The 72,089-nt window shown below is 35.2% G+C and overlaps 2 protein-coding genes and 1 non-coding gene across 10 annotated transcripts; 2 read left to right on the top strand and 1 right to left on the bottom strand.

Moving 5' to 3' along the window:
• The first annotated feature begins 19,922 nt into the window (after positions 1-19,922).
• LOC127126305 (guanylate kinase 2) lies at positions 19,923-22,981 on the top strand. Of its 8 annotated transcripts, none has more exons than XM_051055207.1 (11): positions 19,923-19,996; positions 20,447-20,486; positions 20,599-20,706; positions 20,845-20,918; positions 20,995-21,121; positions 21,341-21,703; positions 21,894-22,015; positions 22,097-22,232; positions 22,314-22,359; positions 22,472-22,580; positions 22,675-22,981. In XM_051055207.1, exons 2-11 carry the CDS (start codon positions 20,484-20,486, stop codon positions 22,769-22,771), a joined length of 1,185 nt encoding a protein of 394 aa, XP_050911164.1. In that variant the 5' UTR covers positions 19,923-19,996; positions 20,447-20,483; the 3' UTR covers positions 22,772-22,981. The 8 variants fall into 8 exon arrangements, with proteins under 8 accessions (XP_050911164.1, XP_050911168.1, XP_050911166.1 ...); XM_051055209.1 differs by having other exon boundaries at positions 19,935-19,996; positions 20,452-20,486; XM_051055206.1 differs by having other exon boundaries at positions 19,983-20,188.
• Positions 22,982-35,625: 12,644 nt separating this feature from the next.
• Positions 35,626-50,537, top strand: LOC127130428 (dihydropyrimidine dehydrogenase (NADP(+)), chloroplastic). The gene is made up of 6 exons (XM_051059438.1): positions 35,626-35,631; positions 36,642-36,732; positions 39,047-39,069; positions 46,619-46,804; positions 49,212-49,307; positions 50,487-50,537. Exons 1-6 carry the CDS (start codon positions 35,626-35,628, stop codon positions 50,535-50,537), a joined length of 453 nt encoding a protein of 150 aa, XP_050915395.1.
• Positions 50,538-70,744: 20,207 nt separating this feature from the next.
• Positions 70,745-70,851, bottom strand: LOC127133958 (small nucleolar RNA R71). Its single transcript, XR_007807750.1, has one exon. It is a non-coding gene; the product is annotated as a small nucleolar RNA R71 (small nucleolar RNA).
• Positions 70,852-72,089: the final 1,238 nt, after the last annotated feature.

Raw genomic sequence — 72,089 nt, 5'->3', positions numbered from 1 at the left:
ACACAAATACAACAGCTGCAAGTTCTAGATCATGCGTAGGATAATTCCTCTCATGAACTTTCAACTGTCTAGAAGCATAAGCTACAACTTTACCATTCTGCATCAAAACACCACCAAGACCCATCAGAGAAGCATCACAATAAACAACGAAGGACTCACCAGGATTAGGCAAGATCAACACTGGAGCACTGGTCAACCGCCTTTTCAACTCAACAAAACTCGCTTCACAAGCTGCATCCCATACATACACTTGACCCTTCTTAGTCAACTGCGTCAACGGCAATGCCAACTTAGAGAAGCCCTCAATAAATCTGCGATAATAACCAGCTAACCCCAAAAAACTGCGTATCTCAGTAGCAGACTTCGGAGTCCCCCACTGTAATACAGCACCAACTTTAGCAGGATCAACAGAAATCCCACCACTCGAAATCACATGGCCAAGGAAACTCACTTCCTTCAACCAGAACTCACATTTAGATAACTTTGCGTATAATTTCTTTTCTCTTAACACCTGCAAAACAATTCTCAGATGTCCTGCATGCTCTTCTTCCGTCTTAGAATATATCAATATATCATCTATGAACACCACAACAAAATTATCAAGGTACGGATGAAATATACGATTCATATATTCCATAAACACACCTGGAGCATTAGACACACCGAACGGCATCACAGTGTATTCATAATGACCATACCTCGTACGGAAAGCAGTCTTCGCAATATCATCTGACTTCACTCGGATCTGATGATAACCCGACCGCAAATCAATCTTACTGAAAACATGAGCTCCAACCAACTGGTCCATCAAATCATCAATCCTCGGCAATGGATACCGATTCTTGATAGTCACCTTATTCAACTGCCGATAATCGACACACAACCTCATCGTACCTTCTTTCTTCTTCACTAACAATACTGGTGCACCCCAAGGAGAAACACTTGGACGCACAAACTTCTTCTCAAGCAATTCTTCAAGTTGCTTCTTCAATTCAACTAATTCAGTTGCCGACATTCTATAAGGAGACATCGACACTGGACTCGTACCTGGTACTAAGTCAATGGCAAATTCGACTTCACGTTCGGGAGGTAATTCACTTACATCCTCCGGAAACACATCCTGAAATTCACAGACAACAGGCAAATCTACACTCACCACTTTCTTATCCGCTTGCGGAGACGCAAATAAAGCGAATATCTGGGCTCCATCTTTCACAAATTCCCCCACCTGCCTAGCAGATAGAAATCTTGCCTCAACATTCTCACCAACTTCAGAAAACCGCACCGTCTTTCTATAGCAGTTGATAGACACGCCATAGAATTCTAGCCAATTCATTCCCAGAATAATATCAATTTGGTGCAAGGGTAAGCACACCAAATCAACCACGAACTCTCTCTCAAAGATCGTCAAATGACAACCTCGACAGACAACAGAAGTCTTCACAGAACCATTAGCAGGAGTATCTATCACCATACTTCCGCCTAGGGACGACATAATCACACCAATCCTGGTCGCACACTCATACGAAATGAACGAATGAGTAGCACCAGTGTCAACAATAGCAAGCAATTCAACATTATTAATCAAGCAAGTACCTTTAATCAGATTATCTTCTTTAGGAGCTTCAGCCCCACTCAGAGCAAACACCCTACCAGTAGTATGAGCTGCAGTAGCCGCCTTCTTCGGTTTCGAGCACTGCGAACTGATATGGCCTTTCTCGCCACAATTAAAACATGTCGGACCAGCATCCTTACATTCAGTAACTCTATGTCCAGCCTGACCGCATCGGAAACATCTCAGCACTTTCTTGGTACAACTATCAGCACGGTGGCCTGGCTCGCCACACTTGAAACACTTACCAGCTATGGGAGATCCTCCCCCACTTGGCTTCTTCTCATCTACCACTTTCTGCTTACCTTTCCCATTCGGAGATGCATAAGGACTACCACGATCCTTATTCTTCTTCTCACTAAGACTCTTGTAATGAGCTGTCCTCGCCTTGCTATCTTCATCAAATATCCTGCACTTATTAACCAGTGTAGGAAACCTACGGATCTCCTGGTAACCAATGCCTTGTTTGATCTCGGGACGCAACCCGTTCTCAAACTTGACACACTTGGATTCCTCAGCATCAGCATTATTATAATGAGGACAATACTGCACCAGCTCCTCAAACTTCGAAGCGTAATCAGCAACAGACATGTTACCCTGCTTCAGTTCTAGAAATTCCATCTCCTTCTTACATCGCACATCAGCAGGAAAATATTTCTCCAGAAAGGCCGTCTTGAACCTTTCCCAAGTCATCTCAGCACCTGGTACTGAAATTCTCTGGCGAGTGTTATCCCACCAGTTTTCAGCCTCTTCAGATAACATATGCGTACCAAACTGCACCTTCTGTGCTTCAGTACACGTCATCACTCGGAAAATCTTCTCAATTTCCTTCAGCCAAATCTGAGCACCATCTGGATCATAGCGTCCTTTGAATGTAGGAGGGTTATTCTTCAGAAACCTTCCCAAATTCCTAAACTCGTCGACCGGTGGATTTTGCTGCGCCTGCATAGCCTGCGCCATAGCAGTCAAAGCCTCAGCAATCGCACGGTCATTCTCTCCAGCCATACTCTGCATAACACAACTACAACTGTTAAATATCGACAGTGTCATTTACACTAATCGACCAACAGGGAAAACATCACATTATGACTCGACTGGACTGACCATGCTCTGATACCACTAATGTAACACCCTTCTACCCAAACGACATATTTAATTAATTTATCAGAGTACAACATGTAGAAGAGTTTACATTTCACATCATATAATACTTATCACATCAGAGAATAAAATTATTATTTATTTTGCTAAAATTTCGCAGCGGACAATATCAGGAATATGTCATGCATCATATGACAATTCATAAAATATCTTAACATTTAAATATCATAGACAACGTAAATCATAACTCGTTTATCTATCGAATCCCATAACCCCGGTGTCACATGACCAGAGCATTTGACTCGACTCTGTAGAATAACTCTACACTTATTCTTCAAACTTCAACAAAAGCTACTCTTCATTATCTGCACATTGCTCATCATAGATGAACATAAACACATGCAGAAGGGGTGAGAATTTCATTAGTAAACAATAATATAACGACAGAATATAATATAAACATATTGCACACATGTCAACACAGTTCCTCATCAATCATCATCATTATAATCACAATTCATGAACATCAACAAAACAACACATCAATTGCAATGCACACACCCATGCATGACTCAACACGACTCGGTATACCCATTTTGTGACCACTACAGGGTCACCACTCCCAGATTCATCACCATAGAATCCGAGTTCCCCGTAAGGAACCAAGCCTCTCAACAAGCCCGGAGTCAACAACATCATTGGAACTCAGTCCGTTCATCACTAGGCATCGGCCTTTCATGAATGCATGCACATCAACATGCATAATAATCATCATAGCAACAACAACATCATATAGTCATGTTATCATCATCATTAATAACATGATATACAACTCAACAAAACAACAACAACATTTCATCGATTTCACATCATTACATAACACATTTATTATTAAACATGTACATTCAACATGTAATCATCATAAACACCTCATACACCATCATATAATCACTATTAATTGTTATAATACAATTACAGCGACCTACTAAGAGTCTCGCAACTCAACGTACTCCAAACTCATTAACATCAGATTCTGGATTTATCAGTTCGCGCCGCCAACATAGGTTCGCGTCGCGAATAATCAATTTCGCTTCAGTTCGCGCCGCGAACGAAGGATCGCGTCGCGAACAGTGAATTACAGAACTCCTCTGAATCCTGCTCAGTTCGCGCCGCGAACTGAGCTTCGCGCCGCGAACGCGCGCGAACAGAACTTCCCTGCTACGAAAACCAGCGCAGCTTTGCCTCTTTGCTCGCTATAACTCACACCACACGGCTAACAATCCAAAATCAACATTCAACAGTTATATATACACAACATACTTCGATTACAATACATATAACGTCACAAAACTCACAGATCGGACAATTTCCCTCAAAAACCCCAACTTTCCCAATCTCCCTAAAATTCCCAAAATCTATCAACGATCCAACAGATATCGCGAAATTTCTCGCATATTAACGTTTAATAAGATTCAGACCCCTTACCTCTTTGGATTGAAGGAAACTCTGAGCACTCTTTGGCCTTTTCCTCTTCCTTCCCTTTCTCTTCTGCAGTTCTTTCTCTTTTTCTGACTCTGAAGCAAAACACGTGAAAACCAACTGAGTTCTCCTTTTGGCCTCTTATATCCAATTCCACCTTTACCCTTCCACTCTTCATATTCCATTTATTTTATTTATTTAATTATTATTAAAATAAATAACATCTATAATAATAATAATAATTCCCAAAATTTCAACTTTATTTAATTAAAATAATAACATAATATTAACTTAATTAAATAATTCTCTTATTTTAAATCGGGGTGTTACATTGGCCACCAAACATCTTCTTCAAATCTTAATACATATTAACATCAGGATGAATACTCAATCTACTTTTGTGACCCTCCTCAAGAATGCTCCTATTAAATTCGGGTACATTAGAAACACAAATTCTATCTCTGAACATCATCACACCATTTTCATCAACACACCTCCTAGACCCATCTTCGAAGCATCACAATACACAACAAAGGACTCACTTGGATTCGTCGAAATCAAAATTGGAGCAACCATCAACTTCTTCTTGAGTTCTTGGAAACTCTTTTCACAATGCACATCCCAAACATACGCTAGACCCTTTCGAGTCATCTGAGTTAACAACAATGCTAAATTTGAAAAACCTTTAATGAACTTCCTGTAGTAACTAGTCAATCCAAGAAAAACTTCTAATCTCAGTGGCAGACTTCAGAGTCTCCCATAGTAACACGACATCTATATTCGATAGGTCCACGACTATACCACCACTAGAATCACATGACCAAAGAAACCCACTTCCTTTAACCATAACTCGCATTTGGAAAAACTTTGCGTACAAATGGTTCTCTTTCAATGCCTACAATACAATTCTAAAATCACTCATAGCCTCATACTACCGCCCCTCTTCTTTCACTAATAACACTGACACATCCCACGGAGAAACACTTGGTTGAACAAACTTCTTCTCAAGCAAATCTTCTAGTTGCTTCTTCAATTCCCCAACTCTGAAGCAGACATCCTATAAGGAGTCATCGACACTGGACTAGTACGAGGTACTAAGTCTATAGAAAAATCCACTTCGCACTCTGGAGGCAAATCACTGATGTCTTCAAGAAACACTTCAGGAAATTTACACACTTCAGGAAGATCACGAACAACTCCCTATCCTCTAGCTTCCAACTAAGCTAACATCACACACACTTGTTCCATATCCTTCACGGATCCTCTCACTTGCTTAGCTGATACAAACGTCAACTCTTCGCCTCTATCAAATTTAAATTCACGCTCTAAAGGAAAGTTGCAGATATCTTTAATAAAACATCAAGAATCACACACCACTGGCATAACACTAGTCGTCGCACTTCTCTCTACTCTCCGAGAAACAACACTAACCATACCTGGTCGTTTTCCCTAAAGACTTCCCAACTTGATCGGCAGACAGGAATCTCGAATCACAATATCTTTAATGTTAGGAACAACATAACTTTAACATCGCTTGAGCTCTTGCAATCAGCGACACACTGCACAAACTTATCAAAACAATTGGTAAACACTTGGTTTAACTCCAACCAATTCATTTCAAGAATAATGTCAACTTGTTCTAACAAAATAAAACCAAACACATCCTCAGGGAACACGTCAGGATACTCAACACATCATTGGCTCATCTCTAGCCAAAACATCGTCTTCCCCCTCACAAGGAAGCGACCAACGAGAACACCTAACCGTATTCCCTCAAGGATCACACTATTTTTCTAACCAACACCATTCTCGAATCTAACTTCTCTTTGGGTTCAAGAAAAACACAACATTTCTCAAAACAGGTTAACTAGCCAACACTGCACTCTTGCATGCAACAACATAATGTCCAAGCTCGATACAATTGGTACATCCAAGAGAAGCAGACGCTTCTCCCCCACTTATTTCATTCCCAACCTGCAATGGAAAAAAAATAAGCATCGACAGTGTTCTCACACACATGTCGCATACTAGGGAACAAACATAATTGAACAACCTGGCCGGACGGACCGACCTGCTCTGATAACACTAATGTAACACCCTAAACCTTACACATAATTTATCGCATAAATTAAATATAAAATAAAACCATGTAGGGTGTCACACATTCATAACACATATGACCTGCTCTGTAACACGGGTTTCAACAGTAAATTTCAATACACACATTTGTAATAAGGATGTTTACACGACATCCTACTTATCTGAATCATACCTGGGATGTTTACACGACATCCTTCTCATCTGCTCGGTATTATATATTCATAAAATAAGACATTCATAACTTGTCACTGTATGCCCACTTCCATTTTTAAGTATCATCGCAGCGGAATTATCATCACAATTATGGAAGATAAAGCAAGTAATAACATCTACTTTCAACTTCAATTGCAATAACAAAATAAGAGAGTTCTAATCAAACAACTCAACATCTTAAGAATTCTCAACAACAAAATTAGTCTTATGACTTCAACATGATCAAACATAAGGAATAATATAAGCGTTTAACCCAACCCGATGTTACATGATCAGAGCAAGGTACCACTAGTAAAAGCGATAAAATAAAGAAGTAATCCAAGAGCTACATTCCACTTACTTCAGCAATACTACTCTTGAGTATCTGCACGATGCCCATGTAAAGGCAACATTCAAACAGAAGGGGTGAGAATTTATTTCAATAATAATGATATAGAATGAAGAGTAGAGTACAACATCTACACAATCATGCACAACAATATATCACATTCTTACATCCAAATCATAATCAACATCATACACGACAACATCTCAATTATCATCAACATCATACAAATGCATATCTCAATTATCATTAACATCATATGCAATAACATCTCATCCAACAACACATCAACAACAATCAATACAAATGCAACACTTATGCAATGTACTCAACACCGACTCAACATGCACATGGTACCAAAATGAACACTCAGGTTCATCTCACTCCATGATCCCCACCATAGGATCGATTCCCTCTTGGAACCGGAGCACACCAAAAATGTTACCATCACCATAGGTAACGCTTCACTAATCCCCCATAATAGGAATTAGCTACTCGCACCCGATCCATCACCATGGGACCGAGGCTCACCAAAAATCGTTACCATCAACATATGTAACGCTTCACTAATCCCTCATAATAAGAATTAGCTACTTGCACCCGATCCATCACCATAGAATCGAGGCTCACAAAAATTGGACCGAAGCCTAGACACCAAGATGCATGACTCTCAAATAACATGCATTAACACAATAAGGTTCACCTAAAGGATCCCCACACACATCTCATCATTTATGCATCACACCATTCATCATGCAACAACCAATTCATGTTACCACATGAATAATATAAATAAATAATAACAACTCATCAACATCTCAACATCATTAACATAACAACATAATTATCACACAATGATATTACAACAATGCAACGATTCATCAACCAAACGTATAAACCAATATATTTATCAATACAATAGGCATGTGAATATTATTAAAACATATCAACAATCACTACCATGTTTTAGGTCTGAGCGTTAGCTTTCTAATGCTTCAAACATCATCAAAATCGGACTTACGAAATGAAAGTTATGACCAAAATCGTCGGGATGTGTAAACAATTCATTAACCGAACGTAAGAACAAAAACTTCACCAACATAGTAGGCATAGGAATAATACTCAATCAATTCACTTATCACCATCACATTATATCTCTTGGAGTCACCTTTCTAATGCTTTAAACCCCAACCCAAAATGATTCACGAGTTGAAAGTTATGATCAAAACCGTGCACGAAGGCGTTACTAAAAAGTTATTGTTTTCTAAATTATCCAACATAATTTTCATCTTCTTCAACCCCAAAAACGTCCATGAAATAATCTCCAAAATTATTTTATTCCTGAAACAAAGTTATAACCCTCTGTTTCAAATATCCAATGCTTCAAACGGCACTCGATTTGGACTTACGGATCAAAAGTTATGATCAAAACGATTTCAACCGAAAAACATAAAAAAAGGCTCGCGATTGCGACGGACAGAATGCAGAATTTTCTGTGTTTTTCATCGTTGGAGGCCTTTCGGACCTTCGATTTCGATTCCGTAAAAAGCCAAATGCTCAAAAAATTACAACCCATGTAATACTATAATTATATAAAATTAATTTACAGTTTTAACCCAATTAAATAATTTAATCACAACTTTAGAATTATGTCTAAAACCTTCGAAATCGCAACAATGGTGAATATAAGTTTAATCATCAAAACATAAAACTACACACATGTAAGACACATGAAATTCATCATATCATCATCATATAATAATCAACATAGCATCCAAATTCAAAATTATGAATCAAAATACTCAATCCTAAGGAGGTTAAGGGTTTCTCCATTCTATCATACCCTTTACTATTGCAACAAGTTCTCACCCTTACCTTAGAGTTCCCAACAAGATACACACTTCAAGCTCTAACAATGGAGTTTTCCTTTATCCCTATCTCTTTCCTCTTCTCACCACAAAATTCTATTTTACGTAAAACCCTCCAAACTCTCTTACTAACTTTTTTATCATTAACTTAATCCCCCTCAATTAGGAACTTCCACCATTGCCCTCACTTGTCATATTATTTACCACCATACCCCTCTTAGCTCTAATTTTCTTTTAATAAAATAATATTAATAATATTCTTCTTTTTCTCCATCATATTTCTACTCTTCTATTTTATTTCAACCAATTAAATAAAATAGTTATAGGCTAATTATTAAAAATTCTCATTATCCCCATTAAATAAGTAAAATAACTAAATTTTATTATTTAATTAAGATGCTCATATTCTAGTTATTTTATTTATTTATTTAATTAATTCGAATAAAACACTATTTATTTCAATCACTAATTAAAATTCTAATTAATTATCAACAACTCTATCAAACTCTTACTCTCTCCATATTTCTATTTCAAGGATACCTACCCCCACAATCATACACAATTAATTTAAAACACCCATTAATCATATAAAAATCTAAATCGTTCAAATTAATTAATTAATTAAATTCGGAGTTTTACTGATGCAATTACCCAAAGGATGCCATGGTTCATGGTAAAGAAAATAGAAAAGTTTCCATGAAGAGATGCACTGATTTTTGCTACTGGTTCAGTGGTAATCGATTACCTTAATATGGGTAATCGGTTACTTGCCTCCAACGTGCAAAAATATTTGAATTTTTCATAGAGTAATCGATTACCTTAAAATGGATAATCGATTACTTCATCCCAGATTTGAAAAATAGCTTAAAAAATGAACTGTTATGATTTCTTTGATGCATAAAATTACTTCCAATGATTATGGCATGAATGAGACATGTTTTGAACACTTGTATAATCATCTAGAGGTCAAGTGTTATACCTATTCATTTGAAATACGAATCTTCATGAGTTTCATCGAGACTTGATCATTTAGTTGAAAACTTCCTTCATGAGCTTGAATCTTGATCAATACTTTTTGTTAATCAATCTTAGACTTGTAGAGAAGTTTGTCATCATCAAAATATTTTAGAAGTCATGTCTTCACAGATGGAACACGCGCAGAGAAAAGTAGTAAATCAAAAGGGAATCTAGCAAAGCCAAAAAGGAGTGTCAAGGTGGTTACACGTAGCATTGATAAATGAAGTGTGAGGCCATATGGGAAGAATAAAGAGATATTGATGCCAATCTTTCATTGCATAAAATCGGACGAAGAAATGGATCAAAGCAAGTAAAAAAGGAGCAACAATGAATATGAAAGATGAAAGAATGAGGAAAAAATAGCTAAGTGTGAAGAAATTGGACTTAGTGAAAACTAAGGTGAAAATGGAGCAAAAACGTGCAACCACTGGAATAATCACGCGTATCATCACGCGCGATGCAGATCATCACACGCACGATGGCTCCTTTTCTGGGATTTTCTTACGCGTTATGGTCCATTTTGAAGCCAATAAAAGGGTATTTTCTGCACTTTCACAAGGGTTACGAAAATTGGCATAAAGAGCACAATTTTGTAGCATCAGAAGTGGTTTTTGAGAGCATTTGGAATCATTGGAGGTCAAGACTTCAAGGGATATTATATGTTATTCTCTTCAATTGTCTTTGGTATTATAATTTGAATTATGAGTAACTAAACTCCTCTAGGTTAGGTTGTGTTATGATGAACTTATTTCAATATTATTGGCAATATTTTTATTTTACTTTACATGAATGCTTTAATTTATTATCCCATTCAATTGTCTCTCATTCGTAATATTTTTCATGTGAGATACTCTTTGAATATGATTTTGGGCACATAGGGATTACTGACCATTAATATATGTGTTGGACCTAGGGCAATTGTCATACTTATGCTGGTTAATTAGGAATAGGAAACGTCGAGTAATGGCTAGTGAATTAACGCTCTGTTAAATCGCCTAATCTTGCTTACGCTAGTGGACTAGGGACAGAAAGCTCTGAGTAATTATTAGTGAACTATTTCTTGAGGGATCGATTATAGTGATTTTGTTAATTCGTCGTGGAACTATAGTGATGCAACCATTCATGTGAGGCATCAAACATCAATAATAAAGAAATAGTGGATTCAATACACAACCTGATCGCTTTCATAATTATGTTTGAACTCTTTGTTATTTTTGCTTTGAAATCTGAAATCCCACCCCCCCTCATTTACTATATTCTACGCATTTCACACTTTTTGTCTTGTTAAAAAGCAGTCCCTCTGTGCTATACCCTAATTTTTACCCCTAAGATCCCATCACATTTTAATCATTTGCATAGCATCAAACATCTCATGTGTGTGTCTTTTATGCATTACTAACCTTATGAAAATACAAAAATATGTTTTGTCTTGTTTGATTGTTTCACATGGTAGGTGTGTTGGGTTAAGAAGCTCAAGTGATTGATGTAACAACCCAATTTTTAGTATTTATTTATTATACTATTATTACTTATGTGGAGTGTTAATTAATTATTTAGTTGATAGGAGATATCATGAATAATTGAATTAATTAACTTGGTGGATATATGGTGTTAGTTTAATTTATTTGAATTAAATAGAGATATTTAAATATTAGGTCTTATTGGGCCTATTAATTAAATTAGAAGTATAATGACTTAAGCCCAAATAGAATACTAATATAAATAGTAAGAGGTGAGGAGAGTGAGAATTAGGATTCATTTGATCATTGAACGCAATAGAGAAAGAGGAGAGGAAAAGTAAAGAGAAGAGCTAGGATTTCCAGAAAATTGAAGAGGTAAGGGGGGAATCCTTATTGTTATGGGTTAGTATGATCGGGTCAATGGGTAGATGTATGTTTAGGTTAAAATCCCTAATTTTGCATGGTTTTGGAATTGTTAGGTCTTGATGAATATTCTCGATTTGTGGTGATTTGATTGAGTTAAAACTGTAAATTAATGTCATATACTTAGAGTATTGTATGAGTTATAATTTTCTGAATGTGTAGCTTTTTACGGAATCGAAATCGGAGGTCCGGAAGTCCTCCAACGATGAAAAATGCAGAAAATTCTATATGTTGTTTTACAGTAACCGGTTACTCACCGAGCGTTACCCGGTTACTTGCTTAAAAATCTGCATCCTGTTAAACTGAGTAGCGGGTTACCCACCGAGCGTTAACCGGTTACTTGCTCAAAAATCTGTTAATTCTGTTTTACAGTAACCGGTTACTCACCGAGCGTTAACCGGTTACCACTGTTTGAAAAGGGAAAAATTGAGATTTAAATGCTGTATTTATTTTGAAATGCAATCTAAGTGTGTGTAGTTGATAATTAGCCTATATTTGTGAATGATATACTGTTATGAATGTGTATATATACCATTGTTGGATTGTGAATGATATATTGTTATGAATGTTTATATGTACCATTGGTGGATTGTGAATGATATATTGTTATGAATGTGTATATGTACCATTGGTGGATTGTGAATGATATATTATTATGAATGTGTTTATGTACCATTGGTGGATTGTGAATGATATATTGTTATGAATGTGTATATGTACCATTGGTGGATTGTGAATGATATATTGTTATGAATGTGTATATGTATCATTGGTGTATGATTCATAGAGTTGAATTATGGTGATATGTGGAATGTTAAGATGGTAGAGATGATCTTAATTGCATATGTATTGGTATTTGTACATTCATTCATGGCATGGTCGGCTTCATTGTGGAAGCGGTGAAACTGTGGGTTCACAAGGTATTAGACGTTGATCCTTAATTGGAAATAGGCGTAGCAGACGTTGATCCTTAATTGGAAATAGGCTTGGTAAATAGACGTTGATCATTAATTGGAAATAGGCGTAGCAGACGTTGATCCTTAATTGGAAATAGGCGTGGTAAATAGACGTTGACCCTTAATTGGAAATAGGCGTAGCAGACGTTGATCCTTAATTGGAAATAGATGTGGTGGTTTGGATTCTAGATATTGAATCGGAAAGCGGTGAAACGTTGGGTTAACATTATGGTACCACATGCATAGAGTTACATGTCTTGCATTGAGTCACATTAGAGTCATGTGATAGTTGAATGTTTGCATTGTTATGATTGTGATGTGTGTATGAGATATGGTAATTGAATTTGATGATGTTTGGATACATAGCTTGACAACATGTGTGATTATGTGATAATTGTAGTTATGTGTATATTTGAGAATATAATATTGGATTTTAATATTGTACTCCTTGAGTTTTTATGTGTGTTTGAAACATGTGAAATAGATGTTGATGAATATTATTTACATGGTTATATGAAGTGTGATGAATTCCTTTAATTGTTGATTTAATCATTGTGCCTTATTATACTTCTTCATAATGATTTGAATTCTCACCCTTTCTGTTTGAATGTTACCTTTACATGGGTATCGTGCAGCTACTCAGGAGTAGTATTGCTGAAGTAAGTGAACGGTAGCACTCGAGGTTAGCTGGAGAGCTTCGGTGCTTTGTTTTAGAGACTAAGTAGCGAGTCAATGCTCTGGTCATGTAACACTGGGTAGATTCGTAGTATTGAACTCATATCTTGGTTGGATATGCATTATGTTATTACTTGTGAACATGTTTATTTGAAGAGGTTATTGAGATATGATCATGGTATGGGACATGGATCATTTTATGAAATGCATGAGTATTCATTATTTTCCGATGCGAACGCATATGCTTGAATATTCATGATAATTGAAATGTGTTATTTTAAATGACCAGGTGTGTTGTATATTGATGATGAATGATGTTGGTTTTTGAAAGCTCTTAGTTTTTGAAAACGTCGATGTGACGCCCTTTTGTTTATATGCGTGCTTATTTACTCTGATTATATGTTAAGTATTTTGGGGTAGAAAAAGGGGTGTTACAATTGACTGGTCAAGATTATGGGAATTCCTCAATAATTTAAGATTCTCATTCATTCATAATAGTCAAGTGATTTCCATTCATCATAATCAAGTTCAATATTTCATCCATTCAAGATCAACAAGTTCCAAATTCATCTGATGCCTAAATTAGTTTTTTGATTAAGATTTCCTTGATGTTGACTTTTTAGCCAAGACATGATCTAATGGTTTGAAATATGATTCAAGGTCCTCAAGTGCTTCATTATTATCCATTCATGTGCTTCAATTGGCTAAATAAGTTTGATTCATTGATCATTGAAGATTTGTAATTCATCTGATGAAAAGTCAACTATTCAAGGTTAAAGTTTGACTTTTAAGATTTTTTGGTCAACCATGGGTTTATCAAGTCAAGAATCATGAAAATATGGTTGATGAATTCATTTAATCAAGTTAAATCAAGAAAATCAATAAAAAGTTCAAGAATGTCAAATTTAGGGTTTTCAAAATTTCTCCAAGTTATGAAATTACATGTTCGTGAAGCCCACTTTACAGGTTTGTAACTTCTTCCTCGAGTCATCATTTTTCATGCTCAAAGTATGTACTTGGAGATGATGTTCCATACTTCAACTTTGTAGAAATAATGAACCAAATATCTCATAATGATTGGAAGATATAAAGTGATGAAGATGAGATCTCAAAGTTGTAAAATTGTTCAACACTTGGAAAATTTTCCAAGTGTTTAGCAGTTAAGATTGTCAAAGTTGATGGCCAATTATCTCCATGATCCAAGATGAATCTCTTCAAATTTCCAACATTAAAGTTGTAGAGGATTGGAAAATCTTTCCAAAGTGCCCATTAACATGAATTTATCACACTTGAGCTAGGAGTTTCGAAGAAGGAGAGTCACCATGTTAGACCAAATTGAAAGTCCATCTTCATGTCAAGTTTCATGTTCAAACCAAAGCCAAACCTCAATATCTTACTTTGCAGCCTATGATGCTTATAAATCTCAGAATAATGAGTGTTTTTCATAAACCATTGATGCATTACAGAAAGGCTTGAACCATTATCCAAACAACATACCATTCATGGATCATTTTGCCATAAAGCTTTATTGTCATTTCCATAAAGATCACTTTTCTCAACCACTTTTGCTTGGAGCTTTGTAAATAGATCTTGCTTTGATCTTAATCTATCTAAACACCAAAAGAAAAATACTTTTTTACTTTTCACCATTTTTTTAGATTTGATCCAAAGTCCATCAAACAATACCAATAACTACTACACCAAATCTGAATTCATCCACTATAAAAGGAGGCTTCACTGCAATGCTCTAACACACAAAAAACATCCATCATCAAGAAAGAAAGAACATTGAATCATTCTTACACTCTTTCCATATTTTCACGCAATGAAGCTAGAAGGATCATTATTTCTCATCTGGAAGTGCTTTTGAAGGTGCAACGGACACACCCCGTTAGGTAAAAAAAGCTCATTTTGATCTCACTCATAAAAGTATCATTTTCACTCATTCTTGTTACCATTATGTTTGTTTTGAACATGAACTCCCTCATAAAAAGCTCATTTATTTTGTTATTAAGATTTTAATTTTATATTAAAAAATCCAAAAAAAAACTTTGTTATTTATTCCTTTTTATTTTTTCAGTTAAGTATGCTTTGATTCAATTTTGATCTTTATGTAAGATGTATTCTTCTATGATTGCCCTGTACAAAAGTGTTCATCAAAATACATGTTTTGTCATCATAAAAAAAGTGGAGATTGTTAGAACAAGATTTAATTATGCATCTATACCTTGAGTTTTGATGATAACAATGTTGTATTTGTGTGAGAACAATTTTGATACCCTAATGGTTTGTTATTGTATACCTTTAACAACCAGTTCTAATTTTGAATATATGACGTGCAACGTCATCAGTTTCTGAATAATGTGTTCCAAATCCGCTTATGCGCCATCTATTAGAAGTTTTGAAAGATGTTCAATATTGATGCTGTAATGACCTTTCTGCTTATGTACCGATTCACTCCTGAGAAGCTTCTGAGGAGACACTATGTTGCTGCTGTAATGTTCTCTCAGTTCATGCTTCTGGATGTGACTCTGTTCACAAAACTTCTGAAGAATGACAAGCTTCTGAAGTTGTGTTACGTAGTTGAAGATTTTGAAGATCTCAAGTCAGACGATTGAAGTTATCAAGGTTCTAAATGAAGATTCTGAAGACTTTTAAGATTCTGAAAATCTCAAGCCAGACTACTGACGCTGTCAAGGTTCTGACCAAAGATTCTGAAGTTTCTGAATCCAACTTTATGTTTCTTCATTTCATGCTTCATCAACTTTCATCAGAAGCCAATGAGCTTGATGATAAGATCAAATGTGAACATGATCAAATAGTACATAATACAAATCAAATATCCTTTCCACTACCTGATTTCATGGGCAAGGACAATACTATACATCACACCTCTCACTGATTTTATGGGCGAAGAACAATACACAATATCACTCCTCTCCCATCCAACAATGGACATCCGCTCTATGAGCTTTTCCCTTTTTACCCTCTAATGGTCTTCTTCTTATACTATATAAGTGGGACATGGAGACATGAAAAAAATGCTGGTGACATAATATTTTGACAAGTCTATTTCTTTGTGAAAAACTATCATTCTTTTGTACACAATCTTTCTTTAAGTGTTTGTTTATCATTTGTATAAAATCTGCTTGAATAGAAGTAACTTGTAGCACACGAAATATTATTCAAACTGCTTGTTTGATTCCTTGAGGAGGTTATCCTTGAGAAGACAAAAAAAGTTGTTCTTTGTGACTCCTTAAGGAGACTAGGATATAGTTGGATCCTTGAGAAGACAAAAAAGGTTATTCTTTGTGATTATTATAATCTGTTGATTATAATGGATTAAGTCCTTGTGTATAAGGCAAAATCATCTTGGCGGATGAACTGGAGTATCTTTGAGTTTCAAGCGAATTAGGATAAAAATACTTGTGTTTTTATCTATTTGTTATTAACCTGTTATTGGTGTTCTTGTTTTGGAAAAAACTTTTTCTTGTAAAACCCAATTCAAACCCCAATTTCTTATATTTTCACACCTTCAATATTATCTATTATGCATTTAGTAAGATATGCAATACTACTATATTTTGAGTTTTTTTTATAATATTACTTTTGTATTGTCATCTTATGACATATGTTTATTGTTCTTTTCGATCATAAAATGTTACTTGATGGTGAATTTAATCATGTCTAGGGAGATTCGAGATTAGAAATCCTCAATAATTTGTTACTCTGAGTGAGTAGGGGTGGTACTTGCATGCACTCTGACGCCCAAGTCAATGACTATTGTGTGTGAAAGGTATATACATTAGATAATTTGTGCGTACTTTGATTTGACATATGTTATCCATTATATAGAGATATCTCTAGAGTTTTTGGAGACCTAGAATCGCTGGTCGAATCATCATCGTTCATACATACTGATATGAGAGTATAATTCGTTATGGTATCTAACAATCATTTTCAATCATTTGCTTGGGTCAAGTACTTTCTTAGGGCGGGTATGTGGCTATTCCCGAGGTTCTAGAGCATTTTTTGGATTACAGATGTGAGAGTAATATTTCGTCCTTTGACATCATATTAATGATGTCATTTATATAATCATCATGAATGCCATTTGATTTATTGAGCATATGTTTGGGCCTCATGTATCCTTAGGGTTTGCCAATGGATTTGGACTGGGTAGGAACATTGATGTTTATGTAAAATAAAAGTTCAAATATAAGCAAAACAAGTATTTTGTTATAAAACACAAGTTCAAATTCTATTATCCAAACATCAACGAGAGAGGGATGGGGGGATGTTTTGCATGTTCATATCATATAATTCGATCGTGTGTAAAACATGTCAATTTTGAATTTAGATTATATAATCTGTAGAATATGAACCATATCAAAATGAGATTATGTGTTCCAAAACGCAATGACAAATTCTATGGACTACAATGCACATAAACTTGTATAATTTGATGCATTTGATTCACTTTAATTTTACAACACAAACAATAGGCTCTTTTACCCATACTCAATTAAAATAAACTCTAACCTTACCGCAGTCTAATACAAAAATGAGAATCCTCCATAGTTGTTTTAGATCTAGGGTCAGTCTAACCATTTTGGAGATCTAGTTCTAATTTAAAAATGAATAATTTTTTATATAAAAAAATATAATTATAATAATTAAAAATAACACATAAAAAATATAATTGTATATTAATAAAATAAAATAAAATAATAATTATTTTGATTTTGATCAATCTTTTTTTTAATATATTGGGTTTCTATTATAACTTTTTTTTAAAAAATTTATTTGATTTTTTAATAATATTTTTTATATTTTTTAATATTAATATAAAAAAATAGGTTTTTTAAAATTTTGGAGTCCTCTAAAATGTGGGATCCCGTGCTGTAGAGCCTGTTGTTCCTGCATAGGGCTGTATTTGATACGAAGAATCAACTAGACCAAATGAATTTCGTCTAAATCACCACGACACATGAATCGTTGTTTATTAATTGATGATGGTGGACATGTTTAACTTATCTAACATGCAATTTAAAACATAGATGATGTAAATTGTAATAACTATATTATCCATACAATATCAAATATTATACTAAAGATCTGATCGAGTTAGACAATAATATTTGTTTGGTTTATCAAATCAAACTTGATTCACTCTATAATATCGATAAAATTACAACATGTATGGTTAAATCTAATAATTAATAGGTGTTTAATTGATGTTACTAATATATTATTGATGTATTTTTTAATTCTAAAATTTAAAGTGTTTTTGAATTTTCAATGAATTTCTAAAATAATTGAAAAAATATTGGGTTGCGGTGGGGGAAAGAGTTTCACTGGAATATGTCTATAGTGTCCTTTTTTACATTTCATTTCCTTTTGTTATGAGCATATGATATGGTTTATGTTCACTTGGAGTGTGTTTGGCCATAAGAGGCTCGCTCCTCTATGCTTTTTACAATCATTTATGTAGATTTGCCACATAGATGCGTGTAATTTATAAATATTCAATGTATTTCATCAAAAAGTAGTTTGTGAAAACAAATTTCTCTACGTCACTTCTAAAAACTGTTGTTTTATCCCCCACTTGTCAACCAACTTCACCACTTGAATTGTACCGGCACTTCTAGCACCGTAAGGAAACCTCACAAACTAGGAATAAGATACTCCTTTTTTTTTTTCTTTTGACCAAAAGTAACCCTACTTTTTATTTAAAATAAAATATATTTAATTATGAAAAAATAGAATATACAATATAAAATAATTTTAACTTGGTCAATGTGTATTTTATTACATATGATGCAGTATTGAGACAGGATAAAATATTTTTACTGACGAAACATATCAATTAATTTCTTTAATTATAAAATTAATTTGTATATTTTTATCCATTTTTAATTCTCATATTATTAAATTAAAAATGACATAATATATTATAAATAACATAATAAATGATTCAATGATATATAATTAATTACCATACACTGTCAGCGTAAAAATACTTATACGGTCGATTTGTCATCATCACCCGTTTGCATTATTTTATAGATTTTTAAAATAAAAGTCAAACTTATTTCAATATCCAACGTCTCAGATTAACTGATGGTGTAAAATTCTTTTACACAGTTAATATATTTCAATTAAATTCATATTTAATTATTTATATATTATTATAATAATTTTTGATAGAAATTAAATATTCTCTTGCTCTAAAGACTAATCTATTGAATTGAGAATGATTACATTAAACAATACAATTATCGAATTCGAAATCAAAATATCTTTATTATATTAAAAATAAATATAAATAATTTATGAAATAAAAATTAAATATTTATTTTTTTTAGAGATTAAAGGTAGTGCACTGTCGGTGTAAACTTTCTTTACACCATCATCCAATAGAATTATAACGTTCTGCCATATCATATCAGTATTTTAAAATTAAACGTGTGATTTGGCGGAATACACATCTCTGATTGGTTGACGGTGTAAAAATAATTTACATTGTCAGTGCATAGTCTTTTTTTTTTTGTATTTTTTATTTATAAATTTATAAAAAATTAAATTATATTTAAAATGCATATTAATATTTTTAATTCAATAAATCTGACTGAATTGTAATTAAGAAAATAAAATAAAGAGAGAAATATATAATTTACCAAAATGAATATATGAAACAAAAAGAAGAAGCTTCATAAGCACCCCACAAGAAAACAGAAACCAACAGGTCCTGCCTGCCCTTGAAGGTTTGTAAAATCAAAGCCGCCCCTTTTGCTTTTCTTCTTTCTTTTGCGCCTACAAATATGATTTTCTTCCTCACATTTTCTTCAATAGCTCTTTTCCCTATTCCATTTTCATTCTCCTTTCATAACAACAATAACTAACTCTCTTCTACCAAAATCAAATTCATCTTTTTTTTAAGGTTCAATCTCTCTAAGGTAACTCTAACGCTCACCGTTACAACCTCTTCAAGATTTCATCTTTTTTCACATTGCGATCCTGGTTTTGTTCTTTTTTTGTTTTTAATCAACTAGGTCTTGTTCTGTTTCATACTTTGATCCAACTTCTCTTAAAAATTTCCCATTTTTATGTTTTTTTTTTCAATTGATATTTTACTTTTTAATGGTAGTTTTAAATATATTGTTAGATCCCTTATATTTGCTATGGTATTCATATTTTTTTTGATATGGTTTTAGGTCAGGGTTTAAACCAGGATTATATACAAATTTCTATATGGTAAGGATCCCTTTCAATTCAGAATGCTAATAGATTGTGATGTTAAAATGTGGATCAAAGTGATTTTGTTATCATGTGTATGATTTAATTTTTCTATGGTTGTGATCACTAGGGAGAAGCACCAGCATTCCTTGTTGATGACCTTCAGGATGGGCCTCTTAATGGCCTTGAATTAACAAATGGAACTTGCAAAACAACGACTACCGTCGGCGACAAAACGGTAAGATTATACTTTATGCTATGGTGATATGAAGATCATCTTTTGTTATGTATGTATGTATGTTATTCATTGATTAGGTAATAGTTAGTTAGTCAATTTATGCCTAAAACAAAAACTGGGCCTCCATGTGTTTGACAGTATGTCACTGTTGGAGCTGATGATGGAACTTTGTCCATTGACGTTCAAATTTTTGACCCTAGTCTTGGAGAATGGTCAGTTTGAAGTTTCTTAGCTTCATAGATGTTTTTGTAAGGCTTTTGTTACTGATAATCTTTTTGGATTGCGCAGGGTTTACCCAACTGTGTTAGGAACCAAACCATTGTCATGCAAAGGCCACTCGACCGTGCTTTTTGAGAACCGGATTCTTGTTCTTAAGAAGGGTTCTAAACCAGATGATCAAATATGGTTCCTAGAGGTGAGTGAGTATATGAAGGGACTATAGTAGTGCATTGTAGATTTCTAAATTGTATTATAAACTATGAAGCACCGACATGGTAATATTTTGAGAAGAAGACATAATTGAATGTATTTACATGTGTCGATGTTGTTGTTGTTGTTGTTGTCACTATCATGTCTTTGATCAGAAGTGTCGGTGCTATGGAACAAATGCTAATTCTTTTGTAACTGTTACCAGGTGGACACTGAATACGTTAGGCAGCAGCGGAAAAAATTGGGGACAGAGGTTGTTGCATGGAGTAAGGGTGTGATTGGCAATGCAGAGAAACCTATTGTTATTAGTGGTCCTTCTGGAGTCGGTAAAGGAACACTGATATCAATGCTCATGAAGGAATTCCCATCGATGTTTGGTTTTTCTGTGAGCCACACCACTCGTGCTCCGCGGGATATGGAGAAGAATGGGGTCCATTACCATTTTACTGAGAAGAGTGTGATGGAGAAAGAGATTAAAAATGGAAAGTTTCTCGAGTTTGCTTCTGTACATGGTAATTTGTATGGGACCAGTGTTGAAGCTGTTGAAGTTGTGGCTGATGCAGGAAAAGTAAGTTCCTTCTACTTTACTATTATTCTAATTCATTTGATCTGAATCATGAGTATTAGAACAATTAATTGCATGTATGTTTGTGTGCAACATTCTATCTAAAGCTTTGTTAGAGACCGGCATTACATTAGAATAGGCTAAATCTCAATGGTATGATTAGATCTCAACGGCATGATTATAATACTTGCAGAGATGTATTCTTGATATTGATGTTCAAGGAGCAAGATCAGTGAAGGCTAGTTCTCTTGAAGCCATATTCATCTTTATCTGCCCCCCATCAATGGAAGAGCTTGAGAAGCGCCTTCGTGACAGGTGAGTAGTGGCCGCTTAGTGATGCATATTTAATTTTCATTCGCTCTGAAATTTAGGCTTAACTTAATGCTTTGAAACCAGAGGGACTGAGACAGAGGAGCAGATCCTTAAGCGACTGCGTAACGCCTCGGCTGAAATCGAACAAGGAAAGTCTTCCAATATATTCGATTTCACCTTATACAATGACAATCTTGAGGAGTCTTATGAGAGACTTAAGGTAACTCCTGCTAAATACAAAACTTCCAAGTCATGAAATAGTCTTGTCATCTTCCTAATATAAGTATATCCATTGATGCAGAAATTATTGGGACTTAATGGTTTTGTCACTGCTTCACCGAAATCAGGTAAGAATATTTTAAATCAGTGAAACTGAATGTATAGTTTCAATTTTTAAAGCCAAGACAATCGATCATCAAGATATATTATATTGACATTGTATATAATCTGTTAATCTAGCCGCACCTAGAGAGATAAATTTACCAATGGATCATTCGGTGTCTAAACTCGATGACAAAATCATCATAAACTGCATCTCTTCTGGACCGGATAAAGAGTCAAAGAACTTGTAAGCACTGAACCATTTAGATTAGTCCTAGAATTTTCCTTACTTTTTTAGCAACTGAAGGGTAAGTTGCTGATGTTTCATTTAAACTTGACAGGATCATGTTAGATGTTTCCTCACTAAAAGGGGGTGCACCTGGAAGGACAAGAGGGCTTGATTTTCATGTTATAGGCTCTATGGATCAACTTAGCTAACATTCTATGAATTTTAGCCACAACTAACTTGGTTTTCTCCATTCATAATTGTTACCTATAAGGCATTAGATTTATGAGTTGAAACATTTTTTTTCCTTCTCACTGGCGTTCTTTGATTGTTTATGGCAATTGAATTGATTTTGAGTAGTGTTGGCAATGACACATTTATTATTATTATTCCCTACATGGGCAATGAAATGATTTTTGTGATTTTTGTTGTTCTGTGAATGCTCCTGAGATGTGTATGTATGTGCAGTACACTTTGTCTGGCTCGATATGGTGCTTTAAGTTAGACTTTTGAAGCATTATATACAAAATGGAGGTACAATGATGGTGTGGTAGAGGAGAAACAAGATATACTCTTTTCAAATAAAATTATTTAGATGCAAAGCGAAGAGAGAATAGGACAATATATGCAAAGGCTGTTGAAAGCAGTTTCAGTTGTGACTAGTGTTCACATATGGAAAAGTGTTGTCACATCGACCGGTTTTGGCATTACCTTAACATAAGAGAGTTTATTTGGTCAATTAAATGTAGTTGGGGTTTGGTGATGTTACAATCAAAAGTTAGTCTGGTCCTCATTCTCACTCAAATCTAGAAGTGGTCAATGAGGGCATGTTTGTCACCCACCCCGCAAAAGTCTAAAAAAAGAGTTAGATCTGCCCCCACAAAAGTCCGAAAAAGGGCGTGGGCTCAAAACCTGACGGAGCGGGTACGTAGACATTGCCTCCCTCTAAAAGTTGCAATGCCTGGTCCAAAAAAAAAATCGGAGCGGACGAAAAATGTAAGCAAAACGGGCATTCGGGGTAGGGTTCGTTTTCCACCCATTTTCAGAAAATGTAAGCAAAATGGGCATTTGGGGTAGGGTTCGTTTTCCACCCATTTTCAGTTCATTAATCAAAATCGTATGCTTTTTGGTTTAGTCTATAATGTCAAGTGGGGTATTGGGGTATAGAAACATGCTATTGCAACTTGCTCTTTACCACTTGCAACTGCAAGGTCTATATATTTTCCACATTTAATATATTATACCTAACTTAGCAATGTCCGTTCAAATATATTTTTTGTTCAGTGTTTTGTTTGTTACTGTAATTTAAAATTAAAACGTAAAAAGACATAAAGTTAGAGAAATACTACTCCTATATGATCAAAAAAAAAAAGAGAAGAGAATAGTTCTCGTATGTTGTGAAATATTATTGGTTGGTAATATAGTGGGAAATAATTTAGGGGCAATTGTGTGGTGTAGGTTTGACCAAACGTAGAAAAGGGGGAATGAATGAGGAAAGCAAGGTTGTGCAAGTTGCCATCTCACAACCGAACTTTGGTTTTGTGTTTGTGGGGACCGTGAAAGTGTTTCCTCTTTTTCACGGGACCAAGTTGGGGGGACACACACTACTGTTTGTCCTTCTCTGTTTGCAACAACGACTATGCTACGTTTTATTCGTCAGCAATTCACGTGCTACTGTTAATAAGGTGCCATATAACAAGTGCTACACGTTATGATCTTATGATGAGTTCAGAAGAGTGAATTGGTGAAATACTTGCAAGATACAATAGGATAAGATTCTCAAGTTACCTACAAGACCAAAGTTGGCACGTTATCGAAGTATAAGGCATGTTACTACTACTACTACTACCATTTTTTAGTTTTAAAATTTGTGATGGGTCATGCATCAATAATATGATATCCAAACTAGAAATTCTAAAAATTCAGTATTCTAAAAATTCAGTATAAAAACTTGGGGAAGAGATTGTATGACGAAACAACTAATCCGATGAAATGGTGTAATGTTTTAAAACTTAGATTCGTCATCAAACCTGGAAGTGTAGAGTCATCCCATGCAATGTTAACCTCTCGAATCAACAACAACCATCGTGTTTCAAAGGACCTTTAGAAAACCTTGAGGGATGAGATTCTATGATAGAACAACTCACCCGATGATGTGGAGATCTTCGATACTATTCTCATATTCTGAAATGCGAGGGGATCACATGGTTGAAAGGTGTACTTGTTAAAAAAAAGTACAGATGCACAACAACTTTACATTGGTATGGATTTTTAGAGGTTTTAGAGTTTGCGGTGGTTAGAGCAAGCTCACAGTAGTGACAAACTCTGTATTTGGGGTATTTTCAGTGAATAATGAATTAATCCTTTAAATCCTAAGATTGAGGTATTTTTAGAGGTCTATGGGTATGGATTTGGGAAACTCTGAGAAGCAGTAACCATTCTCCCTCAACAAGGGAACCTATTGAATGCCTATTACTTAAGATACCGTGGCCTTGACCACTTCCTCACGTGCTTATAGACTGTATACATGTCACCATCCATGCTTCTCACGTGGAAGAGCATACCATTTAGTGGGATCATGCCCAAGTGCATATTCTAGGACGGACGCCTGATGAGGACTTGTCCCATATCACCCTATTGTGGGTCATTTACAAATATATCACTACACAGTCCCTAAAGCACGAGGACTTGTAAAGGGCAAAGTGATTAAGCTCTTATTCCATATAATTTTAAGTCTTTAATTACTTTTAGGTGAATCCCATAGTTAGGGTGAGTCCCTTAGTTAGGGAAGAGTCCCTCAGTTAGGAGCGGATCCCTCATTTAGAGGCAAGTACATCCGTTACGAGCGGGTTCTTTAGTTAGGGGCGAGTTCCTCAGTAGAGGATGAGTCATAAAACCCCTGTAACGTGTCTTCTACGTACTTCGTTATCGTACCTAAAAAAAATATGAGAAAACGACTTAGCGAAGTGTAATTGCACACTCGCATGATGGGCTAAACAAAGTTGCAATCGAACTTTATTTATTCCTAAAAAGGAAAGGGGAAATATCGATAAAGCCCAAAAAAGAATGGCAATGATATTGATCGTCGCAACCAAATCAGGGTTCGGGAGTCGATTGCACAAGGGAATTGTATTAACACCCCTCACGTCCGTTGTACTCAACGGAAACCATTAGGTTATTTTTGCGCGTTAGTGTTAGCTTAGAAATGTTAGGTTTCTCAAGTTATTAAGAGGGAAAGAAGAAAAGAAAAGAGAAACTATTTTTTGGATTTTTTATTAATGAGTTTGACAAGATTTACAAATCCCGCTCCTACGTATCTCTGGGTGAAATAGAGAACTCAAAGCTTACGTAGTTATGGGTAAAAAATGTTTGTTTATTGATCGATTTTAGAGAAAGCTATTTTGTGTCAATTGGCGAAAACATTGTTGGCTACCCAAAACAAGTGGAGAAGGGAATGTTTGCACCACGACCAAATGGATTTACAAATCAATATTCGTGGGCAACGTTCGCAAGCTTACTCACACGTTCAAATGGACAAAACATTGTTTTGCATTGTCTTGAGACAAAGTACCTTTCGTTTGAGAAATAGTTTAAGGATCAATCGCACGACGATGAGAAAAGAATTTGATTGATTTGAAGTATTTTGAGTAATGACGAGAACTTAGATGCGCGAGATATCCTTCTCGAATCCTGGCCTCAAGAGCTCGTGGTATCCACCACGTTCCGTTTCTATCATATTTACAAAAGGGTTTGATATTTTTAGGTGTTTTGAAGATTTGATTGAGAAAATGTTTGAAGAAACTACATTGACAGTTTTCAATGATGACGAGAGCTAGGATGGACGAGATATCCATCTCGAATCTTAGTCTCAGGAGCTTGTGGTATCCACCTCATTCCATTTCCATATTTATTAAAAAGTGTTTGATAAACATTAAATATTTTTGAGTTTTTTAGTGAAAATGACTTGACGTTGGATCAAGCATTTGATTAATGATTCCGGAAGAGTTTGAATGAAATGGATTGAGAGATTTAAGTTGGTTAGAGATGAATGCATAAAATGGTTTGAAATGGTTGAATTGTTTGGTCTTTGAGAAAATACTCGACATTGGATCGAATTTTTATTTTTGTTCTTTTTGAAAAGGGATTGATTTTAGTCTTATGTTAGAAACTAAACAAGAAATAAAACGATAAAATTATTACACGTCATGGGAATATGGATACAATTTGTCGAATGAGGATATGAGATAATGAAACGATTAAATCGAACCCAATTAACAAACGCAAGTAAATAAGTGTACGTGCACGAGAAAATGGTCTCATTGTAAGAAGGCCAAAGAGTAAGCCATGTGATAGGAGATAACAACACACACGTCATTTATACAACACACATTCATAATAATTAAATAGAAAGAAGTAGAAATGAAGAGTGCATAGATGAAGATAGTGATGCGAGGATGTAAATCTATGTCACATAACGCAAGGATGTGCAAGGCAAATGGAAATTGAGAAGTGCAAGCGAAACCCTAGATACTATGCTCAAAGTCGGTTTGTGCATATCACCAACAAAGGAGACGCCGCATGCAAATGGTCATAACCCGGTGAAATACAATCAATTTATTAATAAAAAATCGACGGCATAACGACATAAAAAATATCAAATTTGCAGATTAAAATCCGATGTTTAGCAACGAAATAAAATCAAAGAAACATAGCAAAAATTCCACATCTCACACTTTATTCATAATTAATATTGCGTAATTACAATGATCGTAATCGAAAATAAAAGTGGAAAAAATAAACACAAAAATAAAATTACAAATGAAGTGTTAATAACAATAGTCAAATGCTGCAAAACATAAAAAAATGACAATTTATTTGGTTAAAAAAATACAAAAGAAAACAAAATAAAACTAGAAAAAATACACAAAAATTGAAAAGTGTGGCATGCAAGGGTTAAACCTAGGTCATGGGGTCGAGAGACGTGAGCCTTAACCACTCCACCATGACCTTCAATCTCTCAACAAAGGACATGGAGAATATATAAGAGAAAGAAACGAAATGATGGAAAACAAAAAAAAATCACAAAAAATAAGAAAGAGGGACGCGCAGGACTTGAACTTAAGTCATGGGCGTTGGGAGGCATGAGCCTCAACCACTCCATCCATGACCTCATCTTATTAAAATATGGCCACAAATCATATATAATATAAAAAAACACAATGAATGGAAAAATAGAAAAATCAAAGTGACAACATATCATACCAATACATGCTCTTCATGAAATATAATATTGTTCATTATCTTCCACAACGGAGGGAAAAAATGCAAACACTAAAGAAAAAGCAACCACAAACCCAAAACGAATACGCAACTGAAAATGATATAACACTTGAAACGAAACACAACATTTTTACACATATAAAAAAACACGCAACAGTCGGAAGAAAAACTCACGTAACAACTGAATTGAAACATTCAAAAATCAAAACCTTAACAAACACAACGAATAAAAGATGCGAAAATCGAAACTTTTACCAAAGTGATTTTGTTAAGGTTACTACTGTTGGAAGCAAGATTGATTCGAGTTGAGCGTTGTTGTCTGAGTTGTTGTTGCTGCTTGGAAAGGTTGTTAAGGATGGTTGAAGGAAGGTGGAAAGTGTTGTCGCGGTTTGAAGATTGTTAGTGGCGGTGGGAGAAGTTGTTTATGTGTCGATTATGGTTGAGAGGTGGTTTATAGCATGAGTTTATGGAGGTTTCGAAGGTGGGGAGGAAGAAGATGAGAGCATTTTCGGTTGTCACACGGTGGTTATGCAGTATTTAGAGGTGGTGAATGTGTGGAATGTGAGTTATTTTTGAGTGGTGTAGGAGGAAGAAGGTTAAGTGTGTTATGGAGGAGGAAAATTGAGGTTGAATAAGGTTTTAAGGTGAGTACTTGAAAGGTGAAAGGTGGTGTTGATGGTTGTTTGCGTGAGAGGTTGTTGGTGTAGAAACGTTTGAGGATGGTGAGTTCGGTGGAGGGAGGAAAATAAGGTGGAAGAGAGTTGGATTGAAGAAGGAGGAAGAGTGAAAAGCTGAAAACGTATCCTCTCTCCGAAATACTGTTATTGGTTGTGTTTGTTTTCTCCAATGCAAAAAATAGTGAGAATGAGTGTTTTAATGTGAACCTCTTGGAAGGTGAGTAAGAATCCTTTTTGATTTAAATGGGACACGTGGCTGATGATCATTGGAGGGAGGATTGTATTGGTTGGCTAGTGAAAATAGTAGTGTATGTTTCTTTACGTGAGAGAGAAATCCACTCCAAATCAAAAGTGAAGGTCCCCCTAGGTGTGTGGTAGCGTGTCATCCCATTGGTCTTCCCTCTCCCCATCTTCAGTATTTGCCAGCTAAATTTCAATGTGAGTGGCCACATGGCATATGATGTATGAATGAAGTGAGATATTTCTTTTGCTTGCTGTCCAAGTGAGAGACGTTGGGGAATTACCAACAATCCTCTTCAAATGGAGCGTGTGTCATCCAATAATAGGAGGGAGAAAAATATCTTGCTATTTTTTGTTTTTATTTAACAAAATTAGATTATTAAAAGAGATTTAAAAAATTAATAAAAAATGAATGACACAACTAAAATTTAAAATAAAAATATGATTAATTCTAAATAATTGTTCAGATTATTTTGACTAAAAAACTGAATAAACGGATAAAAATGAATAAAAATCGGGCGTAAAATTGTCTGAAAAATAAAAACGACTGCACCACAATGATCAGTGCGAAATAAACTTCTCGAAATCGTACAATTTTTTTGTCAATTTTTGGAATAAAAAATGTCCGGTTAAAACGCTCACACGGCTCAAAATGTGACCGAAAAAGTAGCCGAAAAATAAATCGAGCACACCAGGTTAAACTACGCAAAACGTAGATTAACAAAACTAATGTCTGCAAGCTCGATTTTGAAATTTTTCACCCGCTGATTTGACACACATTTGAAAATTGATTCAACCGATTTGCCCGTGTACTCAAAAATTTATTTCGTCTGACATTCTAGGCATTATACGGTATGAAATGCATGTTATGCTATGCAGAGATGCAAAAGCTGTGATATATGTATTGATTCAACGATTCATGGTTAAAATTGGAGTGTGACAGTTGCCCCTATTTAAATATCTTCAAATAGAGAATATGAAGTATGACGCTCTTCATATGATCACAGTGGAAGATAGTTAAATACTTAAAAAGACCCGAATTTTGATTATGAATGCATATGTCATGATATGATATGCTATGCATGTATACGAGACTCTCTTTTTTTGGTTTTGGTTTGCTAGGGATATAATAACATGAAGTGAACCCTAATTGGATATTTTATGATGGATGGAAGACAAACCTGTGGGGAATGATGGAGACAAAGTAATGGTGGCACACAGGAAACTAAACGAGGGTAGAAACTAACTAGGGATAGCAATCCTATTGGAGAAAAGACACTGGGAAGTATTCAACAGCAAAACGAGATGCACATAACCTCCGTTCATCCCTTACTGTGCATCTCGTTGGGCGTGAAGAAGCATTGGGAATCTCCATTTTTTTCTTCGGAGCCATTTCTTTTCCCGTCCCCCCCGCCTCGGCATAGCGCTTCGCTTCCATTTCTTCGGAAGTATCAAATGACTTCTCCATTCTTCATTGATCTAGGGGAAAAGCAAGCCCGTTTGCAGGTCGATTTCCTCCGAACCCGTTCATCCCATACCGAAATTAAATACTTTACATAATAGTATATAGATATAGGTTATAATATCAAATTATGTTAATATACTTGCTTTTTATTAGTTATTATCAACTTTGTGTTTTTTGATATGATTTTTTTTCTATTATTTCTTTTACTTCAATATCAAATTATGAATATTTACTATTATTGTTCTTGTTAATATACTTGTTTTTTTTTTGTTATTATGAACTTTGTGTTTGTTTGTATAATTTTTCTCATTATTTCTTTCACTTCAATATCAAATTATGAATATTTACGGTTATCTCATAAAATCAAGGGGTAAAATAATTTTTGAGTTTATTAAATATAATGTGAATTGCTCATTTCACTAAAATTGGTTAGGAAAATGATTATATGAACAATTGTGTTATATTTGAAGAACAACTTACATTGATTATGATTTTGAAGCATTCTACAACTCATTGTTCTTCTCACACCGTTTTATGGTTAAAATCTCTCCAATGTTTTAAGTTCTTTATTCAACACTTCCTTTTCTACTAATTCATTTCTGAAAGCATAAAATTTGATGCTTTGAAAAATGAAAAAATATGAAAGAAAGTTGAACAAAAACTAGAAAATGCTAAGTGAATTATAACAATAAAACAATGTGAGATGAATGATAAGTTGCAAAATGCTATAAAATCATTAATCGTTGTAAGATAACTTTAAGATACAACATAATTTTGCTTATGATTATTTCCAAAATCAATTTACTAAGTTATATGTTCAAAGAGGGGTGAAATAAACAATCAACATTAGATATAATAAACTCAACTAGACGGAACAAGATGAGAGCTGCACAAAGAATCACAAAAAATATAATCTCAATATCAATATCAACAACAAAAACAATAAGAAAACAACAACAATATCAAACACGATATCAAGAACAACAACGTCAATAAACAACAACAATATCAATAACAACAACGTCAATAAACAACCTCTAGGGTTTAGGGTCTCAACAATAAGAACAACAATATCGAGAAAAATAACACCAATACCAACAACAAAAACAACAACAAAAATTATAGGGTTTCAGATCTCAACAACATCAACAACAACAATAACAACAACAACAATAACAACAATAACAACAACAACAACAATGTGACAAAAATATTAGTAGTGATGTTTGACGTACCAGATCTCTGAAGAAGAAGTAAGAGAAAATAATTTGGATCTCTGAAGAAGAAAAAAGACTCTCAAGCACATAACATCTTCATATTGAAGATGGTTTGTGTTTATGGCTCTCGTTGTTTAGGGCTCTTCGTTAGGTTTCTGTTTGTGTTGTTTAGACAAATGAAGCTGAATGGTACAAGCTAAAGCTATATATATATATATATATATATATATATATATATATATATATATATATATATATATACATATATATATATCAGGGAAACATATTCACCTCGGTTGGTAAGAAAATCGAGGTGAAAAATAATGTACTTTTAAATTAAAAATAAAATATTCAAGAATGCGCCACTTTTAATGAGATAAAAACATAAACCGAGGCTGCTGGGATTTGAAGCATGTACACTGAATATGTTTATCCCTCAATTTTCCAAATAACCGAAGAAATATATTGTATATTTGTTTTAAAAAAATACAGGGTGCGTCTAGGTATTTGACCTCGCTTTTTCAATACGTGAGGTAAAATCATCGTCATGAAATGTATTATTTGTAGTAGTGTCCCTCAAGTAGTGAAACCTCATCTCAATATGCTTGCTCCTCCCATGTTCAATTGGGTTCTTAGAAAGATTAATCGCAAAAACATTGTCAACCAGGAGTGTAACAACCTCACCCTCACTACTACCCAAATCCTCCAAGAGATTCATAAGCTACATGCTTGGCACACACATAAGGAAGCGACAATATACTCAGCCTACAAGATGAGAGTGCAACTACCGGTTCCTTCTTCGAACACCATGAGATTGGTTTTGCAACGAGCATAAAGATGTATCCAGATGTAGACATTCAATCATCTTTATCTTCACATCAATTGGAATCGGTAAAATTGAGCAAATTTCATTTTCTTCTTGTATCTGCTGCGGGAAAGAGAATTCCGTAGCCAATAAAACCTTTGACATATCTTAGGATCCTCTTGACTGCTGTCAAGTGAGAAACCTTTGGTCTCCCCATGAATCTTCTCACAATACCGACATTAAATGCCAAGTCTGGTCGCGTATTGAACAAGTGACGCTAGGATCCGATCAACCTTCTATAATCAGTTGGATCAACATCTATATCATCCTCATTCTTAGACATTTGCAGCCTTAGTTCATCTAGAGTAATGGCAGCATTACAATGCTCTATTTCAAACTTATTTAATATCTCAAGAGCATACCTTCTTTGGCGCATGATCAGTCCCCTTTTGGACTTGTGGTTCTCAATCCCAAAGAAGTATGTCATGAGACCAAGGTGAGTCATCTCAAACTCTTTCATAAGTTCACTCTTGAACTTAGAAATACACCTTCTGTTATTATTCGTTATCAACAAGTCGTCTACATATAGACAAAGGATAATCACTCCTTCACTCGTATCTGTCTTCACATACACTCCATGCTCAGATACACATTTCTTGAAGTCAACATCCTTTAGGAAATCATCTATTCTTTTATTCCCAGCTTTTAAAGCTTGCTTCAAACTATATAACACCTTATTCAACTTGTAGACCTTCAACTCTTGGTTTCTCACAACAAAACAAGGGGGTTGTCCTACATATACCTCCTCTTCAAGCGGTCAATTCAAAAATACAGATTTGACGTCCATTTGGTAAATGGGACAATTGTGGTTATTTGCAATACCAACAACAAGCATAATGGTTTCAATGCTAATAACTCATGCAAATACCTCTTCAAAGTCTATGCCTTCTCTATGCAAAATTCCCTTAGCCACCAATCGAGCCTTATGCTTTATTATATCACCCTTAGGATTTGCCTTCACTTTGAACACCCATTTCACAACAATTGACTTCTTTCCATCCGGTAGATAAACCAACTCCCAAGTATTGTTCTTCTCAATGGATTCCATCTCCTCCTTCATAGCACCAATCCATCCTGGATCACTTAAAGCCTCTTATGTATTAACGGGTTCGAATTCGGCCATAAGTGAAAAATAGACAAAATCACCATCATCATTGACTTTGTTGTCTTGGAATAACTCACAATTTTGGAGTCTTTGAGGAAAACCTCTTTTCCTTGTTGATCTTCTAGCATCTCTTTCATTTCAGCTTCGACAACGGGTTGTTCCGTACTTCCCATTTTCTAGAATTTGGAATTTTGAAGCTGTAATAGGTTACAACTTTCTGATAATCGGTTAACGACTACATGTAACCGGTTAACGACTTCTTGTAATCGGTTAACAATTGCTATACTTGCTTCAATTCATCGACCATAATGTCTTAGCTGATGACGAACCTTCTGTTTGTAGCACCAAACAGTTTGTAACCACCAGTAAAGTGGTACCATACAAGTATCATCACTTCTCCCTTATCATCAAACTTCTTTCTAAGTTGTCTTGGAACATATTGACATGCAACGAAACCAAAAACTCTCAAATGGTTCATATTCGATTTGAACCCCCTGACCATGCTTTCTCTGGTGTTCATGATCAATCGATTCTTCCTTTCAGCTACACCATTTTGTTGTGGTGTATAGGATGGTACTACCTCATTGCAATTCCTTCTTGATCACAAAACCTCTCAAAGTCTTTTGAGACATATTCACATCCATCATCCGTTTTGAGCACTTTGAGCTTGTGGCCGCTTCACCTCTCAACCATGGACTTGAGCTTCTTAAATGCTTCAAACACCTCATCTTTTCTCTTGATTAGGTATGTCTATAGCTTTCTACTATAATCATCGATAAATGTGACAAAGTATCTATTGTTACCAATGGAATCTACTTGCATCGATCCACATCGATACGAATACACCATCTCAAGGTCATTCTTGGTTCTACGATTTGCATTCTTGCTGAATTTACCCTTATGCTACTTTGCTTGCACATATTCTTCACAAATTTCAGCCAATATGTTGATCAATGAAAGCCCCGTTACCATTTCATTCTTTTGCAAGTCATTGAGATCTCTAAAATTGAGATGCCCAAGACAATAATATCACATCTACTATTCTTTACTTGTTGCAGTAGCAAGACATATATGCTCTATAACTTTTAGCTAAACCTTAAAGGTTTTATTGGCATCCATAGGTGGTTTAAGGACCAAATCTTCTTTAACGTCCATAACGCGCATCCCCTTGTTTTCCATGTGTATCTTTAAACACTTATCAAGCAATTTTCTAATACTTAGAAGGTTACCTTTGAATCTTGGAATGTACAAGATATCTTTGATTAAGGAAGATCCACCATCCCTTCTTATGATCAAAATATCACTGATCCCATCGGCCGCTAGAGTGATGTCATCTACGAACTTCACTTTATTCTTCATGGCACGATTGATTTTAATAAGCCAATCCTTCCTCCCCGTCATATGAGTTGAATAAACTTAGTCCAAGTACCACACCTCCCTGCATTGAACTCCTTTCATACTCATCATGGCATTTTCTTCTGCATGTAACTGATTAGCCGTATCACTCAACTGGTTACAACTTAATTTTGCAGAATTCCTTGAATTGCTGCTGCTACTGTCCCACAGCTTCCTGCTGCTGCATTCTCCTTCCGTGATCATGACCAAGAGTGTATTCTCTTCATCAAAATTTTTTCTTGCAACGTTGACTTCATTCCCCTGATGTTCCTTCTTGTTCGCATTGCATTCTCTTGCAAAATAACCAAACCTTTGACACTTAAAGCACTGCTCCTTGCTCTTGTCAAACCTTTTCTTTTCACCTCTAAAGTTACCTTGACCACCATTTTTGTTGCAGCTGCTCTCACCTCTTTGGTAAGTTGAACTCTTTGAATTTTGAGGCTCCCTTCCACCAAAATTCTGAAAAATATCTTTACTCTTCATGTGTCATTTTACTTTCGATCTCTTATCCTTCTCGTTGAAGCGAGCTTGCAAACCGATCTCAGCCTTTTCCTTATCGGAATATCTCTCCTCCATCCTTTGTTCATGAGCCTTAAGAGAGCTTTGCAGCTCCTCTTTGCTCATCATCGCAAGATCCTTCGATTCCTCATTCGTCATAACTACATTGTTAAATCTTGGTGTTAAAGAACGCAATATTTTCACGACAATATACTGCTCCGTATAAGTTTTTCTGCATGCATTTACTTGATTAATCAACCGAGTATTTCTCATTGTGAAATCGTGGATTGTCTCATTTTCTTCCATTTGAATCAATTCGAGCTGATGCTAGTGAGTTTGTAACCTCACCACCTTTGATTTGTCAACCCATGCATAGGCCTTCTCCAAGATCTCCAATGCTTGTTTTGGCGATTCACAATCACCAACTTTATTAAAGTTGTCAACACCCAGATATTGATTGATAAAAAACAACGCTTTTAAATCTTTTTTCTTCTCTTTCTTATCCGTTGCTTGTTGCGCCTCCGTTGCACCCGCTACAAGAGGAGTAACCCCGTTCTTGATCACTTCAAGAACATCTTGGTAACCAAACAACACTTGGTTGCACCATTTTTCGTAATGCTTCACATCAAGGATGGTAGATTATGGATTCTTTCATTGGAAACAGAATTCATGTTGCACACTAGGTGTTTGTGTGTATATATATATATATATATATAATATATATATATATATATATATATATATATATATATATATATATATATATATATATAGAGATATATATAGAGAGATAGAGAGAGAGAGAGAGAGAGAGAGAGAGAGAGAGAGAGAGAGAGAGAGAGAGAGAGAGAGAGAGAGAGAGAGAGAGAGAGAGAGATGAGATGAGAGAGATTACTGCATTAACTTGGACGAAAATACATCTAATACATTTATACAAATGTTACAATATAATTGAGATCCAAAACAAACATATGAAATAACAGAAAAAAAGTAAAACTTGGGCTTGTAATCGGTTATACAATTTGGTTAACCGGTTACAGTTGACAATGAATTAAAATCCGATTAAGTGGTAATCAGTTAACTCCTGATATTAACGGATTACGCCTTCGAAAACTTCGTTATTCTACTACTTCAGAGGTGGTTTTGACTTTGCTGTAACCGGTTGCACTCCTGTGTTAACCGGTTATAGCACTTGAATTACCAGTGTATCTTTCAACACTCAATGGTCTCTTGCATGTGAAATTGTTTTTATTTCCCTTCTATTGTAGATAATTACAATTACCCTTTCAATTTTTCATGATTATCATGTTTGTAGTTTCGGGGAATGCTTCTGTTTATAGCCATCAAGGGTTGCTCTAAGTTCAGGATCCGAGGGAATAACTGCTATAAATACAATCATGATTGTGATTGGAATCAGTCTCGATACATTATGTAACACCCTTCTAAAATACCCCAATAATTAATTAAAACAATAAAATATAAATCAGAGTAGATATGCAATTTCAGGGTGTCACACTTGACACTTCACACCAACCACCAAAATAACTTGTCATGCTCATTTATTAATCAAAATAAAACATTGCACAATTCGCAGCGGATAGAAATCTAACAACATGCAAACCATGTAACACATTACAGGTAAAGTTGTTCAACAACCAAAATGGAAACAAAGTAAAACATCCCGTCCCGATGTTACATAGACCAGAGCATGACCCACTAAGGAACTACACTAGACTCCAAGCACTAGCTTCTACTCAATCACTGCTCGTTACCTGAAACATAGTTGTAAGGGTGAGTTCCTCAATCGATATAATAAGCATTATAAAATATCATGTAATGTTAAGTAAATTAACACATTCATCACCCTAATCCTATCACACATTTAGCAACGGCAACATCAACTCATAATCATACTCAACACAAACCCAAAACACACGTATAATATTGGAATACATCCATTCATATTATACGCCATACATACATTATGAAATGAGACTCCATGCATGCGGTACCGACTATTCGTGAACACATAGTTCAACCTCACCGATCCAACCCAGATACGGCTACCAAGCTCACTAGTCCCACTCATTTGAGACCTAGTGACTCACTCACTAATTCCTCACCATGGGAATTAGCTACCACCATAAAGGCCATGCTATGCATGCTAAATCACCTAGCATGCAAACATCAACAACAATCCACAATGGACATATGCTCACACTCTAAGCCACAAACAGTCCATCCACAATTGCATACATAATAGATATATTCACAGCATTATGCATACCATCATACATCATCAGCATATTTATCACAGAATCATATCATGTCATGCCAAATAATAAATCACAGTATTAGCACACTCTACTAATACCTATACTGCTTAAAACAACGGGAAATGATCCCTACTATATCATACATCAGCTAAATTACATCACTCAGCTTAAACGACCAAAACTGCACAACCACAGCTCAGAAAAATCAAACTTCTGCCCATACGCGTATGGCCTGTCTCATACGCGTATGATACGCGTACCACTTCTCCCATACGCGTACCAACAGAGACAAAACTACGTTAGAACATCATCTTCTTCATTCATACGCGTATGACCTCACCCATACGCGTACCAGGCCATCTCATACGCGTATGGCCTAGTGTCATACGCGTATGACCAGAAACCAAAATTCCAGATCTGCTATGGTTTTCTCTGTTACGAGATTTCTCAGATCCAACCTCCCACAGTCCAATTTTTACACAACATTCGTTCATATTATCTAACACAGATCATACCCATTCAATTTCACAATTTCTAACCTTATTACATCTAATTCCTACGAATTTCTTCAATTATAAACCCATATCTCATTCATCCATAAGTTCACAATTTGCAACATTCATCATCAGAATTAGAGTAGATTCAATGGCTTATTACTATCCATTACATGTTAACCCATAATACCCATTAAACGACGATAAACCCCCCTTACCTGAGTAAATCCGACAAATCCTTAACTTCAAGCTTTTCCTTTCTTCAACCCTTTTTCTCTTGCTCTTCCTTTCTGCCCTTTTTCCACTTTTGAGTCGTTTCTCTCTTTTCACGTGAAAAACCCTTTTTACCAAATGGGACTCTTTACTGATTCCAACTCTATTATTCCAATAATAATAATCCAATAATATTTCAATTATTTAATTAAATTAATAAATATACTAATAATAATATATATGAATGGTTTATCTTTTATTTTGAAAAATAATACCCTCTCATTCATATTATCATCATAATATACTATTAAACTTAAATTAAATAATTATCATATTTTATCGGGGTGTTACAACTCTCCCCCACTAAAAGAGTTTTCGTCCTCGAAAACATACCTCAAGCGAATAACTCTGGATAAGACTCCTTCATCTGACTCTCAAGTTCCCAAGTCACATTGCCACCTGCTGGTCCTCCCCAAGCTACCTTTACCAAAGCAATCTCTTTACCCCGCAACTGCTTCAACTCTCGATCCTCGATCCTCATAGGTGATGTTTCAACAGTTAGGTTATCTCTCACCTGTACATCATTTACCTGGACCACATGCGACGGATCAGGAATGTACCTCCTCAACTGAGACACATGAAAAACCTCATGCAAATTCGCAAGTGACGGCGGTAAAGCGATACGATAGGCTACCTCCCCTATCCTCTCCAAAATCTGATAAGGACCAATAAATCGAGGTGTCAACTTCTTCGACTTCAAAGCTCGACCAACCCCAGTTATCGGAGTAACACGAAGAAACACATGATCTCCCTCTTGAAACTCAAGTGACTTCCTCCTCTTGTCGTGATAACTCTTCTGACGACTCTGAGCAATCCTCATCTTCTCCTGAATCATCTTAATCTTTTCCGTAGTTTGTTGAACAATCTCCGGTCCAACCACAACACTCTCACCGGACTCATACCAACATAAAGGTGTCCGACATCTCCTACCATACAAAGCTTCAAACGGTGCCATACCAATGCTCGAATGAAAACTATTGTTGTAGGTAAACTCAATCAAAGGTAAATAACAATCCCAAGCACCTCCCTTTTCCAAAACACAAGCCCTCAAAAGATCCTCTAGTGACTGAATCGTCCTCTCAGTCTGACCATCAGTCTGCGGATGATATGCAGAACTCAATCTCAGCTTAGTTCCCAAAGCCTTCTGCAAACCTTCCCAGAACTTCGATGTAAATCTAGGATCTCTGTCCGAAAGAATACTCGACGGAATACCATGCAAACTTACAATTTTCTCAATATACAACTCAGCTAATCTCTCTAACGGATAATCCATTCTGATCGGAATGAAATGAGCCGATTTTGTCAATCTGTCAACAATCACCCAAATAGCTTCAAAATTCTTAATTGTCCTCGGTAAACCAGAAACAAGATCCATACTGATACTATCCCACTTCCACTCTGGAATAGCCAACGGTTGCATTAGCCCAGACGACTTCTGATGTTCAATCTTTGACTTCTGACAAGTCAAACAAGAATAAACAAAACTCGCAATTTCTCTTTTCATTCCCGGCCACCAAAATAACTTTTTCAAATCATGATACATCTTCGTAGCCCCAGGATGAATACTCAGGCCACTACGATGTCCTTCCTCAAGAATACTCTTCTTAAGTTCGGTAACATCCGGAATACACACCCGATTACCAAATTTCAAAACACCATTCTCATCAACTCTGAATTCACCACCTTGACCTTGATTCACTAGAGTCAACTTATCAACCAAAAGCACATCGGATTTCTGACCCTCTCTAATCTCATCCAGAATACCACTCGTTAACTTCAACATTCCCAATTTAACACTATTGTGAGTACTCTCACACACCAAACTCAAGTCTCTAAACTGCTCAATTAAATCCAATTCCTTAACCATTAACATAGACATGTGCAATGATTTCCGACTCAATGCATCAGCCACTACGTTTGCTTTACCCGGATGGTAATTCAAACCAAAGTCATAATCCTTCAGAAACTCTAACCATCTCCTCTGTCTCATATTTAGCTCTTTCTGATCAAATAAATACTTTAAACTTTTATGGTCACTGAAAACCTCAAATCTTGACCCGTACAAGTAATGCCTCCATAACTTCAGAACAAATACCACAACTGCCAACTCTAAATCGTGCGTCGGATAGTTCCTCTCATGAACCTTCAGTTGTCTCGAAGCATAAGCTACAACCTGCTTATTCTGCATCAAAACACCACCCAAACCCAACAAAGAAGCATCACAGTAAACCTCAAATGGTTCCGACGGACTTGGTAATATCAGAATAGGAGCAGTAGTTAACCTTCTCTTTAACTCTTGGAAACCTTCTTCACATTTTGAGTCCCAAACAAACGCTTGCCCCTTTCTAGTCAACATCGTCAACGGTAACGCCAACTTAGAAAATCCCTCAATGAACTTCCTATAATAACCTGCAAGTCCAAGAAAACTCCTTATCTCAGAAACTGACTTCGGAGCTTCCCACTTAGATACCGCTTCTATCTTAGAAGGATCAACAGCAACCCCACCTCTTGAAACCACATGACCAAGAAAACTAACCTCTTCTAACCAAAATTCACACTTGGACAGTTTAGCAAATAACTTCTTTTCTCGTAGAACTCCTAAAACCACTCTCAAATGTTCAGCATGCTCTTCTTCAGATTTCGAATACACCAAAATATCGTCAATAAACACCACAACAAACTTGTCTAGGTACGGATGGAAAATCCTATTCATATACTCCATAAATACCCCAGGCGCATTAGTTACACCAAAAGGCATTACAGAATACTCATAATGTCCATACCTTGTTCTGAAAGCAGTCTTCTGAATATCCTCAGTTTTCACACGTATCTGATGATACCCCGATCTCAAATCTATTTTGCTGAACACACTCGCACCAACCAACTGATCCATCAAATCATCAATCCTCGGCAAAGGATACCGATTCTTGATCGTCACTTTATTCAGTTGCCTATAGTCCACACACAACCTCATAGTACCTTCTTTCTTCTTAACCAATAACACTGGTGCGCCCCATGGTGACACACTCAGACGAATAAATTTCTTATCCAACAGATCTTCCAGCTGACTCTTCAATTCAGTTAACTCAACAGCAGACATACGGTACGGAGCCATCGATATCGGTCTAGTACCAGGTACCAAATCAATCGAGAACTCAACTTCACGCTCTGGCGGTAATTCATTCACTTCTTCAGGAAACACATCAGGAAAATCACACACCACGGCTAGATCGCAAATCACCAGTTTATCTTTAGCCTCCAAAGTCGCTAACAGCATAAACAACTCTGCCCCATCTGCTACTGCCTCATTCACCTGCCTTGCTGATAGAAACAAACTCTTTCCTTCCTCAATCTCAGGAAAAATCACAGTCTTATCAAAACAGTTGATATAAACTCGGTTAAACACCAACCAGTTCATACCCAGGATAACATCAATCTGCACTAGTGGAAGACACACGAGGTCCATCCCAAAGTCTCTACCAAAAATACTCAAAGGACAATTTAAACAAACTGAAGTAGTAGTCACTGAACCCTTCGCAGGAGTATCAATCACCATACTCCCATGCATCTCAGATATCTCTAATTTAAGTTTCACAGCACAATCCAAAGATATAAAGGAATGAGTCGCACCTGTGTCAATAATAGCTACAAGAGGAAAGCCATTAATATAACACGTACCTCGGATCAAACGATCATCTGCAGAAGTCTCAGAACCCGATAAAGCAAAGACCTTGCCTCCCGACTGGTTCTCTTTCTTAGGCTTAGGACACTATGGGCTGATATGACTGATGGGAAAATAGCAAGTGTACTATTTTTCTCACTGTAGTAATAAAAGGAAATTTCCCCGTTTGTCGATCTCAAGGACTGCTTGACAATACAGAGTTTATAGATTGTTTCAATTAGACAAAAGCCTTTGGGTTTTTTGTGTGGTGAGTAATTATCCTACCAATTTCAAATAAAGAAAACAAGTAAAAAGGTTGAACGAGATACAAATGAGAGAAGATTGCTAGGGTTCGGTGAATGAATCTTCCTGTAACAGATATAATTTATGAAGACTTAGACAATATTCCTGTCAACTTAATTCCGGTCCTCAAGGGTATCTATTCCTGAGTCCTTAGTAATAGACCTTTGATTATGTAACCTAATTACTATGTCCATAAACAATTAGGTTCATACTCAAGCATTCACATATCAAGAATTACCGGTCAGATAGAAAATCCCTAGTCCTAGGTTATTTTTACTATCCAAAGTTCTTATCCAGGTCAATGAATAATTGCTGTCCAGCTTACACTATTCATATTAATCATCATTCGTTGGTCCGACGAATAAAGCACAAAGAACGGCGATAAGAACAAATTAATGGAAAAGAAGAAATAAGCAATACTGTCATAAACATCAAATCTGTCACATTCAGAATCAGGGTCACCCCCCTAGCAATGGGGGGGTTTAGCTACTCATAATAAAAGTAAAAACAAAGATTAATATTGTTGTCATTACAGAATTTCGTGAGGAATCAATCTTCAATAGTCGGAAAACTCTTGAACATATGAATCCTTTGATATTCGTTGAGTCTCCAGCTCTCAAAACGCGCCCTTTCTCTCCAAAAAATGTCCAACCCCCGGAAAATCGTGGTCTGGCCTCTTAATAGCTCTTCAGTTGGATTTTTCCTGATTTTGTGCTCCATACGCGTATTGAGCTATCCCATACGCGTATTGGCTGGTCTCAAACGCGTACTGCACGTAACACAGCCTCTGATACGCGTATTGCCCAGTCTGGTACGCGTATTGCCCAGACTGGTACGCGTATCACCCAGACTGGTACGCGTATCACCAGAAGCTGGTCTTTTGGCTGAATTTTCCATCCCTCTGGTCATTTGCGTATGCTACGCGTACTGGGAAGGTCCATACGCGTATCATGTAAGGCCATACGCGTATGGACAGCAGGTTCTCCAAAAATTGGCTTTTTCTTCCGTTTTCTTGCTCGGGCTCGATTTCGCATCTTACATTTGATTTCCTGAGCTTCCAAACTAGCTTTTTACCTGCTAACATACCAAAAAGTGTAAAATATCCTCAAGAAACTCATAAGTAACAACACACTTAATATTATAGAATTGAGCTTCTATCTAACTAAAAATGCTTCAATTTACACAGTTTACCTGACTTATTTACGGTTAAATAGTGGACTGTCTAGCATAAATGGTGACTGATCAATGGCCCACCTCTCCACAGTTGAAACAAGTCATAGTCTTCAATCGGCACTTTGCAGCCAAGTGACCACCTTTGCCACACTTGAAACACTTCTTCTCAGTACTGGTACACTCATGGATACAATGTCCAGCCTGACCACATTTGTAACACTTAGCAGGGGCACTGGAGTCTCCCCCACTAGGTCTCTTCATCCCACTCTGTCTCTAGAAACCTTTTCCAGCTGCATACGGTTTCCCACGATCATTCTGATTCTTGCCTTTCCTATCAACCCTCTGCTGATAGCTCTCCGCTCTGGCCTTGGTATCCTGTTCAAAAAATCCTGCAACAGTCAACCAAGTCAGAAAACACTCTAATCCGCTGATACCCAATAGCCTGCTTGATCTCGGGACGTAACCCGTTCTCAAACTTCACACATTTTGAAAATTCCCCAGTAGCCTCATCATAGGGAGTGTAATACTTCGACAGCTCTGTGAACTTAGCAGCATACTCAGTAACAGACCGGTTGCCCTGCTTCAATTCTAAGAACTCTATCTCTTTCTTTCCTCTGACATCCTCCGGAAAGTACTTCCTCAGGAATCTCTCTCTGAACACCACCCACGTGATCTCAGCACTCCCAGCAGCTTCCAACTCAGTGCGGGCAGCAACCCACCAATCATCTGCTTCCTCTGACAGCGTATGCGTACCGAACCTGACCTTCTGGTTATCGGCACACTCAGTCACTCGGAAGATCCTCTCGATCTCCTTCAACCACTTCTGAGCACCCTCTGGATCGTATGCTCCCTTGAACATTGGGAGATTGTTCCTCTGGAACTCACTCAGTTGACGAGCAACTCCCAGTCCCACAACATTCGGATTCCCTCCAAGTACCCCAGCTAGCATACCCAGAGCCTCAGCAATCGCAACATCATCTCTACCTCTTCCAGCCATCTCTATTCTGAGTTAATCCAACAAACTAAAACAATAAGTACTGATAGGGTTACACAACACCTATCACATACAGGGAAACAGAATAATTACGACTCGACTCGACCGACTATGCTCTGATACCACTAATGTAACACCCTTCTAAAATACCCCAATAATTAATTAAAACAATAAAATATAAATCAGAGTAGATATGCAATTTCAGGGTGTCACACTTGACACTTCACACCAACCACCAAAATAACTTGTCATGCTCATTTATTAATCAAAATAAAACATTGCACAATTCGCAGCGGATAGAAATCTAACAACATGCAAACCATGTAACACATTACAGGTAAAGTTGTTCAACAACCAAAATGGAAACAAAGTAAAACATCCCGTCCCGATGTTACATAGACCAGAGCATGACCCACTAAGGAACTACACTAGACTCCAAGCACTAGCTTCTACTCAATCACTGCTCGTTACCTGAAACATAGTTGTAAGGGTGAGTTCCTCAATCGATATAATAAGCATTATAAAATATCATGTAATGTTAAGTAAATTAACACATTCATCACCCTAATCCTATCACACATTCAGCAACGGCAACATCAACTCATAATCATACTCAACACAAACTCAAAACACACGTATAATATTGGAATACATCCATTCATATTATACGCCATACATACATTATGAAATGAGACTCCATGCATGCGGTACCGACTATTCGTGAACACATAGTTCAACCTCACCGATCCAACCCAGATACGGCTACCAAGCTCACTAGTCCCACTCATTTGAGACCTAGTGACTCACTCACTAATTCCTCACCATGGGAATTAGCTACCACCATAAAGGCCATGCTATGCACGCTAAATCACCTAGCATGCAAACATCAACAACAATCCACAATGGACATATGCTCACACTCTAAGCCACAAACAGTCCATCCACAATTGCATACATAATAGATATATTCACAGCATTATGCATACCATCATACATCATCAGCATATTTATCACAGAATCATATCATGTCATGCCAAATAATAAATCACTGTATTAGCACACTCTACTAATACCTATACTGCACAAAACAACGGGAAATGATCCCTACTATATCATACATCAGCTAAATTACATCACTCAGCTTAAACGACCAAAACTGCACAACCACAGCTCAGAAAAATCAAACTTCTGCCCATACGCGTATGGCCTGTCTCATACGCGTATGATACGCGTACCACTTCTCCCATACGCGTACCAACAGAGACAAAACTACGTTAGAACATCATCTTCTTCATTCATACGCGTATGGCCTCACCCATACGCGTACCAGGCCATCTCATACGCGTATGGCCTAGTGTCATACGCGTATGACCAGAAACCAAAATTCAAGATCTGCTATGGTTTTCTCTGTTACGAGATTTCTCAGATCCAACCTCCCACAGTCCAATTTTTACACAACATTCGTTCATATTATCTAACACAGATCATACCTATTCAATTTCACAATTTCTAACCTTATTACATCTAATTCCTACGAATTTCTTCAATTATAAACCCATATCTCATTCATCCATAAGTTCACAATTTGCAACATTCATCATCAGAATTAGAGTAGATTCAATGGCTTATTACTACCCATTACATGTTAACCCATAATACCCATTAAACGACGATAAACCCCCCTTACCTGAGTAAATCCGGCAAATCCTTAACTTCAAGCTTTTCCTTTCTTCAACCCTTTTTCTCTTGCTCTTCCTTTCTGCCCTTTTTCCACTTTTGAGTCGTTTCTCTCTTTTCACGTGAAAAACCCTTTTTACCAAATGGGACTCTTTACTGATTCCAACTCTATTATTCCAATAATAATAATCCAATAATATTTTAATTATTTAATTAAATTAATAAATATACTAATAATAATATATATGAATGGTTTATCTTTTATTTTGAAAAATAATACCCTCTCATTCATATTATCATCATAATATACTATTAAACTTAAATTAAATAATTATCATATTTTATCGGGGTGTTACACATTACGTCCCGAGCCTTATGTTTAGGGGTTTGCAATCTGACTCACACTAAATTCATAGCTCTGATTTGTTTTTTCAATCATCTGATTTCTCTAAATTTTGTTGTCAAGTATTCAACTCAAGTCGGTTATTTTGCGAAGGCGGTCCATCCGATAGTCCTTGGGAAGGTTATGAGTATTGCAAAAATGGTGAAGGTAGAATTTGATAATGATAACTATTCACTTTCTACCATTGGTGGTGTTGAGACATGTAGTGGTGCTGCTGAGTTTATTCTTCTTGGTACAAATACTGTCCAGGTATGATGCACGATCAATTTTTAGGCCCTTTTGATACGTATGGTCTGCTCGTTTCCATGTTTAGATTTGCAATCTCGCATCCCAATACTATTTTCATTGGTTGTCTGATGCCAATTGTGAATGTGAATCCGACATATGTGGTTATATTAAATCACTTTCATTTTAAACATGACTCATGTCTAATGTATATGCATAAGTATCGTGTCTACGTCAATGCTGTTGAAATATTTAACTTGATTTGGGCCTAATTTTATTATTTGATTTTGGACTTAGTTATTTGGGCTTAGTTTATATTGGGTAATGTTTCTAGAAAAGTCTTGTAGTATTTAGAGTGTCTAGATATTTCTTAAGATTATAATATTTTCTAGAATACTCTTTGAATATCTAGAGTTAAGAATTCTCTAGAATTAGTGTGTCTAGAGTTCTCTTTAGAGTACTATAAATAGAGATGTAATCCAACACTTTTGAATCAAGCAAAAATACAAAGTTCTCTCTTCCATAAATAATTCTCCTACCTATCAAGTTTCTATTCAAGCCTATAATATTCCCACACACTTTCTCTAAACACAAAAAGGCTTTATTTCCAACAAAGTGGTATCAAAGCCTTCTTGAATGGTTTATTTCTCAACTCTAAAATGAATGGAAGATCTATCAAATGGATGTGAAGTCGGCCTTCTTGAATGGTTTTCTCGAAGAAGAGGTTTATATCGAGCAACCACAAGGCTATGAAGTAAAAGGGCAAGAAGAAAAAGTCTTGAAGTTGAAGAATACATTGTACGGACTCAAGCAAGCACCGAGAGCTTGGAATGTTCGAATCGACAAGTACTTTCAAGACAAGAACTTCATCAAGTGTCCATATGAGCATGCACTCTATATTAAAGCGCAAAGTGGAGATATTTTGATTGTGTGCTTATATGTTGATGACTTGATCTTCACAGGGAACAATTTAAGCATGTTCGAAGAGTTCAAGAAAAACATGTCAAATGAATTTGAGATGACAGATATGGGGCTCATGGCATATTATCTCGGCATCGAAGTAAAGCAAGAAGACAAAGGAATTTTTATCACCCAAGAAGGTTATGCCAAAGAAGTCCTTACGAAGTTCAAGATGGATGATGCCAATCCAGTTGGCACCTCGATGGAATGTGGAAGCAAGTTGAGTAAACATGAAAATGGAGAGTTTGTTGATCCAACTCTTTACAAAATTTTGGTTGGAAGTCTGCGTTACTTGACAAGTACAAGGCCGGATATTCTCTATGCTGTAGGAGTCGTAAGTGACTACATGGAAGATCCAACAATAATTCACTTCAAGACGACAAAAAGAATCCTTCGATACATCAAAGGTACAACAAACTTTGGCTTGCACTATTACTCTTCTAACAATGATGAGATTATTGGCTATAGTGATAGTGATTGGAGTGAAGACTTGGATGATAGAAAAAGCACTACTGGTTTTGTGTTCTTTTTGGGAGATACTGCTTTCACTTGGATGTCAAAGAAGCAACCTATCATCACACTATCAACTTGTGAAGCTGAGTATGTTGTCGCCACATCATGTGTTTGTCATGCAGTTTGGCTAAGGAATTTGTTGAACGAATTAAAAATGCCATAAGAAGATCCTGTCGAAATATGTGTTGACAATAAATCAGCACTTGCTTTGCCAAAGAATTCTGTATTTCATGAAAGAAATAAGCACATCGACACTCGTTACCACTTCATAAGAGAATGCATCGAGAAGAAGAAGGTGAAGTTGAAGTATGTGATGTCTAGAGATCAAGCTGCCGACATTTTCACCAAGCCACTCAAATTGAAAACTTTCGTGAAGCTAAGGAATATGCTTGGAGTCACAAATCAAGTTTAAGGGGGGGGGGGGGGGGGGGGGGGGGGGGGTTGAAATATTAAACTTGATTTGAGCCTAATTTTATTATTTGATTTTGGACTTAGTTATTTGGGTTTAGTTTATATTGGGTAATGTTTCTAGAAAAGTCTTGTAATATTTAGAGTATATAGATATTTCTTAAGATTGTAATATTTTCTAGAGTACTCTTTGAATATCTAGAGTTGAGAACTCTCTAGAATTAGTGTGTCTAGAGTTCTCCTTAGAGATGTAATCCAACACTTTTGAATCAAGTAAAAATACAAAGTTCTCTCTTCCATAAATAATTCTCCTACCTATCAAGTTTCTATTCAAACCTTTAATATTCTCACACACTTTCTCTAAACACAAAAATGGTTTATTTCCAACAAATGCTTGATAACCTGATGCTCTTAGATATTGAACATAATTTTTGCTGTGATAATATTTATACATAAAACAATCATGTGATAAGAACTTATGCTATAAGCACTTAGTTAGGTAATTCATTCAAACTATGCTAAATAATAGACAATCTTTTATAAATTACAGATGTGCACCGGTGTTATGATGCACGACTATGGTCTTGTGGAGAAGCTTTCTCTTGAGCTAAAAGACTACATGATCGATTTTGTGGTAAACATTCAGGTATGCACCGGTGTTTCTTCCCATGTTAATGATCGATTTTGTGGTAAACATTTTCTCCTGTATTATTGTTGTTGTCATGTTTATCATTCTATATTTCTTGTTTATGTTGTCTTTGGAATTTTGATAAAGTAATGGACTAGAGATCTTATTGTCTTGTTGAAAATGATGATGGATTGTCTATGTTTCATTTTGAAATTTGTCTGGATGATGATGATCGAGTGACACATTTCTTCTGACTTCAACTTTGAATTCTGATTTTCATTCAATCTTGTTATTTAATAGTGTAAGGAATACACTTTTATATTTATAATCGAATGTTGTTCATGATTGAATTTATTTTCAAAACAATTATTATTTATAGTATTTATCCTCGGTTGATTTATCAACAAATGATTATTTGCTCCAATATGATGTTTGTCATTTTAAAATTTTGTTGTTGTTGCTATATGGGAATTTATTGTAATCGTGATGAATGATGTATGGGAGTGATGATAGATTATAGAAATGAAATGGATGTATATGCTAAGTAAATTACACTATTATGAACATTAGTTATTACATATCAAGTTTATGTTCCAATATTTTTGTACTATCTTCTCATTGTTGTTGGTGCTCTATATTTGGAATTGTTGGGTGTGTTGAGTGACCTGCTATTTGTCCATGGCTATTTATTGTGATTGCATTTGTGAATTGCTATGTGTCAAAGTCCCTGGAATTGTTAAGTGTTGAGTGAAACAAATGAATTGTGAAAGTCTATGGAATTGTGTCACGTCCGTGTAATTGTTATGCATTGGAATATTATAGACCAATGAAACCAATGAAGTTAAATGATTTTATTGACTTTTCAAAGTTAATTTTAGTGTCGGCCGAACCGAGGCGGATAAATTTTGTTGACTAGTCGAGTTTGACTTTAGTCTCGGCGAAGTCGAAGCTAACATATTTTATTGACTTTTTAAAGTTGACTTTAGCATCGTTCAAGCCGAGGCGTATAAATTGGTTGACTATTCGAGTTTGACTTTAGCCTTGCCGAAGCTAACACATTTTATTGACTTTTTAAAGTTGACTTAGCCTCGGCTTGACCGATGCTGAGTAATTTTGTTGACTTTTAGAGTTTGACTTTTGACTCGGCTTGACCCCTGCTATTCAATTTTTGTTGACTTTTGGAATTTGATTTTTTAGCGTTGGCTTCAGGTTAGCCTCAGTGTAGACTTAGTCAAATCGACGCTATAGTAGACACGACTATTTCTGACCGACGCGAACATGTTAGCTTCGATCCATTTAGTCTGCACGATACAGACGTTAATCCGAAGCTAAATTTGTCGTAGCATCGATTTTTAGCTTATAACGTAAAATAAAAGCCGATGCTAAATATTGTTTTTCTAGTAGTGCTATCTATTTCTTACAATATGTTTTTATTTTCTATTTTAACGAAAAAAAATAATAATCTTAGAGGTAAAGACAATGTGTTTTATTTTACTTAAATCTTTATCTAATTTTTTACACATGTGAATTAATTCATCACAAGTAAAGTATGAAGTTACTTCATCTTCTTTATGATTCCCCTTGTGACAAATGTTTAATCATTTTTCCTAAGAAGACTTTATGTCATTGTCAACCTAAGATATTCATTCTTTATTTGTTTTTTTTTGAAATTTTCTGAATTTTCTCTAGTTCTTATTTTGGTTATATTTATGGATCTAGTTTTGAGGGAAGTTCGAATTTAAATGCCCTTTTTTACCATATTGATAGCAGGTTGAAACAAATGAAGATCTTCCTTTATTCTTCGGTTGAAAGTCTTGTCGCTTATCATGACTCATGAATCTTTTGAGTTTACGAACAAGCAATTTCATATCTTCATTAGAATCTAAATCTTTTTCTTCCTCAACTTTGAGAGATAGACTTTTTTTCTTTTTGTCACTTTCTTCATCATCAACTATCATCTTCAGCTCCATCTTGTGTTCTTACAACTTTCCAAACAAAGTAGTCAAATCAATAGAAGACAAATCCCTAGATTCATAAACTACAGTGACTTTAGGTTGCCAACTACTGTTTAATCATCTAATAAATTTTATGATCAACTCCTCATTTTGAAATACTTTACCCATACTTTTCATATGATTCCCGATGTGAATAAAACATTTTATATATTATGATGTTTTCTTTGGGTTTCATTCTAAAAAGTTCGTACTCGTGGGTCAATGTGTTCATTTTATCCCTTTTCACCTCAATTATGCCTTCATGGAAAACTTAAAGTGTGTCCCACGTTCGCTTTATAGTCTTGAAATGAGAAACATGCAAAAACTCATAAATGCCAAAAGAGGTAGTGATAATATTTTTTGTCCAAATTTATCTATCTTTGTTTTTAACAACACCATTGATTTGGTGTGTGATAAAAAAGAAACATTTTTAACAAACTTCCAAACACATAATTCTTCCCCTCTATGAAGATTCTTATATTCTGTTTCTACAATGCATAACCCCATCCATTAAGGGATAAAATCTTGTTTAGTAAATCATTTAAAGTCATTCATACCTCATGAGACGATTAGTCTCATAACAGGAGTTAGGATCTGATGACACATGTTAATCAAGTGACTCCAAACACAAGGGATTATGTGTTAGAGTAAGCCCTAATAGATAATCCGTATTAGTTGTATTTGCTTCTGTATCATGAATTCGATATATGTTATTTGTTTATATATATATATATATTATATATATATAATATATATATATTATATATATATATATATTATATATATAATATATATATATATATATATATATATATATATATATATATATATATATATATATATATATATATATATATTATATATATATATATATATTATATAATATATATATATAATCAGACATTGTATTTATGATGTTACTTGTATATTACATAATAAATTTCTTAGAATAATTAGTTTGTTTAATGACCTATTAAGTGTGACTTAATCGTGAGATATCATTAAATATAAGGACGTTATTCTTAAACTATTCGTAGTCAAAGATTTACTATCAAATAGGACAAAAATAATGCATAAAGACTATTATGTGAGTAGATTGATGACTGTATTTTACAAGTCATAGATATGAGATATCAAGTCTTCACGTAGGTATAAATATTACGAGTAATTTTTATATTGGATTGACCCACCATAAGAATACTATATAGTTTATTATATAAGTTTCATAAGTTATTCTCATAGTGATATTTGTGTATACCACCCTTCGACCTGAAACCACTATGGATCCTAGATGTGAAGTCGAGTGTTTTATTGTCAATCAAACATTATCTGTAACAAGATGATCATAAAGATGGTTTATGGGTATTTTACAAATCATGATGAGGGACATGAGTGACCTAGATGAGATTTTCTCCACCTACATATACATGAGTAATATTTGTGGACCCCATCGATAGAGTATGACTGTAAAATATATGGACGTGCTCAAATAAGTCGATATGAGATATTTGACTTTTTTGTTGTTATCAAGTATACTCAGGGATCAAGGAATAAATATTAGACTATACAAGTGTGGCACATTTTATACCTTGTGTTCAATATAAATATAAAGGCAAAAGGGGAATTGTACATATGATCATTATCACATAAAGGTTATATCAGATCACACGACATTCTCGTCACTTGGGTAGTAGTGATGTGTTGCTAGTTATCGCTCACTGTTTATAATATTAAATATGTAATTTAATATTATTGTCAACGTTATGAGAACCTACAGGATCACACACATAGAGAACTGATAGTGGAATTGACGGTTAAATTAAATAAGGTTTAATTTAATTATGTATTAATAATATTTAAATTGTCTAATACATTAGCACAAATATAATTTATTTTATTAAATTTGATTTAACTAAATAAATGAGAATTGACCGTTGATTAAATTAAATATGATTTAATTTAATTAATATTTTATTTTATTTAATTAAAAGAGTTTAATTAAATATAAATAATATCTATTTAATTAAAATAATTTTAATTAAATAAGATTGAGCTTATTTTGAGAAAACCCAAAATAAGAGCACCAGAGTTCTAGTAGTTCTCTCTATAAATAGATGATCTATTTCCCCTACAAATCATAATTATCAATTTTCTCAGAGCAAGAGACGGCTAACACTGTGTTCCACTTTGTACTCGCGTGGACTTCGTAGAGACGATGGTATTTTCCATGTTCGTGATCAAAGCTAAAATACGCTTCAAGAGGTAATTTGGAATCCTTATGTTGTGTTTCATTTATGATTAATGGTTTAATCAAGATCCGTTCATCGGGATTGTTCCGCTAATAAGTTAAGTTTTTTAAAACCCCCTCTTAAATCCCAATAGTGGTATCAGAGCTTCGGTTCTAATTAAATCATTAATTCAATTGTGATTTATGCATTGGGATAATTATATGGTGATATAATTATATATTGATATGTGATTGTTTGATTAAATGGTTTAATCATATATATTTGAGATGAATTCAATTTGTATATAATTCTTATATCATACGTGAATGTCTTGCCGTTGATATTTCATACATGTATAGAATAGTTATAATTTCGTTATGATAGGTTTTTCATGGATTTTACCACCACATTGGTGTTTGGATTAAATTGTTATTCCTCATATATGCTGGTACCAAGGTTGTGCCATATGTCGTAACAATCTTTTATTTACGTGAGTTAATTTCCACGTTTATAAATTAAAATTGTCGTATTGGAAGTTACGGTATCTAGCTATTGCGTGAATATCATAGTAGCGTTATTGTTACAGTAACAACAATTTATTATTAAAATTCATATATTATAATAATATTAATAATAATAATAGTAATAATAATGTTATTATTATTATAAATAATAAAATGTTTATTAATTAAAATTAAATATTGACAACATGTTTTGTATAATTTGGATATCGATGTTGATTATACTTCGGAATCCGACATTTGTATGATGAAGCAGCGATACTTCGATTATCCATAAGTGATACAAAATTATTACTCAATTTATATATGATATAAATATTTCTGATACAACGTTCATATATTTGATCTACTATTTTATTTCATCCATTTGATTAGTATAATAGTTGTTATGAGTTTGAATGATCAATGTTGATTCTCCTTTGGAATCCGATATTTGTATGGTGAAGCAGTGATATTCGATTAGTCATATTGAATATTCAATCATTATGTTTTTAATGGTATGAATGTATTACATTAGGGTTTATGATGGTGCAAGAGTTGTGCTTTTAGGATTTGTAAAAGGTATCAAGTGTTGATGCGTCAATATTTATCAATTGATAATCTATTATTATTTTTTATTAAATTATTAATTGTTAAATAATTTGGTATACGATTATGACCTTAGAATTTTGGTGTTTATTTATTTAAATATGGCCTACGTGTCATGTCGTGATTTATTTTATTTAAATATGGAATACGCGTCGTGCCATTTAATTATTCTATATATGCATTTATATATCGTAACTACTCAAGATTTGAAGAGAAGACAACACCAAAGAATGATATTGGTGGAGGAGTTTGAGAAACTTGTTTGTTGGTCAAAGAATTGTAAGAAATTAGTTTATTTAATTCTTGCGTTTTAGGTGGTCATAATCGTATTACCAAATTTTATTTTATGTATGTGATGCATGAAATGTATGATTATATGGAAGTGTATGATTCACACAAATAAGTGAGTTCAAACTTAAGAAAAATTACTCGATTAAATATTAAGTTAATTGCTTTCTAAAATTTAGCACTCATCAAGACTAGTATCGAACAATGTAGGTTTCTCCAAACACAGGGTGCACGTTTTATATTAGTAAGGTGCGATGTGATAAATTTAATATCCAACTGCCAAACTTTTGGGTTTGACTTAACTAAACTAGTTATAATATGATTATATATGTTTAGAAGCAAGAGTTGAGAATAATCTATATGATGACTTAGAATAAGGAGTTATTCACTCAACTGATAAAATTCGAGAGTTGTATTAGATACAATTGAAAAGAGTTCTTATCTAAATAACAGAGTTTTGTATTTTCCGAATCAAATGTTAAGGGTCATTTAGTTGAGTAAAAATAGTGGGAGCATTTTTATAAAAGTCCTTATTAAAATGATTTAATTTAAAATAATTTTTTTTACACGTTTTCTAGTTAGAATTTATTTTGCATTTTATTTTATATTTTACTGTGAAATATCCTTATGAAGGATGTAAGGATCAGAAAGGAGTTTCTGAGTTGGTACAGAAATTGAGAATTGTTCTCAAGCACGAGAAAAATTGTATGTTCTCAAGCAAACAATTCCTAACAACCGAATATAACTAGATTCAAAGAACGATACTTATGATAAGGATCAAGTCGAATGTCTAGATATAACATATCTCATAATTGTAGTCATTACGGAGAATGATATGATCATTAACCTCGATGATATTTTAAAAATAAGAAATACAAGATATGAGAAATGTAAAACTTTCCAAGGTCTTTTTTTACAAGTTAAGAATCTAAATTGATCTAAAATAGTTTTGAAATTCAAAATTTGGATTTCTTATAGACCACATAGTTGGTCACAAGTTTTATTTGAGATTGCCTCAGATAGGTAGATTAGATTCATTACGAATGAATTTTAAATATATCCATCACTTCTTGTTGAAAATAAAATAAAGTAGTTTGTGATTCTAAATAGATGAATTCTAAAATAAATGAGATTCATTTTATACTCCTTTGTATTTTGAAAGAAAAACACGGTTCTAAAGGAAGACAGTGATTTCATGTGTTGAAAGAAGAAAAATGTTAATGGTTATCTAAAGAGACAAAGTAGAAGAAAGAAGTAAGACTTTTTCTTCATACATTTAGTTATAGAAAGTCAAATTATCAACTTCTACATCATGGGTATGTGATACTAGATATTGATCTCACATTTATAAGAGTGTTAATAGTCTTTAAAGAACTTGGACATTGATTATAATTTGAGTCATCTTCTAGAATGGAAAAACGAGTTTTCATTGACTATAAAAGCTTATGGCTAGACTTAGATTAGAGCTTGGAATGAAGCCAAATAAGATTATTCTTCATTCTTATCCTCATCAACAACTGCGAGGTTGGTGTTATCAGCATGGTTTTCTCTGGTCAAATCATCAGCAAGAGAAGACTCAGTTTCTTCCATTTCCACAAGGCGGCTATCCACAACAACTTTAGAAAAGTCCATCTCAGACAAATTAAGCCTGGGGTGGAGGCATAAGACTTGAGCCTTTGCCTTATTAAAAGCATCATCGTCTGCATCAAGAACTTCAATTTGAAATTTCTGCAAGGCTTTCTGCAGTTGGTCATTTGATTCCCGAGTTGATTTCATCTCCTCGGATTGCTTAGTGACAGTGGACTGCAATTCTTGACTCTTAGCCTCCGACTTTTCCCTCTCTGTTTTCTCCTCCAACAATTATTTCTCCAAGTCAGATATTTTATCTTCCTGCATCTTCTATTGTTCATTCAATTGATTAATCTTTTGGTTGAGTTTGATCTCGTTCTGCTCATAGTCGTCCCCGGATTCAAACAGGCCTCGAGTCAGGACAATGCGTCTTATCGTATAAGAGTTGATGTTTTGGGTTAGTTTTTTCTGACCTGTTGTCTTCACCTTGTTCACATCTTCCGTGGTATTCAGATGGTTGTAGAGGAATTTCAATTCGTCAAAGCTGTTACCCCAAAATTTAAACTCGTTGGATAGTTTGGTTTGGTCGCTTCCACCGGCCTCTTGCATCAAAGAGGAAATTTCCCAACCGGCTCTGCGAACCTAGTAACTCATCATAATTTTCATCTTCTTTGGGGAGATCGATAAGAGTCCTCCGGTGGCGGGATGGTTGAGACTTAGGGATCAGAAACGTTTGAGGTTGTTTTACTTGGTGCTACCTTTCTCTTCTTTAATGTTCGGGTTTCTAAATCGGACAAGTCCGACTTAGCCGTGGATCGTCCGGTTCCTCTTCTCACCGCCAGAGCTTCCAACATCAACTTTTTCTGTTCCTTCACATACAAGTCAATCATTTTTTATGCAAAAAAGGACAGGAAAAGAGTTAGGAAAATAAAGTGTAGTGCAATGATTAATGCAAAATGAAAATAGATGAGTATTATCCAAAAAAAGGAAGGACTTGTTCCTCGGGTAAAAACAATAGATCTCAGACCTTCATCATACGAAAGGAATCTAATATGACCAAAGGCTGGATTTCTAGGGCATTTAGCTTATAAAAATCAAACTCAGATACCAGAAGTGAGTTTCCAGTCTAATAGATAGGAAAATGATGGGATTCGTCTAACACATACAATACCTGAGTACATCTCGGTCCATATATAACTCAAAGAAACCGGTCTTTAAAGCCTTTATAATTGGTAGTGTAAACTTGAAGAAAACTCTTGCTGGGAAGGCCACTAATTATGATCCAGCCACCCTTCCCAACACCATTGATTTCAAAAAAGGAAAAAATTAATCCTGTGGTGGGCTCTATGTTTATAGCGTCACAAACTATTTCAAAATCCTTGATAAACCCCTAACTGTTGGGGCGGAGTTGGGAAGGGGAAATGTTTAAGGTTCTTAACAGGTCATATTCGAAATCGATAAAGGGTGAATGGATTTTAAAATCCTCTAATACACCAACATAGAAGTGGAAATACTCATCTTTGACTCCTCTAGGACGGAGTATACAAACATGTTCCCTTGGGATGCATGGATCCAAAACAACATCGTCCTTGTTTTTGATAGAGGATATATTCTTCAAAGATCGGAGTTTAGCGATCTCTACTTCATCAATGGAGCTATATTCATAACTCGTCACCTCTTGTTCAAAGGAGTTGACAATCTCCATCAACACTTCTACTGACGAACCTGATGAGGAAGATTCAGAATCAGTATCGCTAAAAGAGGTGTAAATATCATCGTAAACTTCCTTATAATATGATCAAAGTCGGTTTGGCTTAGGGTATCCTTACATTCTCTCATGCGTAAGTCCCATAGATTTTTATTTTCTTGGGTACTTAGGGTTTTTGACGCATTTATGTCATCATCGCATTCATGTACAATATCCATTTCTTAAAAGAAAAAAAAGCGGATAAATAGATAAAAGCAAAAATACCTGAGATTGAAGAAAAGATGGAAGCCCAGAAATCGTCTTGAAAGAGAAATAAGTTACTTTAGTGGATGATTAACAAGAAGAGGAAGAGATGACTTTAAATAAGGGGGGTCCTTTTTAACGACTCTAAAATATGAGGCATTTGCGATTTCTGAAGAAAATCAACTCCCCATAAAAATCATCATTACAAAAGAAAGAGAAAATCTGGAAAAGATACGCCCCCACTCCTGCGACGATTGCCCACGTCATTAAGCCGGGTCTATAGAATAGACAATGGGAAGTTAGGGATGAGTTATACCTCGACCCCATGATGGGAAAAATGTTCCGGGCTTATTTTTTCAGAATATTTCACTCTTTCAAATGTCATGCTCGGGGGGCTTACGTACATCTCATAAATTATTTTGACCAGCCGATGTGTAAAATTGGAAGAAGTCTGTGATGAAGTAGGGATGGTTCGGGGGGAAGCGAGGTAGTAGCCAGATCTAAAACACAGACTCGCCTAAGGGATACTCGAGATATAACATGGCCTAACGAAGTCATCGTTTTTTAGGTTAAGGGTCCTGATGGGACGAGTTAGAGAGCCTCTTATTGTGGGGTATGAAACCGGGATAAGTCGAGATAATAGTCAGATGAAGGGCCACCATCTGGAAATGGTATCAGAAAATGAAAGTTCATAAAGGCACCATAATGAAGCAGATATTACAAGCCATGAATAAGTGAAATTAAATGATAAAGCGGCAATAGTTTTCTAGACTTTGAATGTAGGAAGGAAAAGGAAATGGTTTTTCATGATTGTTAAGGGTGAGGAATGAGCATATATAAGGGACATCAAGAAATGGGGAAAGGAATACAATAACTAGTTGAGAAAAACATTTAAAGACACTTAACCGATCATTTGAGGCTCTCCCTGACTAACATCAGGGAAGTCAACCTTTTAGTGTTTTTAGCAAGAACAGAAGAGACAAATAAATAAGAAGCGAAATAAATTAAAAACATGAAAATAAAAGAGATAAGGGATGAAAAGATCAACCATAGAATTATCCTAGTTCAGCCTAACCACTTTCCCTGCTCCAGTCTCTGAGAGTTTCTCCTAGAGATTTTATCTAAAATCAAACTTGAGCTTTTGCACAAGGTCACCTCAAAAACCTTCTAAAAGAAACATAACTTTTACATGGGTTAGCTCTAAACTTAAAACAAAGCTTTTACATAGCTTCAACTCAATAACCTTCACCAGTGCTTTTACACAAGTTTTGAAGGTGTGAAAAATACAAGAAGGAGAGGGGGGGGGGGGGGGGGAGGGTTGAATTCAGTTTTCAAAGCAAAAGCTTTTTCCCAAAAAATAAACTCTACTAACAAGTTGAATAATGAAGAGATAAAAACACAATGATTTTTATCCTGGTTTGCTTGAAACTCAAACCTAATCCAATACACCCGCCAAGATGATTTGCCTTATACACAAGGACTTAATCCACTATAATCAACAAATTACAATAAACATAAAGAATACCCTTCTTTGTCTTCTCAAGGATCCAACTAAACCTTAGTCTCCTCAAGGATTCACAAAGAAAAGCTTTCTTTGTCTTCTCAAGGATAACCTCCTTAAGGAATCAAACAAATAGTTTGAGTACAAGTTTATGTGTTACAATATGCTTCTTCAAAAGAAGATTTTACACAAATGAATAATAAAAACTTAAAGAACACTGAATACAAAATATGATATCTTTTCACAAATAAACTTAGCTTGTCAAATAACTTGTGTAGTTCAGCAGCAAGAGAGCAAGCGAGAGTTCTTCAAGTCTCCAATGCATGCTTATATAGTGTAAGCATGTGACCGTTGGAGGACAAAATTGGGAAACCTCCTTGAGCGGTTATCCATTGTTGGATGAGAAAAGAATGATACCACATACATCCTTTCGCCCATATATTCAGTGACAGGTGTGATGAATAGTATAATCCTTGCCCACAAAATCAGGTTGTGGAAAAGTTGTTCGATTTGTACTATGTACTATTTGATCACGTTCTCATTGGATCTTGTCTTCAGATTCATTGGCTTCTGATAAAAAAGTATTGAAGCATGAAGTGAAGAAATAAAGAGTTGGATTCAGAAACTTCAGAACCTTGAGTTAGAACCTTGACAGCGTCAGTAGTATGACTTGAGTTCTTCAGTGTCTTCAGAAACCTCAGTCAAAACCTTGATAACATCAATCGTCTGTCTTGAGATCTTCAGAATTTTCACCTACATAATACAACTTCATAAGCTTGCCATTATTCAGAAGCTTGTTGATCAGAGTCATGTCCAGAAGCAAAACTACTGAGAGAACATTACAACAACAACATAATGTCTCCTTAGAAGCTTATGATCGGTAAGATAACACAGAAGCAGAAAGAACATTGCAGTAGCAATATTGTCGTCTTTCAGAACTTCTAATTGCAATGCATAAGTGAATTTGGAATGCAAAGTTCAGAAACTGATGATGTTACACATCATATTATCAGAATTATAACTGTTTGTTAAAACTACACAATAACAAACCATTAGGGTGCCAAAATTGTTTTCACACAAATACAACATTGTTATCACCAAAACTCAAGGTATAGATGCATAACCAAATTTTGTTCTAATAATCTCCCCCTTTTTGATGATGACAAAACATGTATTTTAATGAATAGTTTTGTACAGGGTAATCACATAAGAATACATCTTACATAAGCACAAAGCTCCCCCTGATATGTATAGTTCTATAAAGATAAACTCAGAATGAAAGAACACTTTCCTGATTTACCTATTGAAGTACCATAATGAATAATTAGTCATAATCTGGTTTAACTTCAGAAGTTGATTAATGTTGTCCAGAACACTGGTTGATAACATCATTCTTTTGATAGACCTTCAGAAGAGATTTTTTCGGAAGGTTCTTTGAAGACCTTTCTTCAAAAGCTTCTCAGAAACTTCTTTGAAGAATCATTCTGATTCTTGAGACATAACCTTTAACAAATCATTCTAAATTTAATCCTGCAAAAAATACTTAACAAACTTTTCTTGAAGTATTTGTTAATAGAAACATTAAAACAATGTTTGGGTTTTTTACTTGGGAATTTAGATATCAAAATAAACTCTTAATTCTTCCCCTTTATAAGGTTATATTTTCTCCCCCTTTGCCATTAATAAAAAAGAATAAAAAGACAAAGTAAATACAGAGAAACAAACAATAACTTTATTAAAAATATGCCAAACTGGCGGTGAAGAGTACGGAAACAAAAGAAAAGAAATGCAAAATACTTAACAAGGACTACAAACGAAATGCAGCAAGAAAAACATAAAAGTCCTACAAACACACTTAGATAAACAAAAATATATGCTAAGGCATTTTATAAAAACCAAGGTTTTTGGGGGGAAGGAGTAGGCGGAGAGTCAACTAGGTAGTTATCTGGGAGATTTAGGGGATCTACTAAAGGATCAACACCATCTTCATGACAGATCTGCATGTAGAGCACCAAGACTTCAGAAGGATTAACCTTTGCGAAGATAAGATAGTTCTCCACCTGAGTAGTACTGCCATTTATTTCTTCCTTGACTTACGAAGATCCTTCAACGAATACAGATCTTGGATGAGATCTAGTCTGATGTAATTACAATTGTTGAAACTGTTGTTGAACCCTTTGTTGTTGAGCATCCTTAGATCTACTTAGAGAAAGTTGTTGTTCAGAGTTTGCAGATTGTTAAGCCATTCAATATTGTTGTTCAGACATTTGAGTGATGAAGATGAAGATAGAGATGAAGAACATTTGACAGAGAGAGAGTTTTGAGGTTGATAAACTTAAAAATGTAGAATAAATGTGTGCGTAGTTTGAAAATATGAGTGATGTGAGTTTAAATAGACAAATTTAGCAATGATGCAAAAGTTGTGTGCGGTCATGGGGGGAAATGTAAGGGTTTATACCTAATTCCAAGTTAAACCCAATGTGTCACACTTTAATCACGCATGCTCAGAATGTGGGGCAACTATCTCCACTAAGAATCACACGAAATCAAACGACAAAACAACCATTAAATGCTTCAACTGTTCAGAATCAGGAAGACAAATCGATAAGATTGCTTCTGATCAGAACCTTTCTGATTCATGAAAACTTCCTTACTTTAGAAGGCTTCAAGTTTCAGAGTCAGAAAGCAACACAACCTCATAATCTTACCTAGAGTTTTAGAGATTTTACATTCTGAATAACATCTTTTCATTCTGGACATGGTTTCATAAATAGATTTTCCAGAATGAATGTAAATCTATCTTCAGCAAGGGTTTTTTTAAAGATATCAATCCATTGATGGTCTGTATCAACAAATTTTAAGTGAAAAATTCCCTTCTGAACATAGTCACGTAAAAAATGGTGTTTTATTTCAATATTCTTTGCCCTAGAATGCAAGATAGGATTCTTAGATAAACATATAGCAGAAGTAGTATAAAAAAGAATAGGAATGTTACTCTTAGATATATGATAATATTCCATCTGACTCTTCATCCAGAGTATCTGAGTGCTGCATCCAGAAGCTGCAATGTATTCAGCTTCAGCTGTTGAAAGCGCAATTGTTGACTGTCTCTTGCTGGACCATGAGATCAAGTTGTCTCCAAAAAATTGGCAACTTCCAGAAGTGATTTTTCTTTCAATTCTATATCCAGCGTAATCAGCGTCACAATAGCCTACTAATTATACTCACTTGATTTTCTATAAAATAAACCAAGATTAGTAGTACCTTTCAGATACCTAAAGATTCTCTTAACAACGGTTAAATGAGTTTCCCTAGGATCTGATTGGAAGATAGCACATAAGCATACACTAAATAAGATATCAAGTCTAGAAGTTATTAGATACAGAAGAGAACCTATCATACTTCTGAAAAGCTTCTGATTTACCTGACTGCTTACCCCTTCTTTCTCAAGAATGCATGTAAGGTGCATCTGAATTTTTGCTAACTTACATTCTAATAAGTTGAATTTCTTCAGAAGTTCCTTTGTATATTTTCTTTGATGAATATACGTAGCTTATGGTCTTTGATCAATTTAAATTCCCAGAAAGAACTTCAGTTCTCCCATCGGACTCATTTCAAATTCTGCCTGCATAGACTTAGCAAAATCCTTGCACAACGACACATTAGAAGAACCAAAAATAATATCATCAACATATATTTGCACAACTAGAATGTCATTCTTGAAGGTTTTGCAAAAGAGAGTTGTGTCCATTTTTCCTCGGGTAAAATTACTTTCCAACAAAAATTTGCTTAGTCTATCATACCAGGCTCTTAGAGCTTGCTTTAGACCATACAAGGATTTTTTCAGTTTAAAAATAAAATCAGGATTTTGAGAACTTTTAAAACCAGGAGGCCGATCCACATAAACTTCTTCAGAAATATAACCATTCAGGAATGCACTCTTAACATCCTTCTGATAAAGTATGATGTTATGATTGACTGCAAAAGAAATCAGAAGATGAATAGACTTTAACCTGGAAATTTGAGAAAAGGTTTTTGTATAGTTTATACCTTTTTGCTGACTATAACCTTGAGGTACCAGTCGAGCTTTGTTTCTGACAACTTCACCTTTCTCATTCAGCTTGGTTTTGAAAACCCACGTGGTTCCAATGACATGGAAGCCTTTTTATTTCTGAACAAGATCCCAAACATCGTTTCTGGTGAATTGATTAAGTTCATCTTGCATGATCAGACTCCATTCACTATCCAGAAGAGCTTCATCAATGACGGTGGGTTCTATCATAGACACCAAACCTAGAAGAGTTTTTCAGAGGGTCTGAATGAAGATCTAGTTCTGACTGGAGAATCCTTGTCTCCCAGAATCAGTTCTTCTGATGAGAAGTTCTTGATCTATTCTTATTTTGATGAGTTGGATTAACAGTTGCTTCTGGTTGATTCGTTTCTTCAGATTCTTTAGCCTTGACTTTTGAGTCTTTTTCTTCAGAGACAATTTCTTTAGATTTTGACAGATTAATCTCCAGATCTACAAATTTCTCAACTAGCTTTGACTTTTCAGGGTGAATCTTATCATTGAATCTAACATGAATTGATTCTTCAAAAATTCATGTTTCTATATTAAAGATTCTGTAGCGTTTAGAGTGTTTAGAATATCCTAACAGTAAACACTTACATGCCTTAGAGTCAAACTTGCCAAGATTCTCTTTAGTGTTTAACCTAAAGCATTTACATCGAAAAGGATGAAAGTAAGAAATGTTGGGATTTCTGTTCCTCCACAATTCTTAAGGAGTCTTACCCAGAATAGGTCGAATAGAAATCCTGTTCTGAATATAACACGCTGTGTTGACTGCTTCGGCCAGGAAATGCTTAGCCATATTAGTTTCTTGGATCATGTGTGAGCCATTTCTTGTAAAGTCCTATTCTTCCTTTCTATAACTCCATTTTCTGTGGAGTTCTAGGACAAGAGAAATCACGAGAAATACCATTTGGATAAAAAATACTTTCAAAGTATTTATTTTCAAATTCGCCACCATGATCACTTCTGACTTTGACTATTTTGCAATTCATTTCTGTTTGCACTAGTGAGCAGAAAGTTGAGAACACAGAGTGAGACTCATCCTTTTGTTTCAAGAACTTTCCCATGTCCAACGACTATAGTCATCAACAATGACTAATCCATACTTCTTTCCATCGATAGAAGTAATTTTCATTGGTACAAGCAGATCAATATGCAGAAGTTATAATGGTCTAGAGGTAGAAACAACAATTTTAGCTTTGAAATATGTTTTAGAAAACTTGCCTTTCTGACATGCTTCACAAAGAGCATCTAAAGAGAACTTTAGTTTGGGTAGACCTCTGACTAATTCAAGCTTATTTAGCTGAGAAATCCTCCTCATGCTAAAATGACCCAAACGTCTATGCCAGACCCATTACTCTCCGTTAACAGAAATTAGAAATTTTACATTTTGATCTTCAAGATCAGAAAGTCTAATTTTGTGAATGTTGTTTTTCCTCTTTCCATTAAAAAGTATTGTGCCATCTTTCTGACTAACAACTTTACAAGACCTTTGATTAAAAATGATATCATAACCATTGTCACTAAGTTGGCTAATGGACAATAAATTATACATTATACCATCAACTAAAAAAACATTAGTAATATAAGGAAGTTTACTGTTACCAATGGTTCCAGAGCCAATGATATTTCCTTTATGGTTTCCTCCGAAACCCACAAAGCCTTCGGGCTTAAGTTCCAAATCTTGGAACGTAGAACTTCTGTCGGTCATGTGTCACGAGCATCCACTGTCCAGGTGTTGCTACCGGGATTTCACGATAACGAAACCGGGACTAAAGAGATGCCAAAGAGAGGCAAAATTAGAATAGTCGCCACCGAATTTTATTTGTGTGCCTCTATCAGAGAGGCGAGGGGAAATAGTCAATAAATCCCTCGAAAAAGAGATGCGCACGAGAAGTGCTAAAAGGGAATAAGGAATCAGTCTCGCAACCGAGATTTGGGTTCAGAAGTCAATTACGCAAGGGGAAGTTATTAGCACCCCTCACATCCATGGTACTCCATGGGAACCATTTGGGTTATTTTACATATATGGGGATTTATCTATCATTGTTTTATTTTCCAAAAGAAATGTGTGTGAAAGAGGGGGTGTTTTATTATTATAGTGCTCTCCAAGGATTGGGGCCCTTGTGCCTATGTATCACTCATTCGGGGATAAGGAATCAGAGCTTCGTAGTTCGGACTAGAAAATGTTTGTGGGTTGGTTGACTTTACCTTTAAGAAAAGGGTTTTCAGGATGATGCCCTAAGGCACAAAAATGAGTTTGATGAATTGTATTGTTTTTACCTTGAATAAGGATTTTATAAAAAGAATGTTTGTGATATATTGTACTAAAGTCTATGGGCAAAGGTGATTATTCTAGACAACAAGCCAAACCTCTTGCATCCAAAATAATCAGAGTGAGGGTAGGAATGCACCATTCTTACTCATTCTCCACCACTTAAGGCTCGTGACGCACAAATAATAATCGTAATTTTATTGTATTTTTGAATTTGATTATGAAAATTCCACTTGATGTTGAATCAAGGGTTTATTTTATTTGATTATGAAATTTGGCTTATGCAACATGAATGCAAAGTAACCAACAAGAAAATAAAGGGTCTCATTGTATGGTAGCCCAAAGAAAGTCTTGTGTGCAAAAAAGTGACCTAAGCTAAACAAAGGATAATGGTCTTACAAGCATGTCCCCCTAAGATGGTCTCATGATGCCATTCTTACAACATGAATGTAAGTTACGGATGAAAATCCAAGTGTTTACAAAGATCACAAAAGAGTAAAGGAAGGGCCTCCAAGAAAAGGTCCTAAATGGAATCCTCTAAGTCCAAGTGATTAATGAGTGAAGTGAATATTTTTGATCTTATCATTTTATCATATTTTTGTTGTTTTTAATGTTTGATGACAATAAAATAATTAACAAGTAAATAAACATGCATGATGAGTTTGTGCAATGATGATGATAATGAGTGCTTGAATGTAAATTATAAGGTAATGCCATAAAAGTAAATTAAAAGATAATAATGACAATATCACAATAATAATGGTTAGTGAATGTAAATGACATGAAATAAATAACAAGTAAGTAGTACAAAAATTACAATAACAAAGGTTAATGGTAGACAAAGTTAGTGAAGTATAATTAATGGTTAGTAATATATGCAAAATAAACATTTTTGAGGACTATGTATCCATAGGTCAAAAAATCAAAAAATCAAAAAATCATCTAACAATAGATTTGTAACAAAGAAAGTTATACAACCCTAAGTCCAACTATCAATATTTTAACAAATTATATCACTCAAATAATTATGATTGATTTTCTTTCTTTTTGTTTTTACTCTTCTTTTTATTTAGAAAGATAGTAAGAGAGTAAATAAATTAGCATAATGTAAATGATATATTGTTAGATAATAATGAACATAAACATAAAGTACTTGAAAATAAAATGAGCAATAAAATAAATTGTGAGCAAAATAATAGAAAGGAAATAAAGTGCAATAATGTAAATGTTAGGAGTTAGTAGTTAGTGGTTAGTGGAATAACAATAAGCAAATGGATTAGCAAGTTAATGTAAAGAACATGATTTCATCTATGCGTCAAATGACTCAAATATGGTTGGAATAGAGACAATCTATCAATGCCTCAAAGTATCATAAATGATCTATTGATCAATCATTAATAGGTTTGAAACATTTAAGATTTAATCAACTCTAAGCAACCATGGCCATGATCTAATAGACTTCATCAACCAAACAAATGTAACAACAAGTCAACAATAAATAGAAAATGAAACAAAATATAAAGTAAGACTAAAAAATGGTGATCAAAAGATAGTAAGAGCAAAAAATCTAAAAAAAAGTGTGTAAACCAAACTTTATCATTTTTTACAAGCTTGACTCTAAACCCTCTCAAAAGACCAACCAAGAACAACCAACCATTTTTTAAAACAAAATAGAACCAAAAAGTTAAAAAGTTTAAGTTACAATCATTACCCAAAAATGTGAAAAAAGCTAGGTTGAAATGGTGTTGAGCTTGAACGTGAAGCAATAGGTTTGGGATGAAAGTATTTATCATAGAAACTTAGTGAAGAGGCTGAGTTGTGAGTGTTAGAGAGGGAGAAGTTTTGAGGAAAAAAACTGAAGTGAGAAAAAGTTTGTGGGAGCTGACTTTTGGGGGTGAATGATTTTTTGTTTTGACTTAGATTTAGAGAAAAGGGTTTGAAGGATGTTTGGACAGATCTTTTGGGGGCTAGAAAGCATGGTAAATGAAGGGAAATAATGTCCATATTATAGGGGAAACACGTGGATAAGTGGGTAAAAAAGAAATCACTTTGTGTAAAAAAAATAGAGTTACTGCTGCTATCTGCGCAGGTGTAATCGGTTAACCTGATTTGGTTAACTGATTAACACAACCAAAAATGGCTTGGGAAGCCTGCGCACTGTTGATCACACTAAAATTTACGTATTTTCGACTCCGATTTCACATGCATTCTAGTCGTTTTATTGTCATTTTATTGTGTTATTACTGTGTTTTCCTTTGTTTTCAGGTTTTTACTTTAATCGGAGCCTCGATCGAGAAAAGGAGTGAAAAAGAGCTAAAAACCCTAAAAATCAGCATTTTGTGCTTATGGCCTACCCCATGGCGGGCGCCACAGACCAAGCCATGACGTGTCCAAGTCCAACTTCCTCAACTCCCACGTTTCCCCACTTCATCCACTAAGGCGCCCCACTTTGTGCTTGTGACGGGCGCCATTGCCTTGTGGCGGGCGCCACAAGAAGGAAACGGTTTCCTCTATTTTCAAGTTGAAGGGCATCCAAGTCAATTCCACATTTTTTATTTTCCTATAAATAGAAACGCGAATTCAGTTTTACGATGATCCAAACTTAGAGCAGACGAAGATCCAAACTTAGGACAGAGGCAAACTCAGAAGCAAATTTGTTTCACTTAGGCATATATTCAGTATTTTATAGTGGTAGTCGCTTCGCATTGGAGTGTTACCACAATTGTGTCATCAAGTCTGTGATAGAGTCTGTAATCGAGTTTGGAGCACTTTGGAAGGAAGTTAATCCTGCTGCCATTTTCTTTTCCGCATTGCAATTTACTCAGCCCTCCGATTGGAGCAGGTTTTTATCACTCGCTTTTACTTTATTTATTTCCCGCACTCGCTTTTACTTTATTTATTTCCCGCACTCGCTTTTACTTTATTTATTTCCCGCACTCGCTTTTAATTTATTTATTTCTCGCACTCGCTTTAAATTATTTATTTCCTCGCACTCGCTTTAAATTATTTATTTCCCGCACTCGCTTTAAATTATTTATTTCTCGCACTCGCTTTAAATTATTTACTTTCCGCACTCGCACTACTTTTATTTACTTTAATGCACTTTTATTTTACCATGTCTAACTAAATCTAAAAGGTTAGAATGTAAGGATCGTAATTGAACCAATAATCCGTACAATTGTTCGTAGAAACACTTAAGGGCTATTTTAACTTTCAACTTAAGTTTTCCCGCACTTCAATTCTGTTGGGTAAGATCGAAAGCCGTCCAACGTCTTTATAAACTTAATTGTTTTTAACTATTTCAAAAACAGCGAAAGCGCTTTGTCTAGTTCATTAGGAGTTTTTAACATCAAGAAGGAAAGAGATTTTAAAACTATTTTCGGACGCGTTTATAAGTTTAGAGTCTGATTCGTAAGAACCTCTTTTGGTTAAGAAATCCAGGTTATAATACTTTTCAAATTAGTTAAGATACTATATTTCTTAAAAATAGGTTTACTACTCTAACGCAATGCGCGCCTTTTTATAAGTGACAATAAGAGGGTTTGATTAGGGAGTACAACTCGGTTCTGAATACGCGAAAGCGATAGTTCCTGTTAAATTAGTTCTTTTCAAAGTAGGAAACATTGCCCATAAGTAGTTCTATTAGCAAGTACTTGGATTATCAACTGATTACGTGAATTACATTCGACCCTGTCTTTATTAATTATATTCTATTTTCAACACTTTACTTTTCATTGCACACTACAAAAACACCTATTTTGACTGCCTTTGATAAACACCATAACAACAGATAACGATAGATTGACACTTGTTCTCTGTGGTTCGATAATCTTTTATATTACTCTGACGCGTTCGTACACTTGCGAACACAAGTTTAAGCACGCATCAAGTTTTTGGCGCCGTTGCCGGGGACCAATTTCGTCAAATTTCATTTTCCTGTTGTTATATCGTTTAGACTTAGGTTATTTCCCGCCGGTCAATGTGAAGAACTCGCAGTACCGGAAGTTTAAGTTTAGTAAATCCTCTGGCGGAACCTGAACGTTACGCTCGCGCACGTTTATTCTTTCATAGAATTAAGAGAGCTATGGCCGAAGATCAAAACCAAAGACCTCTTAAGGACTTCGCTCAACCATCTAATGAAGAACCTAGTTCTAGTATAGTAAACCCAATCATCCCAGCCAATAATTTTGAACTTAAACCATCCCTGTTGCAAATAGTGCAACAGAGACAATTCACGGGTCTCGCTACCGAGAACCCAAACCAACATTTAAAAATATTTCTTCAATTAGCAGATACTTTTAAAACCAATGGAGCTTCTCCTGAGGCAATACGTTTAAGATTATTCCCTTTTTCCCTCAGAGATAAAGCTTTATCATGGTTAGATTCCCTTCCACCCAATTCCATTACGACTTGGGATAACCTTAGAAGAGTTTTTCTTGCTAGATATTTTCCCCCGAGTAAGACGGCCGTTCTTCGGAACCATATAACTAGATTTACCCAAAACCAAGGAGAATCACTGTTCGAAGCTTGGGAGAGATATAAAGAGTTGTTACGAGCATGCCCACATCATGGTTTAGAAAATTGGTTAATCATTCAAACCTTATATAATGGACTTCATTATAACACAAAGATGACCATCGACGCTGCCGCAGGCGGTGCTCTGATGAACAAACCTTACCCTGAAGCTAGTGCCCTCATCGAAGACATGGCTCAAAACCATCAATCATGGGGAGTCGAACGAGCGACAGTGGAGAAGAAGGAAGCCCAAGGAGGAGTGCATGAACTAAGCTCTATAGACATGATGCAAGCTAAAATGGACGCATTAGCCCTTAAAGTCGAGCATATATGCACGAACCCGAATACTGTAGCCGCAATTTCGTCGGATTGTGAGATATTTGGAACCCAAGGACACCAAAATGCCGAATGCAGTCTATTGAACGAAACCCACTCCGAGCAAGTGAACTACACCCAAGGGAACCCATATTCAAATACCTATAACTCTGGATGGAGGAATCACCCTAACTTCTCCTATAGAAACAATAACCCAATTCAAAATAATGCACCTCCAAGACCTAGTTATCAAGCCCCTAGATCAAATCAACCTATGCAACCTGTAGCACCAAAGCCGAGCCTTGAGAAAATTATGGAAAATTTTATCACCGCTCAAACCCAACAAAACAAGGAGTTCATGAACCAAAACATTCATGTTAACGAATTGATTACTCAGTTAGGAACCAAGGTTGATCAAATAGTTACTCATACCAAGATGCTTGAAACACAGATCTCTCAGGTAGCTTTAAACCAAGCCCCTCAGACTACACCTAGAGGACAATTCCCTGGACAACCTCAACAAAATCCGAGAGGACAAGCCAATGCCATTACCCTACGAAGTGGGAACGCTTATGATGAGCCACCAAACCCAAGATTGAGTGAACCCGAAACTTCTAAGGAATGTACCAAACCCCAGGACAAAGTAAAGGAACCAGAGGAATCTGAAAACCAGGATGGTCGAGAGAAAGGAGAAGAACCTAAAGATAAAATTTATGTACCACCCCCGCCATATAAACCACCTATACCATATCCGCAAAGACTCAAACAAACCCAGATCAATAAACAGTATCAAAAATTTATTAAAGTTATAGAAAAACTTCATGTAGAAATCCCTTTCACAGAAGCCATCACCCAAATACCTTCTTATGCAAAGTTTCTGAAAGACATCCTTACCAACAAACGTAGACTTAACGATCCGAAGCCTTTGGAATGTAATGCTATTTCTGAGGACAAATTAGCAAAGAAAGATAAAGATCCTGAAA

The sequence above is a fragment of the Lathyrus oleraceus genome, chromosome 3 (genome assembly GCF_024323335.1).
Source record: "Lathyrus oleraceus cultivar Zhongwan6 chromosome 3, CAAS_Psat_ZW6_1.0, whole genome shotgun sequence".
NCBI classification, from domain to species: Eukaryota; Viridiplantae; Streptophyta; class Magnoliopsida; order Fabales; family Fabaceae; genus Lathyrus; species Lathyrus oleraceus.
Note: the sequence above shows the minus strand (reverse complement) of the source record. Positions and strands in the feature narration are given on the sequence as shown.

What these genes read in the sequence shown, in the direction of transcription:
- LOC127126305 (XM_051055207.1), top strand. An exon ending in GACCCTAGTCTTGGAGAATG is followed by an intron (nt 20,919 to 20,994) that starts GTCAGTTTGAAG and finishes TGGATTGCGCAG; the next exon opens with GGTTTACCCAACTGTGTTAG. An exon ending in CACTGCTTCACCGAAATCAG is followed by an intron (nt 22,360 to 22,471) that starts GTAAGAATATTT and finishes CTGTTAATCTAG; the next exon opens with CCGCACCTAGAGAGATAAAT.
- LOC127130428 (XM_051059438.1), top strand. An exon ending in AATCAGTCTCGATACATTAT is followed by an intron (nt 36,733 to 39,046) that starts GTAACACCCTTC and finishes TCGACTTCAAAG; the next exon opens with CTCGACCAACCCCAGTTATC. An exon ending in GACCAACCCCAGTTATCGGA is followed by an intron (nt 39,070 to 46,618) that starts GTAACACGAAGA and finishes TTTGTTGTCAAG; the next exon opens with TATTCAACTCAAGTCGGTTA.